The sequence below is a fragment of the Cricetulus griseus genome (assembly GCF_003668045.3).
Source record: "Cricetulus griseus strain 17A/GY chromosome 1 unlocalized genomic scaffold, alternate assembly CriGri-PICRH-1.0 chr1_0, whole genome shotgun sequence".
NCBI classification, from domain to species: domain Eukaryota; kingdom Metazoa; phylum Chordata; class Mammalia; order Rodentia; family Cricetidae; genus Cricetulus; species Cricetulus griseus.
This window is the reverse complement of record NW_023276806.1, coordinates 130,583,445-130,648,016: the sequence shown is the minus strand read 5'-3', so window position 1 is coordinate 130,648,016 and position 64,572 is coordinate 130,583,445. Positions and strand designations below refer to the sequence as shown.

Here is a 64,572-nt window from a genome sequence, read left to right as displayed (position 1 = left end):
GCACAGAGGTCTATGCACAATGGGAGCGTGCAAAGGAAGAGCTCTGCAAGGGGTTGTGAACGCGTGCGGGAGTTGAGTGGGCAAGACGTGGACCCTAGAAACACACAAAAGATTGTAAAGGGTGCCTGCCGGGTGCGGGACTGTGAGATACATAGTGGTGTGCAGGAAAGGAATCAGACCGCAGAGAAACCAGCGATTGTTTCCAGTGTGTGAAGGTGGTGTGTGAGCAGAAAAAGGAATGCCAAGTGGATGGGCGTGTCTCTCTTGCTACCCCTTCTTGCCCTCAGCTCCACTACTCTGGAGTGAATGCCACACGTACACGCTTAAATCTTTGTTTCAAGTTGACCCCTAGAGCTACTACCAGCCTTTTTTCTCTTTTTTTTTTTTTTCAGCTTTATATTTACACCCTCCCTCTTAGCCTCTTTGTGAAGCTGAGGGAAAAGGATTCCCGGGGAGCCCACCGGGTCAAAGACACTGAGAAAAAAAATTAATTAGTAAAAGAGTAATTAACAGAGAAGGGATGAGAAAGTCGAACCAGAGACAGATTGCCAAATTGAGACTCCTCAATGGGAAGTGGTGGCGAAGGCAGTCGTGTTTCTGCAAAATGTCCAAGTGCTTTGGGTGGACGGATGAATGAAGGAGGGGGCGGGGAGTCTGTGAGTTAAGCAGACAAAGAAGATAGTTTTTCCTGTCAGGACAGCAAACTGCAGTGTGCTCCTATGAGAGGCACAGAAGCAGGTAATACCTGTACTGGGAAGACCAAACCAACCAAACAAACAAACAAACAAAAAAACAAAAATAAATAAATAAAGCCGGTCACTGATGGCCTCTAATCCCAGCCGTCAGGAGGCAGAGGCAGGAGATCTGGGTGAGTTCAAGGCCAGCCTGCTCCACAAAGGAAGTTCCAGTGCAGCCAGGGCTACACAGTGAGACCCTCCCTGTCTCAGGGGAAAAAAGCAAAACAAAACAAAAAACAAAACAGTGTTGCAAGTTTAATAAGCTCACAGACACTTAGCCTTTCAGAAAGCTAAAAACCCCAAACAGCCCTAGGAATGTAGCCAATAGAACACCCACTTCTCCAGCCCCTTAGCCAATTTAGGCCCTGATCTTTTTCTTACAGTCTCCTTGACAGCAAGAAGCAGCAGAGCAGCAGAAGAGGAAATCTGGCTAGGCAGTGGTGGTGCATGACTTTAATTCCAGCACTCAGGAGGCAGAGGCAGGTGGATCTCTGTGAGTTCGAGACCAGACTGGTCTATAAGAGCTAGTTCCAGGACAGTCTCCAAAGCCACAGAGAAAACCTGTCTTGAAAAAAAAAAAAAAAAAAAAAAGAGGAAATCAGCCCGATATGCCTTCCATTTTGTCCTTGATTATGATTTATGTTAATCTTGAGTTTATAGAGTTGACATTCGTGTGTGTGTGTGTGTGTGTGTGTGTGTGTGTGTGTGTGTGTGTGTACATATACATCCACTCCCCACACCCCTCTCAGACAAAGTTTGATTGTCCCAGCTAACATGGAACTTACTAAATAGATCAGGCTGGCCCTCCACCTGCCTCTGCCTCCCAATCCCCTCCTGGGATTAAAAACGTGTGCCACCATGCCCCACCACTGTTACATTCTCAACCAGAAAAGAAAGAAATTAGAATGGAGGACAAGGTGAACCAGGTCATAAAATGTTTTCAGGCTGGGTGTGGTGGCTCAGGTCTGGAATCCAAGCACTTTGATTCAAAGCAAAGTCTTTGAAGTCTTCAAACTAAGCCAGCCTGAGCTACATGGCAAGACACAGAGGAGGAGGACGAGGAGGAATAAGGAAAGAAATTGATTGTGATGCATGCCACTATCTTTAGTACTGGGGAGATGGAGCAGTAAGATCAAGCATTCAAACATTTGAAGCTACCCTAGCTACATGTCTATTTTTTTAAACTTTTTATTTTATGTGCATTGGTGTAAGGATGCCAGATCCCCTGGAACTGGAGTTACAGACAGGTATGAGCTGCCATGTGGGTGCTGGGAACAGAACCCGGGTCCTCTAGAAGAACAGCCAGTGCTCTTAACCACTGAGCCATCTCTCCAGCCACTTACATGTCTATTTCAAAGCCAACCTGAGCTATATGAGACCTTATCTCATCAAAACAAAATTACACACACAGAGCCAGAGCCAGAGTAGTTGTTCATGTCTGTAGAAACAGCATTTAGAAAGCTAAGGCCCTTCAACTATACTGTCTCAAATATGATTTCAGAGTTTAGTGTTTGGGAACATAGCACAGGAATTGAACGAAGAAAACACTGACTCCAATCCCTGGCTTCAAAAACCAATTTTATTTTTTTAAAAGACTTATCATGTACATAGTGTTTTGCCTGTGAGTATGTCTGCAGGCCAGAAGAGGGCACCAGATTTCATTACAGATACTTGTGAGCCACCATGTGGTTGCTGGGAATTGAACTCAGGATCTTTGGAAGCCAAGGCAGTATTAACCACTGAGCCCCACCAATCTTACTTTATTTTGAGACAGGATTTCTCTGGGTAGCCTTGGTTATCCTGGAACTAGCTCTGTAGACAAAGCAGGCCTCAAAGTCACAGAGATCATGATGCCTGCTTCTGCCTATCCCGTGCTGGGATTAAAGGTGTGAGCCATTGCCACCTGGCTAAAAAACAATTTTAAAACAGCTCTAGATTTTAGAGTTTCTCACAGATGGGTACATGGTCTTTTATTCCCCAAATGGTGGGAGACAACAAAGGAGTTGGAGCCCACAACACAACGAATGCCAAATCTACCTGTCTACCTAGATTTCTGTGGGCACAGACCACTTGGGAAATGCCCATAAGGGCAAGAGTAGCTCTAAGAAAGCTGCATTAGAAATAAAAAGGAATGTGACACCAATGATGAGTTGCATGTTTGCAGAGGGACACAAGACGTTCTCGGGCAACATGGTGGTCTGAAGTGGTGTTGGTGACCGCCCTTGTACACGCTCACCGTTTTGTCTGTTCATATGCACAATTACATACATATGTAACACAATACAGAATCTTAGTGTTAAGAGCCTTTTAAGATCAGGCACCCTGTTGGGCCGTAGTGGTGCACGCCTTTAATCTCAGAATCCCAGCACTTGGGAGACAGAGGCAGGCAGATCTGTGTAAGTTCGAGGTCAGCCTGGTCTACAGAGAGAAACCCTGTCTCGAAAAAAAACAAAACAACAGAGTTTCCAATAACTCCTTGCTGCTTTTAATATTCCCAGGGAGGTTTGCAAGTTGGAAGAGGGGAGGGCATTACGTTGCCACTCTTCCCATACAGTGACTGAGTATATTAATCCTGCTGTCCATCTTTTAGCCCTAGTTTCCTTCTTGGATAGGAATCGTACTCCCTGTTTCATAAGGGGCCACACTTGCCTACATTAGATACCCTCATCATTACTTCAGAGGGCGAATGGCTGAGACACCAAAACAAAAACATCACATACCAACTGGAAAGGAGCCCTTAGTAAAATTTTTGTTGAATGAATGAGTAAAACGAAGGCACAGTATACGAATGCTCCTTCCCCATGGCGCTGGAGTGAAAAATGTGACAGTCCCATCTCTGGTACCAGGATCTCCCACTAGCACCCGGACCTCCCCGCCCACGTCCAGACAAGGAGTGAGACGGAGAGATGCGCACAGGCTCGGCCTTGAGCCCAGAGTTGAGAGCCGGCTGGCCCGGTTGCCATGGCACCGCCTGGTGCTCCACCCTCCCTCGCCCCCACACACCCCCTCGGCAGTCAGGGACTGGCGGCGGGTCACGTGGTAGGCGGCGTAGCCACGCCTCTGCTTCCCAGCGCAGAGCTGAGGGGTCACGTGGGATAGCAACAGGTCACGTGCCCGAGCGAGTTTCGCCCCCCCCATCCCAGGTCATCCACTGCGCATGCATGGATGGATGGATGGATGGATGGAGACCACGTGTCCGCCGCGAACGTCCGGCGTTCGCCCCCCCCCCCCGGTTTCCGCGCGCCTCCCTGGCTGCTGGTCACATGGGGAGGGTGGGGGTGAGGGGGGCCTCTCTAGCTCGCGGCCCGTGTCTATGGTCTGGCCCGTAGCGTCCAGCTGCCCGGGACCGATCCCCGGTGTATGGCGCCGCAGGAACCGGCTCCCGGGCCCAGATAAAGGGCCACCTCCGCAGCTCTTGGCCGGGCGAGAGGTGAGTGCAGCCGCTTGCAGGGATGGGGCCCGGCGCCCCGCCACCACCCTATGGATCCCCTCGTTGTGGAAGGATGGCCCAAGGGCGGGAAGCGGGGCCTTTGTGGTCGCGGCCAGCGTGTGATTTTAGGGAATAAAGTGTGCAACCTTCGATGCCAACGCCGTGCATTGTGATGGTCTTCTTTGTGCCCGGTGCGATGTCCCGTTCTCCCCCCTCCTCCTCCCCGGGAGGAATGCATTCTTTTTCGCCCCTCCGGGACATCACGTGGCTGGAGGGCTCGGTGGGAGAGTCTTTTGTGTTACCTGAGGCGCGGCACTCTGGCAGCGTGGAGGGAGGGGATGGGCGGCTGTGTCGGTGCGGTCGTGGGCAGGAATTCCTTTGTTACTGCTGGGTCATCCCCCCTCCTAGCTGTGAAGGAAAGGAGGGCTTGGTTTTAGAAGCCTCTGTGATTGTAGGAGATCTCCCTGCTCCGAGAATGGCTACCTCCCGCTATGAACCGGTGGCTGAAATCGGTGTTGGTGCCTATGGGACGGTATACAAGGCCCGAGATCCCCACAGTGGCCACTTTGTGGCCCTCAAGAGTGTGCGAGTTCCCAACGGAGGGGGAGCTGGAGGGGGCCTTCCCATCAGCACTGTACGCGAGGTGGCCTTACTGAGGCGGTTGGAGGCCTTCGAGCACCCCAATGTTGTACGGTGAGGAGGTTGGATTGGGAGTGGGGAGGAAAGAATGGGATCTGTAAGCCAGGGGTGTGGTCGTCGGGAGTGGGACCCTAGGACTCCAGAGGCCACGTTGGAACAAAGGACATTGACCGGCTGGCGACTGTTTATTTTTGTCAGGCTAATGGATGTCTGTGCTACCTCCCGAACTGATCGAGACATCAAGGTCACTCTCGTGTTTGAGCATATAGATCAGGATCTGAGGACATACCTGGATAAAGCACCCCCACCAGGCTTGCCAGTTGAGACCATCAAGGTGAGCGGGCTGCTCGGTGAGAGGTGGATCCGGGTCTTTGTAGTAGGGACTCTTGGGGTTTTTGAGCGTGTTACATGGTGTCCGGGGCTTTCTCCTTCAAAACCAGGACCTGATGCGACAGTTTCTAAGCGGCCTGGATTTTCTTCATGCAAATTGCATTGTTCACCGAGACCTGAAACCGGAGAACATTCTGGTGACTAGTAATGGGACAGTCAAGCTGGCTGACTTTGGCCTGGCCAGAATCTACAGCTACCAGATGGCCCTCACACCTGTGGTGAGTGGAAAGATGGCAGCCCCAATGGGATTCGGCTTTAGGTAGTACTTGATTTCCCGTAGCAGCTGAGGTGTGTTGTGCTTGACGTTCTCAAAGCCCAGCAGCTATGAGCCATGAAAAGGACTCTCACTCGTTTCTCCTCTTCTGTTTAGGTTGTTACACTCTGGTACCGTGCTCCTGAAGTTCTTCTGCAGTCTACATACGCAACACCCGTGGACATGTGGAGCGTTGGCTGTATCTTTGCAGAGATGTTTCGTCGAAAGTACGGGGCTTGAAACTTTTGTTTTTTAAGACAGGGTAGCCCTGGCTGTCCTGTGACTCCCTCGGAGATCCGCCTGCCGCCACCACCTGGCTCAGGGTGTGGAACTCTTAGGTCCCTTCAGTTACACAAATCTTTTGATGTTACTTATGGTGTTAGAGGTTGAAATCAGAACTGCACATACACTGGGCAAATGCTCTATACCACTAAACTACACTCCCCGCCCCTGGGTCTTTTTACAAGACATACCCGTTCTTGACCATTTTTGTGCATATGGCACTGGACGCCCCAACCTAGGCTCTTGTATTTATCAGGCGCGTGCCCTGCCACCCAGCTATAGTCCCAACCTATCCTGTTTATGTTCACCAACTTGCCTAAAACCAGAAACGATGCAGGCAAATTTCCTGAAATGTCTAGGAATTAGGAACTTTGTGTTCCCTTATTCTCCGTCCTCTCTAATCTCAGCCACTTTGATTATCATTCCCTTATTTCTGAAATAATATATACTTGGAATATTTTTCTACCTTAGGCCTCTCTTCTGTGGAAACTCTGAAGCTGACCAGTTGGGCAAAATCTTTGAGTAAGTGTCCAATAAAGGGGAAAGAAATCCCCCCCCCCCTTTTTGTTTGTTTTTTTCGAGGCAGGGTTTCTCTGTGGCTTTGGAGGCTGTCCTGGAACTAGCTCTTGTAGACCAGGCTGGTCTACAAGATCTCAAACTCACAGAGATCCGCCTGCCTCTGCCTCCCAAGTGCTGGGATTAAAGGCATGAGTCACCACCGCCCGGCTAAAATTCCCCATTCTTAATTCAGTTTCTGCTCAATTCCAAATGGCAGTTGGCCCTGGAGATGGAAACTGGAAAAAGCCCCCCTGACCAGATTTGTGTTATCCCTACAGTCTCATTGGATTGCCCCCAGAAGATGACTGGCCTCGAGAGGTATCTCTTCCCCGAGGAGCCTTTTCCCCCAGAGGGCCGCGGCCTGTGCAGTCGGTGGTACCGGAGATGGAGGAATCTGGAGCACAGCTGCTGCTGGTAGTGGGCATGGGCCAGGGAGGTGGCTCTGTGATAAAGCTTTTAGGGCATAAGTGTAAGGACCTGAGTTTGAATCCCCAGAACTCGAGTAAAAGCTATGTGTCAGTGAGCTTCTATAGTGTCTCTTAATACCAAATGGGTGGTGGAGATAGAATTCCCTGGAAGCTCACAGGTCAGATAGTCTGGTTAATACAGCACTAACAAGAAACTCTCAAACAAGGCGGAAGGGAAGTACCGGCATTCCAGACTGTCCTAACCTGATTTCTATGTGAGCATTGCCTTGAACATGCAATGAACATAGAAGAAACAACACAGGGCCCAAGGCCATTGTGGAACCAAGTTCTAGTTAGTGGACAGGCTGTAGTTTTTCCTGTTGCTATGAGTGGCCAGCAGGGTAGGATGCAGGAAACACCTGCACAGCGTTTTGGGGTGGGCATCATCCCCCTCGGCTGGTTTCTGACCTTTGCCTCCCCTCATAGGAGATGCTGACTTTTAACCCACATAAGCGGATTTCTGCCTTCCGAGCCCTGCAGCACTCTTACCTACACAAGGAAGAGAGTGACCCAGAGTGAGAAGATTAGCTGCCTCTCCTCTCCTTGGGACACTTGAGCGACAGCGAGAACCTCAACTTGTGCCTTCCTCTGGGGCTGTGGAGACACCTCCAGTTTTTTACAGAGAATATTTTAACCCTTAAATGACATTCCCCCCTCCCTATGAGGCTTGTCCTCTTGCCCTCCCATCTCTCTCTCTCTCTACACTAAAGGGTGGGTGTCTCTGTCTTCTTCCCTCCCTGATTTATACTGGGATCTTTTTTATACAGCAAAAAAAAAAAAAAAAAAAAAAGACAAAGAAATATGGTCTTTTTTTCACCCCTTTAATGTTTTTCTGATTGGGTTTGCCTTTGGGAGATTTGAGAGCCCACTTGCAAGAGGTTTCTCTGCAACACCTGTAGGCTGTCACACAGGACTTAGGCAGTCCGGCTGTTTGGCTGACAAGATTGAAAAGGACCTTTCTATCCTTTCTCGTTTTTTTTGTTTGTTTTTGTTTTCAGTTAAAATGGCTTTAGTTTTACGTCTCTGCTTCACTCTGGGTCCTGCCTGGGTAAGACTGCTATGATAGAAACACTTGCCTATCATGTGTGAGGCCCTGGGCTGTAGCCCTGGCGCGCTCCCCACAAAAGTTGTTTCCCCTGGTATTTTCTGATTTGTCCTTGGAGCCAGGCTAGGGTGTCTAAGTGAGGGAAAACAGTTAGGAAAAGCTCCCAGCTCCCATCCATGCTTCTAGGAGTAATACTATATTCTCCCAGAAAGAGGTATTAAGTTTTTCTTTCCCTATATCTTGTTTCCATCAAAATTTGTAAAAACAAAAGTTTAACCACTTAATTAGGTTTAGTGGGTTAGGTTCTTTAAAACAAACAACATGTGTCGGGGGAGAACCACACCTAGGTTTTCAGGAGTTTAGGAGGGGAGAGCAAAAGCAAGGATCCAGAGACTTGCTGAGTGTGGTGACACACCTGTAACCCCACCACTGGGTCGCTGTGGCAGGGGGATCCAGAACTCAAGGTCATCCTTGGCTACATAGCAAGTTGGAGACCAGCCTAGGCTTCAAAGATCCTATCTGAAAGATAAGAAGTCTCATAGAAAGGCACTGGGGTTGGCTCGGGGGTCTTTTTGGTTCCGGAATCTCATTGCCAGCCAAACACCAAGGATCTGCAGGAGAGGGAGAGAGCAAAAGTTATTTTGGATCTTGGGGTTTAAGGCTTAGGGGTGTCTGTGTGAGGAAGGGGGAATCATTACCTCTGTGAAGCTAAAGAAGAGGCCAACACCACCTAGGATTTTCAGGGCTTCATCCGAATGTTTGAGGAACTTCTCCCCACACATCTGGCATGCAGAACTTCTGGTCTTGCACATCTGCCGACAAAAATATAATAAACAGAATGCAAAGCTGCTAGCCTTCCCCATCCAAATTGCCACAATGAATGTCCCCAGAAATAGCTGGTATTTGAACAGTTCCCAGACTGGAGTCCCACTTGGCTGAATCCTTACAGCCCAGTTCATGGCTCACGGCTCACACTGAGGTCACTTATTTGGGTATGGCCCTTACCCATTTCCTCTTAGATGCACTACCCATCCTTCAACTTACTGCACCACAGGAAGTATCATCTTGTAAGTACGGCATTGTAAGGTTGAACAAACCACAGCAGTCAAAACTTCTCTCCAATTCATGCCGGGTACTGTTGCTCATGACCCACCAGGACGCGTTGATGACATCCATCTAGAGCACACATACAGGCAGAGGAACATTAATGTCCCTACCCTCCACTCTCGGTTCACATGCTTCAATCGCCCTATTCTGGCAAATGCAATCAGCCTCCCACAGAAACAGGATGGCACATCATGGTCACAGACAGTGCCTAGTGTCTTTCTCAGGTTCTCTCTGACTACATCTTGGGGAGTTAACCATACATGTCAGAGGAAGCACACACCTCTGAAGTAGTGGACCCAAGGATGAAGGTGTGCAAGGATCACGTTAACAGATCTTCAAAGGTGGAGATAGCAAGCACGAAAAGCATCACCGCCTTACCTGCTTGTTTCTGTTGATAGCCAGACAAGAGCAAGAGATTGCAAACTGGAAGATGAAGACCAAGCCAAGGATGATCATGTACTGAGAAGTAGTTATGGCAAAAAAGAGATCTAGTTTCCATTTAAAATATCAGTGTGAAGGCCAGCCTGGTGTGAGGTCCAGGCTAGCCAGGGTTATGTAGCACAATCCCATTTTTTTGTGTGTTTTTAAAACCTCACCCAGTGTAATTTGTAACCGCAATGTGGCAGGCAAGGGGACAGAGTTCAAGGCCCTTCTCTGTTCCTAAAACTAGTCTTATCAAGTTGAGAAAAAAAAAAAAAAATCAACTTCTAAGCCAGGCATTGGTGTCTCATGTGTGCAGCCTGGTTTTGTGGAAACAGCTAGAGACAGCTGTGTCACCAGTGGTGTTTAGAGAAGAATCCTATCTTGTTTGTTGGGGCTGGAACACTAGCCTTCGAGTCATGGGGAATTAAAAAATAGCCACACTGCCGGCCTGTTGGTGCACGCCTTTAATCCCAGCACTCGGGAGGCAGAGGCAGGCGGATCTCTGTGAGTTCGAGGCCAGCCTGGTCTACAGAGTGAATTCCAGGACAGGCTCCAAAGCAATACAGAGAAACCCTGTCTCGAAAAAAACAAACAAAAAATCAACTTCTGTGAATTACACAGTAAGAACAGACGTGTCTGAGGTTCCCAAACCCTTTTAGGAAAAGCCTGCCCAGGGACCCCAATCACTCCAGGTCAGGATACAAAGAAGAGCAGCACTTGGTGGTGGTTAACAGCCCCCACGAGCCCAGCCACTGCAATGAGGAGAAGGAAGACTCCCACAGCAATGACTCCTCCAATGATGTGAATACTGGACACCAGACCCAGGCCCTTGCCCCAGGCAGCCACGCCAATGAGCAATAAGCCCACAAGCTGCAAGAAACAGAAAGTAGAATACATTTCAGCCTGATGTGGTGGCTCACACCTGTAATCCCTGCAAACCGCAGTACAGCAAAGTTCAGGCTAGCCTGTGCTAGCCACATAATGAGACCCTGTCATCGCCAAAGAACTCTACCATGCAGCACTGCCAAAGGCTATTACAAGGGGACGTGAACTAAGTACGGCAGGCAGCGGAGGTGTGCTTTCAGAGCTACTCATTCCTGGACGCGCTTCGCAAGTAACTGGGAATATCTGGGATAGTGGGGCAACGGCAGTAGCGTCTCAGGATACACTCCTTAGGGTTGTCCGGCGTCTCTATTTTGGGAAGAAACCGGAGCACAGGTGGAGACTGGGACTGTAGGCCCACAGTCCTCGATTCACCCCTCCCCACCACCACACAAGCCCCCTCATTACCGGAAGTCTCTCCTCTTCCACGGAAGTACCCAGGAATTCCCTCTTCGCCGGAAGTTTCTGGAAAGCTTCCCAGAACCCCCAGTAAACCCCTCTCCCCACCGGAAGTCCCCTAGAAATTCTCCCTATTCTGTCCGCCCCAGAGCTTTCCCCACTCCCAAAACCTCACCATATAAACCACGTTGAGAGCGCACAGCGCATTCTTGGAACAGGCAAATCCGCCGCAAACCATCTCCCCAGTTCTGGGGACCCAAATGGCCCCAAGGACTTGAGGGGAGGGTATCGGGGACTGCCTTGTAGGACTCCAACAGCTTCTATCGCTTTAAATCCAAGCCAGCCAAACCAATTCTCTGCGCCTGCACCGTCCCACCCCTGCCTCTGGATTGGCGAAACTCGTGGCTAATCCAGGACATCCAGAATTTCAGTGCCAATCAATCTACATTACGTCACCAGCCCGCCTCCTAGTCCTTCCCTCGGTTTTTTCATTGGACGAAACTTAAAAAAAAAAGAAGAAGAAGAAGACAGGGTTTCTAGACAGTTTCTTAGGGACCAGAGCCTAAACTTCAAAGCCTGTGCTCCCTGCGGCGACTCTAGGAGTCCGAGGAGAGACTTGGGGGACTCAGGTGAACAGAAAAGGAGGGGCTTGTAGAGGGGGGAGGAAGGGGCTCCGCCCTTCCAAGAATAACCCTTCCCGCTGGCTCCCCCATGTTTCAGGACGATGCCATCGTTTTGTTGGTCGTGCGTCATACTCTGGAACACTAAGAGGAACCAAATATTGAACTATGTAGCCCAGCTAGGGAGGATCCAAGTCAGACATAGCAACTGCCGGCAAATCCCCACGCATTTGTTTTTTTCTTTTTCTTTTTTTTTTTTTTTTCGAGACAGCTTTACTCTGTAGCTTTGGAACCTGTCCTGGAACTCGCTCTGTAGACCAGGCTGGCCTCGAACTCACAGAGATCCACCTGCTTCGGCCTCCCGAGTGCTGGGATTAAAAGCGTCCACCACCACTGCCTAGCATTTGTTAAATGTGTCTACTAGTACGCATGTTCTGTTCTGCATTCCTTCCTCTGCAGTGTGAACATGCCAGAAATTCGAGTGGAAACAGTGACTTGAGGCCGGTTCATTCCTGTTTGTCACAAAACCACAGGCGCAGACACTGGTGTACATCTTTACAATACATACGTACCTGATGCTGGGCTGGCTCAAAATAATACAAGGTGTGAGGGCAGGACTGGACTATGAATAAATGAAGACTATCCATGCTTTCTTTTTTAAATTTATTTATTTTTACTTTACGTGCATTGGCATTTTGCCTGCATGTCTGTGCAAGGGAGTTGGATCCCTTGGGAACTGGAGTTGCCGACAGTTGTGAGCTGTCACGTGGGTGCTGGAATTGAACCCCGGTCCTGTGGAAGAACAGACAGCACTCTTAACCCCTGAGCCATCTCTCCAGCCCCGACTCTTCATATTCTCACTCCAAGGGGGGGAATAATGGGTGGCTAGCCAACAATGCTATTACATAAGCATCTGGACATAGTGCCCTTTGAATAGGAGTGAGAAATGGTGCAACCCTTCCCTTCCTCCTGGACAAAGAAGTGACCTTGGTGGGAACAAATGAAAAAAAAAAAAAAAAACACCTCCCCATCAACTCCACACGGTGATTGGAGTCTATGTATGCTCACATCATGTGACCTGCCTACAGTCTAGTCTTGTGCTGGAGTCAAAGTAAACCAGTTTTTTACTTTATGACTTAGTATCTGTATGGGCCAGGCACTTATTAAGGCCTCTGCACCTACTTCTTCATCCATAAAATGGGGATAGATAATAATGCATCCACCTCTAATGATACTTCCCTAACAACTTCTGTTCTGTTGTGAGCACCAAATGAGCGAGGATCTATAAAATGTCTGAGTTAATACCCAGTACCTAGCAACACTCAGTTAACAACTGTTTAGTCCAGGGGGCTGGAGAGATGGCTCAGAGGTTAAGAACACTGACTGCTCTCCCAGAGGTCCTCCTGAGTTCAATTCCCAGCAACCACATGGTGGCTCACAACCACCTATAATAAGATCTGGTGTCCTCTTCTGGCCTGCAGGTATACATGCAGGCCAAACATTGTATACATAATAAATAAAATCTTAAACAAAAGAAACAACTGTTTAGCCCATTTTTATGGAGTCCAATAAATAATCCAAACTCAACCCCTTGATCTCTGAATATAAAGACATTCACACACTTACTTTTCCTAAACCATCCTCAAGAAAATATGCATGATAGTCTAGAGAGTTGGCTCCAAGGTTAAGAGCACTGAGTTCAGTTCCCAGAACCCACATGGTGGCTCACAACCATCCATAGCTCCAGTTCCAGGGGACCCAATACTTTCTTCTTACCTATGGAGGCACCAGGCACGCACAAGTCACACATACATATGTTCAGGCAAAACACTCATACACAGAAAATAAATAAATTTTTGAATGAAATAAATACTGGCTGGGGGGCTGGAGAGATGGCTCAGTGGTTAAGAGCACTGACTGTTCTTCCAGAGGTCCTGAGTTCAATTACCAGCAACCACATGGTGGCTCACAATCACCTTGAATGAGATCTGGTGCCCTCTGTTGGCACGCAGGCAGAAGACATAATAAATAAATAAAATCTTAAATAAATAAATAAATAAATAAATACTGGCTGGTCCATAATGGTGCACACCTTTATGTCCCAGTACTCAGGAGGCTTTACATAGTCAGGCGTTGGTGGTGTACACCTTTAATCCCAGCACTCGGGAGGCAGAGGCAGGCGGATCTCTGTGATTTTGAAGTCAGCCTGGTCTACAGAGCGAGTTCCAGGACAGGCTCCAAAGCCACAGAGAAACCCTGTCTCGGAAAAAAAAAATTAAAAGAAGCTATACAAAAGAAAATAATTTGCTATCTCCATATAGGTTCAATCTGTCTTTGAAACAAAATAATTAGGTCAAAGCTAGGGAGATAGGCTGGGGATGAAGAAACCTAGGAGACAGGCTCAGAATAAAGTACTCGCTGTACAAGTGTGAAGGCCAGAATTTGTATCCCAGGGTGTCCACAAAGGCCAGGCAGGCATGGCTGCTGCCAGTAACTCTGGCACTCTGGAGGCGGAGACAAGGGGTCTTCAGAGCAAACTGGCTAGGTTAGCCTGTCAGAAAGTTCTAGACTTGCTGGGAGACCCTGCCTCAATGAATATAGTGGAGAGCAATCAAGGAAGACACACAACCTCAACCTTGGATCAACCCACACAAAGGCACATATGTCGATGCACACCCAAACGCACACGCTGTGATGAGTAGTTTTACCTGTGTTGACAGGGTTTAGAATCATCTGAGAAGAGAGGCTCAGGGAAAGATTTTTGTCTACATGGGGTTGGATTGTGGGTATGTCTCTTTGGGGGGGGGTCTCTTAATTCAGTTAATTGATAAGAAAAGAACCAGTCCACTGTGGGCGGCCCCATTCCCTAGGAAATCATGAATTGTATAATTCATGATTAGGAGGTAGGCTGGGCATTGGTGGCACATGCCTTTAATCCCAGCACTCAGGAGACAGAGGCAAGAGGATCTCTGTGAGTTCGAGGCCAGCCTGGTCTCCAGAGCGAGCGCCAGGATAGGCTCCAAAGCCACACAGAGAAACCCCCTGTCTCGAAAAACCAAAAAAAAAAAAAAAAGAGTGGAGGAAGCAGGATGGTGGTGGCACATGCCTTTAATCCCAGCACTCGGGAGGCAGAGGCAGTCGGATCTCTGTTGAGTTCGAGACTAGCCTGATCTACAAGAGCTAGTTCCAGAATAGCCTCCAAGGCCACAGAGAAACCCTGTCTTGAAAAACCAAAAAAAAAAAAAAAAAAAAAAAGGGAGGTAGACAGCTGAACACAAACAAACAAGTGAATATATGACATTCCTACAGCAATGGGCTACAGTGCAGAACTATAAACAGAAATAAACACATGCTGACTAAGTTGGGTTTTTTTTTTTTTTGCCACGGAATTGTATCACAGTAAAAGAAATGAAGCCAGAACACACAGGAATACATACACCTGTGCATACCACGCACACATATACATGCCAAAAAAATAATTGAGGTAACTACCATTACTTACGACACCCCCCACCAACTTGCTTTACCTCCATTTTCTCTTTCAATTCCTCGTTCTTCTTCTATATCGAGTCATGAGTCAAGAGCAGAACAATGGTGCTGAGGAACTGGCTGGAAAGTATATCAGTTTCGTGTCTGTTAAATTAAAAGTACAATTGGATCTTTGTTCACCTGTTATGGGCCTTTCTGAGCAATGGTTTGCACTTCTACATAATAGTGATAAATTATCCTACCCTTTGGGCTTGTCCTTAATATACATGAAAGTCTGTTGTAAATGATTAAATGTTATACACATGCTAATTATTATAATAGAAACTGTACTTGGAGCACATAGTTTTATCTGGCTATAGGTTACTTTCCTCCCCTATAGTCCATTCTTCACATAACTACTTGAGTCTTTTAAAAAGGAGATAGTTATAGTGAATAAACGACTAAGAGAAGCCTATAGGAATGCGTAGAGAGGGGTGAATAACTGGAACTTGAACGCTTAATGTTTAGAAGTATGAGCCTTAGCTTTAATGGCCCCAAAGAAAGTACACTAGTATACTAAGGGGATGTGGATTTCTGTGTGATTCTGAGGCAAATTTGCAAATCACCAAGAGTATGGGACCTACCTGTGATCTTGCTGGCCACATTCTCCCAGAACCAACACCCATCTTAATTAGCTACCTCCCACAGAGGCTGTGAGAACTCTTATTAAGGTTGCCTGACAGGAATCATACCCAGGGCTGGCTGTCAGAGCTGAAGGGTCAACGCTAGAGGGGGCAGGAGGTGTAAGAGGTAGTACGGTGTGGGTTGTGGGTTTGAAACTCACCAGTCAGGAAGTGAGGCCGACAGACGGAAGGGCGGGCAGGGTTGAGGAGTGCTGGGGCACAGCAGAAGGGGCCTTCTGAAGTTTGGGGGCTTCGGGGTCATGGGCGTCAGGGCTAGAGCTAGTTGTTAGTCTGGCGAGGCAGGTCTGTATAACATGTATGCCCAGAGGCAGTTGGCTCTAGCTACAGTAAGAGCAGAAGTCAGACGACATGAGGTGGCCAAGCAAGCTCTAAGCCGACTCAGGAAGCTGGCAGAGAGAGTGGGTGACCCTGATCTCCGAGATGGCATCCAGGCTTCACTGGACAACATACGAGGTAAGAGATGCATCAGCCCTAACTTGGCTGTTTTGGGGGAGCAGCAGGGGACACAGAAAGGCTTAAGGGTGTCATAGCATAACTGCTTGCTGTTCAAGCAGCCACTTCCTACTTCTGAAGATGGAGCTGGGACTCGGGAAGAGGACATTTGGGGGAGGATGGAAAAAGACGTGGAGGGGGGTATTATTATCCCTCTTTCCAAAATCGCCTCTGAGCAAAATACTAGTCACTGTGGAGCTGACCTTCTTGGCAGTAGATGAGTGCGTAAGCGTTGGGAAGACAGGCTGTAACAGACCCATTAGATGGAGTCTCCATCTGGGGAGTCCAGAACAGGAAACGGTCAGGGCCAGGAGGTTCTGGGACTTGATAATGTGTTCATTCCCAGGACCCACTAAAGATCAGTGACCTCTCGTTCTCCAGCTGAGAGAAACACGAAGGGAGGGGGTGTGTGATATATGAGGTTCCTGAGCACACTACTAACCCTTAAAACCCCACACTTTGTATAGCTGCAGTGCTGCAGTCCAAGAGGCCCCCAGGACTTGCACCAGTCTCTCTTCCCCTGTGCACCCGTTCTTGTCTTCCCCTCACCTCCTTAGTGCCTTCCGTTCTACCTCCTTAGTGCCATTAGAGTAAGTGATGACAACACAGGGAGGAAGTGCTGTCATGGCAACACCATCCGCCACATCCTCCTTGCCCACTGTAGCCTTGGATCCTGTGGTGGGGCCCTGGCAAGCCTGTTCTCCATCCGAGAGGCTACCACTGAGGAACTGGGGGACCTGTGGATGCCCAAGGACTCACAAAAGCAGGCTTCCTCATTTGTGAAGTGTGTCAGGCAGAAGCCCATCTTCCATCATACCCTGATCATTCCAGTTATCAGTTCTCGCCATTCCTAGCTACTTCTTCAGGCAGGGAATGTCAATTATATATACATAATTTCCATCGAGGACACCGCCTGACACTGAGTCACAATTTAGAGGAAGGGTTGGCTGATTTCGGTTTTTAGTGGGATAGTCCCATTCCCTTCCCATGCCTCTCTCTTCCCCTTGCTCTTCTGAAGCTTAGAGTCACTTCCAGCTCCTGCACCCAGCCCTTTGATAGAAGAACTACACCTCCTGTGTCTCCTCTGATTTCCTAAGTGATGAGAAAGGGGACCTAGTAGGGATGCCTAGGGAAGAACTCTAGCTCCCACCTTTGTCTGAGGTAGAGTGGGGTTGGGACCAGGCAAAGAGACTCCCCTTAGTTCTAGAAAGGGGAATAGAGCAAGTGTGATGGGGGACACAACAGTAATCCTAGGACCATTGTCTCAGGAGAATGGAGTTCTAGGGCAGCCTGGATTACATAGCATGTCCTAAACCAACCTCAGACTCAACTACATTATGAGCAGTTATTTAAAAAAAAAAAAAGTCTCAAAAAGGAGGGTAAAGAGGGAATGGCTGGAGGTGGAGCAGACCCTTTTTCCATATTTTTGTGTGTGGTGTGCGCTGCGGGGATGTCGGAACCTGGGGCCTCCAAGCCTCCCACTTGCCAAGTATGCTCTAGCGCTCTACACTTCAGCCCAATGCTTTTTTTTTTTTTTTTTTTTTTTGAGACTGGGTTTGGATCCTGCCATCTGTCTCAGGCTAGCCTTGAAGCCACTGTGTAGCCCAGGCTGGCCTTCAACTTTCAGCAATCCTCCTGCCTCAGCTTCCTCAACAAGGTGCACCATATTTCACCTGGCGAGGCTCTACTTTTCATAAGTAATTTGTTCTACTCTGAGTGAGACAGACTTCTGTTCCCACTGAACATGAATGAAAACTGAGAAACCCCTCCCCCAATATTAAAAAGCCAACAATTCCCCCTTATGCTCATGATAGACTAGAGTGTGTCTCCTTCATGATGTGTCATCCTAGCTCTGAAGGGCACTCCCTAAGAAACCATTGACCTCCAAGATCTGGAAGAGAGTGGGTATAGGCCTCTGAAGAACAAAGGGCTCCCGGCATCCCCATTCACCCCCAACCCTCACCCCCCCACCAGGCCGAACATGCTGCTGGCTCTTGCCTCCAAGAGCCGCCCACGGCCCGCACTTATTATAGTCTCAGCTGCATCAAGAGGGTGGAAAGCCAGACCTAAGGACCGCCGAGACTCTCCAAATCCCGGGCAGGGGTCTCCAAGTCTTCAGGGAGACTCTCTTTCTCCCAGCCTACTACCCTCCTCCATAGGGGCTCAGCGTCTCTCATGCACGGACTTAGCTGTTCATGTTTCTCTGCCCCTCTGGAGGACAAAGCCTTGAACTCTAGAGCCCCTAAAGGGGTGGGGACTCAATCGCAAATGGTGTCCATTCACTCTGCCTCCCCCTTTAACCTGCTGTAAGATTCCAGCGGCTACATAGACCTCAGGAGCCTGAACGGAAACACCTAAGGGGCCGGCTCCCGCTGCCTCAACTGAGGGGGTTCCTTGTGTCTAGAGAGCAAAATCCCCCGCAGGTACCGGGTAACCAGGTGTGAGAGTAGTGCCTTCAGTAATCCAGCGTCCCTTGATTGGTCCCCCACCCATCCTACACACTGATCCCTCCTCCCGGCTGATCCCCGCCGCAGCTTCTGAGGCACTCTTGGAGCTACGGTTGCTATGGAGACTAGATGCATTTTGGAATAGGGGGGTGTCAATTGGTAGATGTATTTCTTCCACCTTGAGCTGGGGCCTTTGACTCACACCCCAGCTTGGGCTCAGGCGTCCTCAAGCCTCTCTCCTCTAGAGCCACCCCCCCCCCCACTAAGTTCCTTGTTTGTCCCCATCCCAGGGGAACACTTTCCAAGTTCACTTTGGGACAATCATTCCAAGTCCAGCGCCGTGGAAGTATTCAGTATGGGGTGGGAGTGGTAGTAGGAGAGGGGGCTGGGTGATGAGAAAGGAAACTCATCCAGGTACCCCGAGAAAGGAAAGGGGTCCCGGGAAGGAATGTCAGGGCTCACATTCCTATTTCAGTTCCCCAGAATTGACAGAGACCAAAAGAGTTATGTTTCCTGCACCTGCCCAGTGTTTTAACCTTTATCCCTAAATGTCACACTCCACATTCCTGTTCCCTAACCTTGGTGTGAGAAAGGAGGGGACCAGGTAGTTGGCGGAGGTGAATCCAAGTCCCAGGAAATCCAGTCCAGGTTTTGAAAGGGAAATCCAGTCCTGGATTTTGTACCGCCCTAACAGACAGCGGTGCTGGCGGAGGGGGGAGATGGGGTGGGGGGCCCGCGGGCCGCCTCCTCCTCAATGTGAGGGGAGCGCCCGGACACAACGCGCATCCGGACCGAGCCGATCCCGGGCGAGGCCCCCCCCGGACTCTTCGCCAGGATCCACGCCCCTCCCTCCCAGACCCCAGACCCGTGGGTTCCTACCCCCTCCCGCCCCCTCTTTCCTCCCCCACCGCCTCCAATATCTCCATCCCTAGCATCCTCCCTGTGCTCCTGCGAATCCCCCGCACAGACAGCCCCACTAGTCTCCTACCCTCAAGACCCCCCTCTCCTACTGCATCCGCGGCCTCTGCCCATTGAGTCCGCATTCCCGCCCCTGCCTTCCCCGTACCCGTGCCTCTCCCCCAGCCCCCTGTCCCCTTTTCTGCCCCCTTTTCCTTCTTCCCCATTTGCCCCCACTACTGTCCTCCCCACCCTCCTCCGCCCATCTCAGCGCCCCCACCTAGGCCGTGGTGCACGGTCCGGCGCGCCTCCCTGGAGCAGCACCAAGGTCCCGGGGCTCCAAGGGGGTGGGGGCGCAGGGCGGGGAGCATGGGGAGGGGGCGCCCCATGTGATGGGAGGGGGGCGCAAGAGGAGGCGGCGGAGGCGGCGGCGACAGCGGAGCCGGGCTGGGGGCTCAGCGGGGTCCGGGGGCTGGGGGCAGCGAGCAGGGCGGCCCCATGGCCGGGCCCCCCTGAGGCAGTCCGGGGGAGTCCCCTCCCCTCCCCAGCTCGGGGGTCTCCGGGCCCCATGAGCCGGGGCGCGGGCGCGCTTCAGCGCCGGACAACGACCTACCTCATCTCGCTGACCCTGGTCAAGCTCGAGTCGGTACCTCCGCCGCCGCCTTCTCCGTCTGCAGCCGGGGCCGGCGCCCCCGGGGCCAGAGGCTCCGAGCCCCGAGATCCTGGCAGCCCCCGAGGCGCGGAGGAACCCGGCAAGAAGCGACACGAGCGTCTCTTCCACCGGCAGGATGCGCTGTGGATCAGCACCAGCAGCGCGGGCGCCGGGGGCGCGGAGCCCCCCACGCTGTCCCCGGCTCCGGCCAGTCCGGCTCGCCCGGTCTCCCCGGCCCCGGGCCGCCGACTGTCCCTCTGGGCCGCCCCTCCGGGACCCCCGCTCTCCGGGGGGCTGAGCCCGGACTCCAAACCGGGGGGCGCCCCCTCTTCCTCCCGACGCCCTCTACTCAGCAGCCCGAGCTGGGGGGGTCCGGAACCTGAAGGCCGGACGGGAGGCGGCGTTCCGGGCTCGTCCTCCCCGCATCCTGGCACCGGTAGCCGAAGGCTCAAGGTGGCGCCTCCTCCACCGGCTCCCAAGCCTTTCAAGACCGTGACCACTAGTGGAGCCAAAGCCGGCGGGGGCAAGGGCGCGGGTAGCCGCCTGTCATGGCCCGAAAGCGAGGGCAAGCCCAGGGTCAAGGGGTCAAAGAGCAGCGCCGGGACTGGAGCTTCTGCCACTGCGACCGGCGGGGGAGGGGGCGCTGCAGTCACGACCTCTGGTGGGGTCGGGGCTGTGCCTGGAGCGAGAGGGAAGCTGTCCCCTCGGAAAGGCAAGAGCAAGACCTTGGACAATAGTGACTTGCACCCAGGACCCACTGCCGGTTCTCCTCCGCTCACCGTGCCAGCAACCCCAGTTCCAGCCACTTGTGTCACCACCGCCTCCACGCAGCCCCTGGGGCCTGCACCCCCTATCACTCTGGAGCCACCGGCTCCAGGGTTGAAAAGGGGCCGGGAGGGCGGCCGAGCGTCCACTCGTGACCGAAAGATGCTCAAGTTTATCAGCGGTATCTTCACCAAGAGCACAGGGGGGCCTCCTGGCCCCGGTCCCCTTCCCGGACCCCCAGGCTTGTCTTCCAGCAGCGGGTCCAGGGAGCTGCTGGGCGCAGAGCTCCGCGCCTCCCCTAGTGAGTAGGGAGGGTCAGGGCCGGAGACACCTGGACGCTTATTTGGGGGTGGGGGAACTCTGTGCAAGAACGAGGGACGCTTTTCTCCTGGGTGGATGGAGGACCTAGGCTCGCTCCTCGACCAAGGGTTGGGGCAAGGACTAGGATGAGGAACTGAAGCGGTGAGACGTGATAGGAGTGTTCTTGGTGCCTCCTGGGGAATGACGGCCTTGGTTGATGCTTACCGTAGGAAATTATCCCGCAAAAGCCTCAGACCCCAAGCTCAGCCCTGGTTGGAGTCTGGAAGCCAGGCGATAGGGACTTGGCCTTGTGTGGAGGGACACTGGAGGGGAGGGGGTGTGGAAGCCTCAGTTTCCCCTGAGTAACTAGCATAGGTGGTGTGGCAGTGACCTTGCAGCCTGTTCGTCGCCAGAGACAGGTTTCCTGGGTTGAGAACCGGCTGGTGGTTTTTCCATGCACTGAAGGTGGATTGGGCGGTTCTTGAGTGAGCGGGGGCTGGAACGTGCAGATTTAAATGTGAACTGAGAGGGGCAGATAGGAAGCCTGGCTTCCCGCACTACCCACCCCCGCCCCACAGCGGCGTCGAAACCCGCTCAGGGCTGACCCCGGAGTGAGTCAGGGGGCGGAACTGCTGTAAAGACAATCCTTAGCCCCGGAGACTTGGGAAGCCTTACAGGGAGGTAGCTTTATTTATTTGATTTTTAATTTTTTTTCCTTCCGAGGGGTGCTTTTATTACTATTTTCTAACTGGTAGAGGCGGCGCGCGGGGGGTGGGGGGTGGGTAGCAACCCACGACTCGGTTCCGCTCACATTCCCCGGAGGGGAGGCGGGTCTGGAAGCGGGGGCGGCCCCGGGGGTTTGGCTTCTGAGCGGGTGGGAGCAGATGGCTCCGGATCCCCGAGTTCCCGCCGCAGCTGCGGCTCCCCGGGAACGTCCGGCCAGTGTCAGGCACGGGGGCTGGACCCGGCGGACGGGCGCAAGGAGAATCTTTCTCCCCGGGCCTGTAGTGTCTCTCTGCCTGGGGACGGAGGCCTTACCCCCCACGGTTCTTTTGGAGGCCATGGAGATCTAGGCAGGGGGAAAATCCAAGTGCTGTCCACCTTGGGCGATGGACAGGAGTTAGAACTACCTGTGCCACTGACCTTGGAAAAGGGCAGGAAAGCCCTCTCCTCATCTTGGCGCCTGTGAAATGGAGACCAAGGAACACCATTCCGTTCTAGGACTCAGACCTTCCCTCATAGATCTGCCTTGAGAATGTGTGTGTGTTGGGGGGACCCTCTCTTCTTTGTGGTGGGAGGAGAGTCATTACTAGTGAAGTCCTCCCGATCAGGTCTGGGGCAAGGGCCCACATTTGAGGATGTGTTTTAAGGGAGATGCCAACTGAAGTATTTTCGTCTTGCTAGCTCTGTTGCTAAGCAACCACTGAGTGGTGGCAACAGCTGTGGAGAGAGTGACTGGGATGGGAGGACTAGGGACCACTCTCCAGTGCAGGCAGGGTCTTGGGTTAGGTGAACCCCTCAGAAAAGAGTGGGTGATGGCTGGGAGTCCTGCTACGCCACAGTCCCCCTTCTAACTGCACTTTTCCCTTTACAGAGGCTGTGGTCAATAGCCAGGAATGGACTTTGAGCCGTTCAATTCCTGAACTGCGCCTGGTATGTAACCCAGGCCCTTGGCTTGCAGGCAGGGTTTACCTGCAGCAGGCACGCCCCATTCTCTCCCTTCGCCAAGAACTCTCTGAGTTTAGCATCCTAGCAGTATTGAGGGGCTGCCCAGTACGTCCTCTCAACTTGAATCTTCATTCTCTTTCCGTTTGACCAGACACCCAATTTCTAGCATTTTTCTTAATATTTTATTTATTTAATGTATATATGAGTGCTCTGTCTGCTTGTACACCTTTAAGCCAGAAGAGGGCATCAGATCCTACTATAGATAGTTGTGAGCCATCATGTGGTTTCTGGGAATCGAACTCAAGACCTCTGGAAGAGCAGCCAGTGCTCTTAAACACCGAGCCATCTCTCTAGCCCTGCAATTTTTTTTTTTAATTCTTGGTGTTCTGTTGCTTAGAATGGGGTAAAACTTTCAACTAATGCCTTGGCTTATGTCCTACATACACACAGATTTGATGTGTTTACTAAATACACACACACACACACACACACACACACACACACTGGGCAATGGACATTGCTTAGTTTGTGGTCTATTTAAACTTTGGGATCTTTTCTTTTTCTTTTTCCTTTGGTATTTCAAAACATTGTTTCTCTGTGTAGTGTTGGCTGTCCTGGAACTCACTCTGTAGACCATGTTGGCATCGAACTCACAGAGATCCGCCTGCCTCTGCCTCCCGAGTGCTGGGATTAAAGGCGTGCACCACCACCACCCAGCTGGGATTATTTCTTACCATACTATGCCCTGCTCTTCCCAGCTGACTGGAGGTTCTCTTGGGTGTCTTGACACCGCCATCCCTGTGGATTCTCAGGCATGAGCAGACCCAGCATCTTGCCCCACGTCTCTCCTTTAGGGTGTGCTGGGCGATGTCAGGAGTGGGAGGTCGTCTCTCATCCACAGATTCCTCACGGGTTTATACCAGGTGCTGGAGAAGACTGAGAGTGAGTTCTCAGGGGCCACAGTAAGCTAAGACTGGGGACCAGGGACCCACCAGTAAGATCAGTGCCTGGGAAAATACCAAGATGGGACTGGAGGCAGAATACCCAAAGTTGAGGGAGTGTGGGAAGGTTTGGTGACCTGGCACCTCTGACCTATTAAACTTTTCAACTCTTCCGGACAGGTGAGCAGTACAAGAAGGAGATGTTGGTGGATGGACAGACTCATCTGGTGCTGATCCGAGAGGAAGCAGGAGCACCAGATGCCAAGGTGAGGAGTGGAGACGGTGGCTATAGGAGGCTGGCTAGGGTAGGTATCCGACATGGAAGCATTCCCCATCTGCCTGGGACACCCTCTGAATAGTACCCTGAGTGGGTGGGACCTGTATGACCCTGTGTTTGCCCTCTCATCCCCTGCAAGTTCTCAGGCTGGGCGGATGCTGTGATCTTCGTCTTCAGCCTGGAGGATGAGAGCAGCTTCCAGGCTGTGAGCCGTCTCCATGGGCAGCTGAGCTCCCTTCGTGGGGAAGGACGTGGAGGTCTGGCCCTGGCTCTGGTTGGGACCCAAGGTAAGGAGAGGATATGGGAGCCTTGCTTTTAGGGGAGGGTAAAGAATGCCTATAAGTATTGCCCACCATGGCTGATAATTTGGCAAGGTGTCGAACTGGCTATTTAGATTCCAGCAACCCTCTAGAGGGAGCTTGATGTCCAAATAAGGAAGTAACGAAGCAAACAAACTTCCCAAGGGCTCGGCAGAGCAAAGAGTACAGCCTGGGAGGAAAGGAAAGTTGTAATGACCATCTCTGGAGATGTTGCCTACCTTGTGTTCACTCTGCCATTTCTGACGCCACTACCATGGGACACACAGAAAATGTCAAGTCCTAGTGCAACTAGAAAGCCTTCCCCTTCAGCTGGGTTAGGCTGACACTCTTAGAGAGGAATTTCTGTATAAACAGAGGAGACAAGGAGATACTGGAGAAATCCGGAGCACAGAAAACTTTGGGTTCTTCTAGCTGGAGCCCAGGACTGAATCACGACAGGAGGAACATTGTCACTACCGTCTCTGTCCAGCTGGCAGGATGCTGTGTGTGACTGACTATACATGCAGGTGCAAGCCTCCACCTGTCTCTTGCCTCCTGGTTTCTGACTGTAGAGCGAGCAGTCCACCTGTTACTACAGGCATTCAACTGCTCCCTCTTCCCAGGCCAGGTGTCCTGTCATTTGGGTCTCAGGTTCAGTGATTTTTCAGGGTGTTTGTCACCCGTGAGTCTCGGCCATTGTCAGAAGAGTATTGCTTGAAAACACAGACTGACAGATACTCACATAGAGGGACAGACAGAGATACATGCAAAGACACAGACACACACATGCAAAGACACTGAGGGACAGACAGAAAGACACACACACAGAGACACTGATACACAGAAAGAGACAGACACACATACACAAAGACACAGAGAGACAGCCAGACTTAACTGGGCTCAGTACTCACAAGGGGGCTAATACACTTAACAGTCCACTTGAGGACAGTTGTTCTCCCACACTCTAACTTCAGGATGTCTACCCTGGGCTCCAAACACATGGTAAAGGGAATCATGAACCCTGGAGGAAGGGCACCTTCGTCAGCCCTGCCCCTCTCCTGTCCCCTCAGACAGGATCAGTGCTTCCTCTCCTCGAGTGGTGGGTGACGCTCGAGCTAGGGCCCTGTGCACAGAGATGAAACGGTGCAGCTACTATGAGACCTGCGCAACTTATGGGCTCAACGTGGACCGGGTCTTCCAGGAGGGTGAGTGTGGTCGTCCCCAGCATGTGACAGTGGAAAGCCAGAGGTCCTGTATCCAGTTCTGTGCTTCCCAGTGACAGAAAAGGGGCCCCTGGGAAGGAGGAGGGGTCTGGGGCCTATGGAAGGTTTCTGGCTAGGCCATAGATGTCCTGGGAGCGCTGGTGACAAGGAAGTTGGGGCTGTATTATTTCCTGGGGCTTCTCAGAATAGGGCATGAGAAAGTGGGCTTGGGTATCTTTCCTGCTCATGACTCCTCCAATTCCCCTTCCTTCCAGTGGCCCAGAAGGTGGTGACTTTACGCAAACAGCAGCAACTCCTGGCTGCCTGCAAGTCCCTGCCCAGCTCACCAAGCCATTCAGCCGCTTCTACTCCTGTAGCCGGGCAGGTGAGTCTGTGGTGTCAGAGACTGATGTCAAATTCAGAAGTGGGGAAATGAGTAGGATTAGGCAGCAACATTGAGGCAGGGCAGCGGTGGGCGGCAGTGCATGATGTCAATCCCAGCGCTCTGTGAGTTTGGGCCCAGCCTGGTGTACAGAGTAATCCAGGACAGCCAGAGCTACACAAGAAAAAAAAAAAAAAAAAAAAAAAAAAAAAAAAAAAAAAAAAAAAAAAAAAAAAAAAGAAAAGAAAGAAAACGAAAAGAAGGAAATTAACATGGAACTGACAATCAGGCATGAGGTGCCATTTGCAATGTCCCTCCTCAGGTTATCTGCACTGCTGCACAGCAGTCAATACTCAGGGCGTCAAACTTCACAAAACCTGAAGTAGTGTCACAGTACTAGGGAAGATTCGGGTGGCTGGTGGCAATGAGTGAATAACGGTGACAGCAGGGATTGTCTCACACTGGATGTCACCTTAGCTTGATGGGTATGGATGCTAAACTCTGCTGACTCCTCTGTATGCTTCCAGGCTAGTAACGGGGGCCACACTAGCGACTACTCTTCTTCACTCCCTTCCTCACCCAACGTTGGACACCGTGAGCTCCGAGCTGAGGCAGCCGCTGTGGCTGGGTTAAGCACCCCAGGGTCCCTACACCGAGCAGCCAAGCGAAGGACTAGCCTTTTTGCGGTATTGAACACACCAACCCCCTTTCCCTCCTGTCCCGTTGCCTGCCTGCCATTCTTAGACCTCTCTGTTGGCTCTTGCTCTTTCTTTTCACTGTTTCCCATCACTGTATCCTACCCATCCTCTGGTTAATTCCGATAACCGTTCCAGAACCGTCGGGGCAGCGACTCTGAGAAGCGGAGCTTAGACAGTCGGGGAGAGACAACGGGGAGTGGGCGAGCCATCCCCATTAAACAGGTAAGGAAGGGGTTTAGGAGCTGAAGGTGAGTCTGAAGCTGCTGTTCTTAGCTGGCTTTTCTCCCACATATCTTCCTGTTCTTTCTTTCAGAGCTTCTTGCTAAAGAGAAGTGGCAATTCCTTGAACAAGGAATGGAAGAAGAAATATGTCACTCTTTCTAGTAATGGCTTTCTACTCTACCACCCCAGCATTAATGTGAGTAGCCAAGATGGGCCACACTGATGGCCTTGGACATCTCTGACAAGACCTGGCATCATTTCTGGGGAGCTATCTGTTCTCATAGGCTCATGACACTTCTCTGTGCTGGGGATATGAAGGTGAATTCCTTGTCCCAGGAACTTGCAGTCCAGTGGGAGAGTACCATGGCCAGGCCTGTTCCCAGCCGGCCACTGAGAGAATGCTTCCAGGCCAAGTCTGGCAGGTTTACTTCTACAAGCTCTTCTTAGTCCAGTCAGCTCTCAGGGCCCCTCTGTATCCTGTTCTTACTGCCTGCTTCCCAGCAGTCCCAAAGATGGGAGGTCCCCCCCACACATACTGTCAACCCTGTACCTCTACAGGACTACATCCACAGTACACACGGCAAAGAGATGGACTTATTACGAACAACTGTCAAAGTCCCAGGCAAGCGGCCCCCAAGGGCTATCTCTGCTTTTGGCCCCTCAGCCAGCATCAATGGGTTGGTCAAGGACATGAGCACCGTCCAGATGGGTGAAGGCCCTGGTAAGTGGGACCCATGACAAGTAGTCAGTGAAGGAGACAGGGACAGAGGAGAGGGGTGGGGAGAGGAAGGAGTTGGTGCTACCCTGGCTCTGTGGGATGAGGGCTGATAAAGAAAGTGTTGGAGACAGGCTTACTGATAAATCTCTCCCTCTCCTCCTCACAGAAGCCACTACTCCTATGCCCAGCCCCAGCCCCAGCCCCAGCTCCCTGCAGCTTCCATCAGACCAGACATCCAAACACCTGCTGAAGCCAGACCGGAATTTGGCCCGGGCCCTCAGCACTGGTTAGTGGGACCACCCTCCACCGACTGGCTTCCAGACCCAAATGGGATATGGGTGGGAAATAAAGTGGAGGCTTGGGTGGTGGCGCACACCTTTAATCCCAGTACTCAGAAGGCAGAGGCAGTTGGATCTCTGTGAGCTCGAGGCCAGCCTGGTCTACAAAGCTTCACAGAGAAACCCTGTCTTGAAAAAAAAAAAAAGTGGAAGCTTGGATCTGGAACAAATGTACAAGGGAACATGAGGGATGTCTGCTGGGTGACTGGCACCAAGACCATATGCTATGTCTGTCACAGCGGTGAAGATAACTACATTAGAGAAGTCTGCAGGCCTGAGTTCAGATTCCTAGTTTGCCTTGCCACATGGGCAAGTTTACTTGACTTCTCCATGCCTCTGTGTCTACCCTACAGAACCTTTCTGCAAGGTTTAATTTAACAAACAGAGAACCTAGACCAGCACATAGTCAGCCATCAGTGTTTGAAATGTTTGGAAATTATATCTATATATTATATAGGCATATACAGGAACAGGAAGTAACACTGTAATCAATGTTTCTTACAACAACTTATCAGGTCAAGGTTATCACCCGCATTTTAGGGATGAAAAAACTGGGGCTCGGGGCTAGAGAGATGACTCAACTGTTAAGAGCACTGGCTGCTCTTCCAGAGGACCCGGGTTCAATTCCCAGCACCTACATGACAGCTCACAACTGTCTGTAACTCCAGTTCCCCTGGATTTGACACCTCCACACCAGTGCACACAAAATGAAATTAATAAAAACAAAACTGGGGCCCAAAAAATAAATTAATTTGCTTGAGGTCTCAAGGCTGGTCAGTTGCAGAGGCAAGAGCTGAGTACAGACCTGATTCTAAACCCCTCATCTGCCCACCTCCTCCAGTGATCAGGGGAAGCCTCTTGGACAGGGATAGCTGAGGGGTGGGGGTGGGGGAGTGGAGGGGTGGGGGCGTGGAGATGCACCCTAAAATGCTAGTTAGTTCAGGGCTATACGGAAGTCTGTGGGAATGCAGCTGAGGCCCTGTGTCCCTTCTCCAAGACTGCACCCCATCTGGAGACCTGAGCCCCTTGAGTCGGGAGCCCCCACCTTCTCCCATGGTGAAGAAGCAGAGGAGGAAGAAACTGACCACACCATCCAAGACCGAAGGCTCAACTGTGCAGGCTGAAGGTGAGGCTGTGGTGGGTGGTTCCACGCCCACTCCGGACCCTCACCCCTGGTATCCTAACCCCTGACCTAGCTCTTGCAGAGCAGGGTAAGCACAGGAACTGTCATCGTCACCACATGCATGTAACTGAGTGGGGAAATGGAAGGACATCACCCAGTTACTATCCCTTTCTTATTCCCACCAGCCCCTGTCCTCAGAAGTCTGTAGCACCCTTTCTGCCCCCCCTCCCCCGCCACTCCTAGTTCCTACTCACGTTGGCACTTCTGATCCCATCTTCTGCATCCATATCTAGGACTGCAGCCCCTGAATTCAGTGTCCCTGTTGACTCCCCAGCCCCTTCTCTCCATAACCTCCCATTGGCAGGTTCTTCTTCCAAGAGCCCTTGACCACTGATCCCTACACCTGCCTCCCCCCACTCCCCATAGCAAACCCTACTCCCCAGTTCTACTGACTTTGGAGCCCCAGGGCCCTCATCCCAGCCTCTGGCCCCTTTCCTACTGTTCACACAAATTCTGACACCCTTCCCCCTACAGAGACCAGGTTTCTCTCTGGTCACAATACCTACTCCCCCACATCCGCCCCTGCCCCCCCCCAACCCGTTCTTTGCCGGGTGCTCAGACCCGGGTTCCAGATCTGCTGACTCTCATGGCTCTTGGCTTCCGCTCCACTCTGCTCCGGGGCCACTGACTGTAGTTCTGCTTTCTCTCCCCATCTGTCTGTCCTGCTTTGTCTCTGGCACTCTCTGTCACTGTCTCTCTATCTCTCCATCTGCCTCTTTCTCTTTTCTTGGTCTCTCTTTCTCTGTTGTGCTTTCCACTCTGTCTCTGTCTTCTTCGCTTCGGGAAACCAGCCAAGCGCAAAATGTGGAAACTAAAATCCTTTGGTAGTTTAAGAAATATTTATAAAGCAGGTAACAAGCTCCGGGAGCCGGGAGGGGTTGCTAAGCTGGGGTGCAGAGGGGTGGGGTGCCCTGCTTCTCCCTGCATGTGCTCGGGCTTCCTGCAGTTCCCCACCCTCTTGCTTTCCCTCCCCACACTGTCCCACTCCTCTGGGCTCCAAGGACATCAGGGAGGGTTTGGGGGAAGGCCACCCGCTTGAACTCTGCCCCTCATGACCTCTCCCGTCCACCCACCCAGAGGAAAACTTTGAGTTCCTGATTGTGTCCAGCACTGGTCAGACGTGGCACTTTGAGGCAGCCAGCTTCGAGGAGCGGGATGCCTGGGTTCAGGCCATTGAAAGTCAGATCCTGGCCAGTCTGCAGTGCTGTGAGAGCAGCAAGGTCAAGGTAAATGCTCTGAGACTTGATGGAGGCTAAACGAGAGTGGCTGGGGGTCAGAGGTGCAGCCCTGACCTCACTTCTCTCTGCAGCTGCGCACTGACAGCCAGAGCGAAGCCGTGGCCATCCAGGCGATCCGAAACGCAAAGGGAAACTCTACCTGTGTGGACTGTGGAGCTCCCAGTGAGTACAAGGGCCCCACCGAGGGAACTGGGGAGCAGGATCCCAGACTGGGGGAGTTAGCTGGAGTCTGGTGAAAGGTGGGGGTGTCTTGTTGACATGCTGTTTCATCCTGTCCCTAGACCCCACGTGGGCCAGTTTGAATCTGGGTGCGCTCATCTGCATCGAGTGTTCCGGCATCCACCGGAACCTGGGCACGCACCTGTCCCGCGTGCGTTCGCTGGACTTGGACGACTGGCCGCGGGAGCTGACCCTGGTCCTGACGGCTATTGGCAACGACACGGCCAACCGCGTGTGGGAGAGTGACACTCGGGGCCGTGCTAAGCCCACACGGGACTCTTCGCGGTAAGGATAGAGGATCAGTGTGGAGGGTGTACAGTTTCTGGGAGGTCCCGATTAGAGGTCCCCTACAACTCTTTCCCTTGGACCCTGGTACTGCAGGGAGGAACGTGAGTCGTGGATTCGCGCCAAGTACGAGCAGCTGCTGTTCCTGGCGCCTCTGGGTACCACGGAGGAGCCGTTGGGCCGCCAGCTGTGGGCCGCAGTACAGGCCCAGGACGTGGCCACCGTTCTGCTGCTTCTGGCCCACGCGCGACACGGGCCACTCGACACCAGCGTGGAGGACCCGCAGCTTCGATCGCCGCTGCACTTGGCGGCCGAGCTCGCCCACGTTGTCATCACGCAACTGCTGTTGTGGGTACGTGACGGGAGAGGTGGGCTTGGCGGTGTAGTAGAGTGGGAGGTGTTGGGGGAAGGGTCCCCTGGATGGCGTTCGGTCACATGGCCTTTTCCTCCTGGCAGTACGGCGCGGACGTGGCGGCCCGTGATGCGCAGGGCCGCACAGCACTGTTCTACGCCCGCCAGGCTGGCAGCCAGCTGTGTGCTGACATCCTCCTCCAGCACGGCTGCCCGGGAGAGGGCGGCAGCACAGCCACCACACCGAGTGCGGCCACCACCCCCAGCATTACCGCCACTCCCAGCCCGAGACGCCGGAGCAGCGCTGCCAGCTTGGGCCGCGTGGACGCCACGATCGCGCTGGTATAGTTGCCCAGCACCGGGAGAGACACCCCCCAACCCCCGCGCGGGCCGGGCACGACCACACCGGGTGGACCGCTGGACAGATGCACCCATTCACCTCTCCAGTCTGCACCCCGTCCCACGGGAGCACTTCCTACCCCCACGAGGGCACAGCCCCCACACGCCTCCCAGGAGACACAAACTCACCTTCCTCTCCCCAGCGAGGCATGGAGACCCTAGCTCAACACGCCCCTACTCCACTGTTTCCACACTTGGATTGCCCTGGGTCTCTCTGCCTGCAGCCTTTGCAGCTGTACCTGCAGCTCCAGGGCGCTCGGACTTGCTGGCTCGTGCACCCTAGGGGCGGGTAAAAGATCCGGTCCTGCTTGCGTTCTACAATCTGGTGGCCGGAGCCCAAACCCAGGCTGGCTCCTGGGGCAACGCCACGCCAAAGGGAGGGATCAGTAGGTAGAGGACTAGCCCTGGGACTTGGGACCAATATGCGGACGCCACCCCTTCCATGCTGATCTCACTGCCCATTGAGGGGGAAGGGCAGCGAGGGGCAGGACCCCCTGCTGCCCATGGAGGTGGAGGGGTCCCCAACCCTTTCTGTGAAAGGGACCATGAGGAGTGGAAACCAGATATCCCCCTCTACCTATCTATAAATGGAAGCTAAAGAGCCCGGGGGGAGCTGAGAGCCTAGGTCCTTCCCCTTACAATCTTGGGGTGGGGAGAAGGATTGGAACAGGAGGGGGCTAGAGAGGGGCCTTGTAATTTATTGCTTTGTTCCCCAACATGGGGATGGGGTGGGTAGGGGCGAGGGGAGGGCATTTCAGGGTAGGGGAAGCCAAGGGAGGGCAGGGGTGGGGTGGGGTGGGGGTGCTCTCGGGTTGTGTCTGTGACCGTGACTGCGTACCTGTGACTGTGCAGCGCCCGTGGTGATCTGGGGTAGGGGGCACCCCTACACAATGGGACCCCTCCCCCATAATCCTTTCTGTTCAGTCCCTCTCTCACTGGAGCAGCTCCAGATCTGTTTCTCTATCCTTTGCTCCCTCCCAGCCAGGGCTGAGAGGGTGTGCAGTGGCTGGGAAGGTGTTAAGGTCCTGGCCCCATCCCCAGAAAGGGGGAGGCGGAATGGACTCACCTAGCCCAACCCTGCCTCCTTTAGTCAACCCAGGCTCTGGGCTGTCTGTGTCAGTGGTTTCCGGTCTTTTTTTTTTTTTTTTTTCCTGGCTAAAATATTTTGCAAAAGACCAGGTAATCGGGGAGTGGAGTGAGGAGGGGGCAGGGGTTGTCTCCTCACCTCCAAAGCAGGTGATATGAATCTTAACAGCAATTAAAGAGGAAGTGATTTTGTCTAAGGGGTGAGCTGATGGTCTGTTATTGAAGAGGCAGGTGACATCTTGGTGGACGTTGGGGAACTGGAGAGGGAAGGGCCAGGCAGAGGTCTGGACTGGAATTAGGACAGTACCCACAGACACAGAGGTAGTCTTCAGCTTTGTACAACACCCCTGGGCTTGTGAGGTAGGAGCAACGGTGGGGGCCATGAGCAGGCATCCGCTGCACAAATGATGCCAAACTTGGCAAAAAGTTGGAGCGTGGTGTTTGGAGAAACAGACAGGCATGGGCGGGGGAGGACTGAAAAAAATGGGGCTATTTTGCTTCAAGAATGAGATTTAGTTTTGAAACCTGGCCCACTGTTCCCTAGCTAAAGGATATTGGGCAAGTGACCTCAGACACTATGTTGAGAGTGTACCTGTAAGTGCTGTGAACCTGGGGAAGGTGCTGCCCCAGGTTGGCCTAGGCATCAGAGCTAAAGGGGGTGCTAGGGACTGCAGGGGTGAGAGGTTTTCCAACCTTTTGCAGTTCTCAAGTGTCCACAAGATCCGTGCCAGCTGATGTAGGAATTTGTCCACTTTTATTATGGGGTCACCTCAGGTCATGGTGGCCGAGCCACAGTATTGAAGCTTATTGAGTAGTCAACCCTGCTTTTTTTTTTTTTTTTTTTTTTGCGTGTAGAAGTTATAAGCATCAGGCCTGGTAAAGGTTAGGCTAGTAGCTAATACAGGTTGGGCCCCAGCGTATTGCCTATCTTTAGGAGTCAGCTGGTGGTATTGGTGTCTGGGTGGAGTTGATTGTAATTTCTGGTGTCTTCTAAAGTTTTCATCTGTAGATGTGTCAGGGAACTGATAGGGTCTGGTTGTAGCCCTGGAGGCTGTTCTTCGGAGGCCCAGGCTGGGTAATCACCTCCCACATCAGCGTGACCCAGGGAGGCATGAACTTGAGGGCAGGAACAGACACAGATGGAGTGTGTGATCTGGGCAGAGACAGGAAGATTGGCAGGTGGGCTGTTTGTTGCCTATCAACTGAGACCCTTGGTCTCCTTTCATCATCATTGCCCTTCATAGCAAAAACAGACATGGCGTCCGTCCTCAGAAGCTCAGGGTGTTAGATATGGGGAGGAACAAGGACCCTGAACAGAATGAAGTCACTTGTCAAGGGATCAGCAGGCCACTGGAAAATGGTCAGGATGTCAGCAAATTCTCCCGCCAAGTAATTGATTTCTCTTAACGGGTTACATTAGTCTTGTGGGATGCGAGAGAGATGGAGTTGCAAAACTTCAAGCCCTCCAGGCTGTGGCAGAGTAAGAAGGGCACCCCTGGATGGGTATCTACCCCCTGCTTTCTGGATGCCCTCTGCCACACACTCGCTACTCCTATTCCTTTTGTTTGCCCTAGCACAGCTGAGACTGACTGACCTTCATGAACTCTACCAAAAGTCAAAAGAAAGGAAAGGGGAACTTATTGAAAGTTCAAATTGACTCAGTGCAGTGAGGGTTCCGTGTTTTCTGACCAAGCTGAAGCACCAAAAATACCCTGCCCAGATTTTAGGGTCCTTTAAGACTTTCTCCATGTCCTCATCCCTATAGAGCTCAGACGCTGGTTTTTAAGTATTTAGTGTCTTAAAAGACTAACACTGCCCCCCCATCCTCATTACTGCCCCCTGGAGGCTGGTGCCTGGATATCATCCAGAAGGGAAATCACTTAAGGCTAATGAAGGGAACCTAGTACCCTGACGATGGCCATTCCCAAGACAGTGCCTAAGATCTCAAGCAGCTTAGCATCTGTCCCCTCAAAAGATTCGCAGGGATGTAGGAAGTTGGACTTGTCTACATTTCAAAACATTTTAAACATAACAAGCACAGTCAACACTCATCCACATTTAGCAAGAAGAGGGCCAGCCCCATGAGTTCCTTCAATAATCAGAGTTCTCCCTTTCCTCTTCTGAAGATGGCATAGCATGTCTTCAGTCCCTTTCCTATCGAGAGCCCCCTTTGTCTCCAGAAGGAGTTACATACCTCCTGGCTGGGGACCCAAAGGAGACACTTTACCTTTGTTGTCCTCTACTCTGGGAGAGAAAATGGGGTAAGAGGTACGTACCCACAGCTGTCCTTGGCAATCAGGAAAAGATAGCGACACCAGGCCACCTGTTGCAATGACTTGCAAGGCTGTAGGTAGGGGAGATGCCCCTGTGGGCATGGGAGGGTCTCCGCGGGACACATTTGGGGTTTCAGGATATAAAGAGGAGAGGATTGGGAAAGAGTGAAGCAATGGCTAGACACAGCCCAGCAGTACAGTGCTCACCTAGCACAAGTGGGGCCCTGGGTTGGTTCCCCAATATGGTAATATTTTTTCTAGAAGGAATAGGAATAGATGATGAAAGGAGGGATCAAAAGTCTCTTGTAGCTTTGCCGCTGCTTTTAGGATCCTCTAAGAGTTGCCTCCAAGTCCTCACCCCTTCAGAGCTGGTTTATAAGATAATTGCTGTTCTGTGTGAAGGCTGACACTCGGGGTCCCCTTCAGTCCTCCAGAGGACAATGCCTGGTCAGTTCACCCAGAAGCAAACCACATCTGGTGGACTTTGTTCGTTGGGCCTGACCTCTTCCTGAGTACCCCAGGCACGCTGATACTCTATGGGGTGGGTACTCCAGGTATACTAATATTCTCGGAGGGGGGGAACCCCAGGCACACTGATACTGTTGGCAGGGAGGACACAGTAAACAGGAACATAGGACATGTCTCCCATCCTGAAAAGACCAACCAAACCTCTCCCCACAAGGCCGATGCATTGATGGTCCAGTTCTTTATTCAGAAACCTGAAGCACATGGGTGGCTCCATATCCAACCCTTTTTGCTGGAATTGTGTGTGAGGTGGTATGTAAGGTCTCCTATTCTCTCAGTGACAGAGGTAAGGGCTCCTGACTCAGAAGCACAGATAAAGGGACAGTGGGAACAGGAAGGAGGAAATCCAAGGGAGGGGCAAGCAGTTCCCAATAGCAACAGGGTATCCAGGTGGGGTGGGGTGGGGTGAGGTGGGGTGGATGGAGCCTCTTTCTTGGAGTCTGATAAACTGTCCAGCTCGCCTGCTTTTCCCACCATGCCCTACTCACAAGACATGGTAAGAAGTCAGGGGACAGGAAAAGCCAAAGGGGCAAAGAAAAGGCATGTTGGGGAAGTGGAGCCCACAGGCCTGGCTGAGGTCTTAGGGTGGCTCTGGAGTCGCAACAGCTCTCCCTCATTGGGTCTCCACACTCTCTCTGAGCCGGACCCCTGAAGTTCAGAGCTTGGCTTCCAACCTGCCCTTTTGCCTCCGGGGGGCCCCAAGGTGGGAGATGAGGAGGAGGCAGAGCCAGTCAGGAAGATTCTGGAATCCTTGGAAGGCCTGGCAGCTCTGGTTTCAGAAATCAAACTCATCCCGATCCCCAGTGTCCTCACCGCCTGGAGAGCCCCACACGCGTCGGTAATTGCTCTCCAGGTCTTTCTGTCTCTGGCGCTCTTTATTGGCCTCTTCTGCTCCCTGCACCTGGGAGGAAGAGGGGGAGGGGCATTGAGCCGGAAGTGCTGCCTGTAGCTTAGGGAAGCCCTGTGCTGTATGTAGGACACCTCAGACAGCAGGATGGCCGGCCAGGGCGTAACCAGACCTTTATTTCAGTACCATAGAGGGGTGATCTGGGGGCCCAGGACTTGGGTGGGATTCCTCACTCACCAAGATATTGAAGAAGATCTCCTTAAGGCTTTTCGTGTCTTCATCAGTTAGCCAGCGTGTGTCCTCCTCGTTACCTTCAGCTCCAGGTCTCACAATTTTGATCTCAATCTTCCCTGGGAGGAGCAAAGTGGGTGGTGAGGAGAGGAAGGCTGGGGGCTGTAGAGGGTCCCCTGCCCTCCAGGTCCCAAGTCGGAGGACCTTGACCCAGCCCTGCCACTCCTGTGGCAAGCCCTCCAGGGCCCACCTTCCGCCGCGAGCCCCTCCCTCTCCAGCACTTCTTTCACCAGCCCCTCGATCTGTTTCAGCTGTGGGTTTTCCCGGTTCATCTCCAGGACAGTCAGATCCTGATTGGGGCCTCCATGACGGAGCTTGGTGACTCGGACCCGGACTCTGTGTTCAGGCTCCTCCTCTTAGAGGGGAAGACACAGGGAGACACAAAGCAGAGCATGTGACTCCAGGATGAAGGCTGTGAGGGTGGCTTCTCTAAGCCATGGGCTGGTTTGGATAGATACTCTCAGTCCCATGAATGTGATCCAGGGTTCAAAAACATGCCCTTCCCCAACAGCAGCCCTCCCCCTCCCATCCTGTAACTCTACCATCTCCTATAGGAAAACAGTGGCTTTCGGAAAGCCAGATCAAGCCACCTGCACCAAAGGTGTTTTGCTTTTCGGAGCAGGTTGGAAAGCCATGGCTTGGTTTTCCCCATGCTGAGATTTAATAATCAGTGTTTACCAAAAAGGTGGGATGGAAGGTTTGAAACTGGAATGTTCTATTTGGAACGCCTTCTCCACACGAGTAGAATTCCAGGAAATAAACATAAGGAGATGCAAGAAGGAATAACTGAAGTGTGGCCAGGTTGATGGCTCATGCCAGTGGGCTTGCCTAGTCACACTTGACAGCTGGCACCCCTGCCACTGCGTGTCCACCTCCAGCCAGGCTTCGCTATGCAAGCCCCCACCCACAGAGACCCCCCTTCTTCATGAGTGGGTGCTTTTCACCTTCTAGGCTCATGGTCATTTAGGGACTGTGTAAGTAAGTGCCAGGCAGAATGCTAGACAGTGGTGTAAAGAGCAAACCAGAGACCAAGGCAGACTTTCGCAAGGATGACTCTGATGTGTCTGTGCAGAAAATGGAGGGAGACATTAAGCTCCCAAAGGTGGAGCTCTCAAGGTTGTGCCCTCTGGGAACAAGACTCATGTTCCTGTGGCCTGCTCTCACCTGTAGGAGGTGGTGATGGGGGAGGCTTTTGAGGGACAGTCTTCTTCTTCTTGTGTTTCTGCAGCAGGTCTGGACTCTGGTTTTCCTGCAGCCTCTTGATGAGTTTATCCAGAGTGGCTGTCAGGGCCAGTATTGCCTGCTCCCGTTCCGACTCCTTTCTCAGGCCATCTGGGTCCAGTTCCTTCTCTGTCTGCAAGGCCCACAGAAGGCGGGAGGGGTGGGGGGTTAATGGTCTGGGGAACATGGCCTGTAGGAGATAAAGTGTCTTCCTGTCTTTCATCTTATAATTAAAGGCGCAGCCAGCACACTGGGAAGCGCTGTCCTGCACCGCAGACACAGGCATCTGTGGCGCCCCAGGAGCGCGAGCAGCTCACCTCCTGGATGATGTTCTCCAGCTCCCTCTCCATGCCGGCCTTAACCTCCGAGCGGAGCCGCTCACGGTCTGAGGGCAGCAGCATCCCTTCCAGCTCTTTCTCGAACTCTCCCAATAACTGCCGCTCATCCTCGTCTTCCTCCTCCTCCTCCTCTTCCTCCTCATTGTCCTCTTCCTCCGAAACAGCCTGGGGTTCATCCCCCTTTTCCTTCAGCTCCACCTCCCTCCGAGGGGCCTCCGTGGTATCATCTCCAGGCTGTTCCTGGTCTGTGCTTGGCTTTCCCTGAGTCGGGTGGGGAGGAAATGGATCGTTTGGAGGCTTCAGTCCTAATAGGCAAGTGTGGTCCAACTCAACCCTGGCAGAGCATGGCAGTGGGGGCCGCAGGAAGGGCAGGGTAGGAGCCAGTTCTATTGGGCCCAATTTGTTCCAGATGAATCTGGGAGGCAGGTCCCATTCTGCCCCTAGCAGGGCCATACCTTTTTGGTTCCACCTTTCAGTTCCTCTATCAGTCGAATCAAGTCTGCTGGGCTCCGGATGACTTTGACCTGCACATTGTTCTGAAGATCTGAGATGGGAGAGAAAAAGTAGGTATGAGCCTTTTGCAATTTAAGTCTTCTCTTCATGCCTGAGGAGAGGTGCCATAGGCAAGGACCACAGTCTCTACTTCAGGAGTGGCTGGCAGGCAGCTGAGAGACAGCAAAGAAACATAGATGTCAAATCACTAAGAACCCTCCTCCATGAACACCTGAATCTTTCTCTCTTTTTTTCTTTTTTGGTAAAACTCTAGTTTTTAGGACCATGGAGGAGATTCAGGGTTAAGGGCTCTTTGTCTCTGGATCCTGCTTTTTTCTGGGGGGGGGGGTGCTCAAGAAAGGGTTTCTCTCTGTAGCTTTGGAGCCTCTCCTGGGCTGTGTAGACCAGGCTGGTCTCAAACTCACAGAGATCTGCCTGCTTCTGTCTCCTGAGTGCTGGGACTAAAGGTGTGCGTCACCACCACCACCTGGTGGGACCCTGCTTTCTGCAGGTACTTGGTATCTGCTCCATACTGGGCATTCTACTTCCATTTACCCTCCCAGCTCTCTAGGATGTAGCTTTGCCCACACTTTATAGGTGGGTAAACCATAAAATTACATGACATTGCCTGGGAGTGCAAAGTTAGCATGCATGGAGCTCCAGTGCCCTTTGACCTCCTTAAGTGGTCCTGCTGTGAGCCGGGGCGGGGGAGGGGAATGGGGGATGGCTAAGTAGTAGAGCATCAGTGTTCAAGAGTCCAGGTTTAGTTCTTGGCCCCAAGAGAAATGGAGCTGGGGGGAGGGAGGGATGTTGATCTCTGAGTATTCGGCTCTACTCTACTCCCCACCTAAGGACTAGAGGAGACAGAGTTCACTGACCATTGGGAGGGTTGGAAGCTGGATCTTCTGTAGCCTCAGGGTTCCGGTTCTCCTGCTGAGGGGAAAAGGCAGACTCAGGCATGAAGGCTCTATACCCTCCCCCTTCATGCTCCTCAAGCAATACCCTTTCATCCCTAGCCTCGGAGGCTGCTTTGTAGACTTGGCTTGAGGGACCCTACCCATCCCAAAGCCCGAGCCCAGGCTCATCAGAGAGGCCATCCTCACCCCTGCCTGTGCCTCCTCTCCTACTGCAGCCTGTTCCTCTGGCTCATGCAGCATCTTCCAAAATTCAGATTCCTTGTGTTCCTTGGCTGGGCTGACATCTGGGGTACAGAGAACAGAGGGAATGTGAAAAGTGGGGAGAAGAGAGCAGAGCAGAAGGAGGTACACTCCCTCTTGTGGGTTAGTCACACACAACTGTCAGCATGAGGCAGTAAGACGGGGGAAGCAAGGTGGCTGTGGCCAGGTTCATGGAATGGCCAAAAGCACACTTACCTCCTTTCTCTGGGGTTACTCCAGCAGACTTGGTCTCGCCCCACACTTGGCGGTCTGTGTCTTGGACCTCCTCTGTGATTTTCTCCTCATGCTGCTTTGACTCTACCAGAAAAACAGTGTGCAGACAGGATAGGAACCCATTTCAACACTGGGCCTGCCTGACCCCATCCCCAGCTCTCTCCGTCCCCGGCTCATCTCCGTCTCACTCACCAGCTTGCCTCTGGAGGTAGGCCATGTACTCATCAGGCTGCAGGGCAGGGTGACAAAGAATGGCCTGTGGAGCAGCGCTGGCTGGGGGCCGGAGGAGAGGGTGGGGGCAGAGCCGAGAAGTCCGAATGGTCAGTACGTAGGAGCAGGACAAGGGCTCATCTACTCGATCAATGTAGTCCCCAGATATACCTGCACCCTCATCACAAAGGAACTGTGGCAGAGCAGGAAGGGAGAGGCATTCGTCAAAACCACCAAGCTACCTTTGGTTCTCAGAGCAGCTGTCTTGTGTTAAGCAGTTCTTATGTCAGACACTGGGCACCTGGGCATGTGTCATGTTACACAGATTCAATTATTTGGCTGTCACAAAGACCAAGCAAGGAAGGCATTAACATGCCTTTAATTCCAGGACTCAGGAAGCAGAGGCAAGTGGATCTCTGAGTTTAAGGCCAGCCTGGACTACAGAGGGAGTTCAGGACATCCAGAGCTAGAGAGAGAAATCCTGTCTCAAAAAACAAAAACATCCTCCCTGCCAAAGGGAAAGGCATTAGCACCCCAGCTTTGTGGTCCAAGACATGAAAACTTATCAAATGATGCAATTAAGGCACTTGCTCAGGTGACCAGCTGGTAAGAGGCAAAAATGGAAGGAAAATTAGGCAACTTAACTGTAGGTAGTCAATCAATCTTTGTATCTATCATTCCCTTGCTTTATACAAACATGGTGTGTAGGGGCTGGTGAGGTGGCTTGGTGGGCCAAGGTGCTTGCAATCAAGCCCAACAATTTGAGTTTGATCCCCACACAGTGGACAGAGAGAACCAACTCCTACAAATTGTCCTCTGATACCCCTATATGTGCTATGGCATCACTCACAATAATAATGGATTAAAAAAAAAAATGGCGCTCACCTCAGCAGCACACATACTAAGATTGCAAGGATACAGAGATTATCATGGCCCCTGGGCAAGGATGACACAAAGTGTCCCTCATTTTAAAACAATGTGTTTAAACATGGTGAGGCAAACCTATAATTCCATTACTCAGCAGGCTAATGCAGGACAGTTGCTATGAACTCAAGGCCAGCCTGAGCTATATAGCAAGTTCAAGGCCAGTCTGGGCTACAGTTTGAAAAACTAATCAACTAAGTGAGCTCAGAGACAGGAGCTATGTGAGCTGGCTGCTATAATCATAGCACTGAGGAGGCTGAGACAGGAGAATCTGGGGTTCAAGGCTAGCCTGGGCTACCTAGCAAGTTCAAGACTAGCCTGGGCTACTTAGCAAATTCAAGGCCAACCTGGGCTACAGTGAAAGATCTTGTCACAAAAAGGTAAAAGGAAAGAAAAAGAGCATTTACACTCTAATAATAAAAAGATAAATAACCCAATTTAAAAATGTTAAGAGTTGAACAGTCATTGCTTCAGGGAAGAGAAACTATCAATTAACAGATGAAAACACTATCAAGGAAGTGCCAATCAAACAATCCACACTCACCACAGGGCTATCGTGAGGAGGTTAACACCAAGCCCTGGCCTCACAAACCAATGGTGGGATTGGGAAATTGAACCACTAAGCTTGGGAAATGGTTAGACAGAGATGCATGAGGTTCCTGGGAGGGTCCTGGCTGGCCTACACAAGGTCAACATTCAATTCCGAGCCTGGAGAGAAAGGAAGTCCCCACACTGCACTTAGCGACACTGCCTATCTGAACAAATTTTTATCTGTTGTTTACTGAAATATTACTAGCAACTAGAAAAGTACATGGCATAGAGGGCTTCATAAATATTAGTGAACTAGATGAATAAAGAGCTCATAGTTAAGAGATTAATTAACAATATTAAGGGGCTGGAGAGATGGCTCAGGGGTTAAGAGCATGGGTTGTTCTCCCAGAGGTTCTGAGTTCAATTCCCAGAAACCACATGATGGCTCACAGCCATCTGTAGTGAGATCTGGTGCTCTCTTCTGGAGTGAAGGCAGACATGCAGGCAGAACACTACATAATAAAGAAATACATCTTAAAAAAAAAAAAAGGCCAGGCGTTGGTGGCGCACGCCTTAAATCCCAGCCCTCGGGAGCAGAGACAGGTGGATCTCTGTGAGTTTGAGACCACCCTGGTCTACAAGAGCTAGTTCCAGGACAGCCCCCAAATCCACAGAGAAATCCTGTCTCGAAAAACGGAAAAAAAAAAAATGATACAGTAGGAGACAAATCAGCACAGATACCAAAGGTTTAAACAACACAATTGGAAACCTAACCACATGTTCTCTGCATGCTTGTCCAGATACTGATGTACAATGCACCACAGAACCAGACTCGACAAACCTGACAGGGCTCAAAAGTAAATGGTACACTTTTCTGACTGAAACATAATTAAACAAGAAATCAATAAAATATAAACCTCACTTGTAATCCCAGCACTTAGGAAGTGAAGGCAGGAGAATCAGGAGATCAAGGATAGTTTGGGCTATAGGAGAGTGTCTTAAAAAGCTCTCCACATCCCCCAAAACAGACATATAGTAAACCTAGATACTAGAAAAAGAAACTTCTGGCAGAGCTGGGCATAACTCGGTGGATTTTGTCTACCATGCACAAGCCCTGCTTTGGTTCCTAGTACAAGAAAGGAAGGAAATCTGGGGGAGGGTGCAGCAGGGGAGAAAGGGGAGTCTCTTTAGGAAGATATTAAAAAATGGGGTGATGTAGCTGGGCAGGATGGTGCACACCTTCAATGTTGGCTCTTGGAGAAGCAGAGGCAGGAGGATCTCTCTGAGTTTGAGACCAGCCTGGTCTACACAATAAGTTCCAGGACAACCAGAGCTACACAGTGAGACCCTATTTCAAAAATAAAGAATAAAAAAATTAAAATTATGGGCTGGAGAGATGACTCAGAGGTTAAAAAAATTAAAATATGTCAGATCATACTTAAATAGTTATAGGAAACACACAGTATAAAACAATCTTTTGTCATAACAAAGGTTGGGGGTGAACAATTTCATTCAGCAAAATAGTGAGGTGGTGAGACAATGGGCATATGCCCACTGGGGTATTTACTACATAGCTGCAAAAACGTGGGAACAATGGACGCACTGCCTTGGAAAGAGCTGTAAGGAATAGTGTCGGGTATGGGCTCGCACACCTGCAAATCCAACACTTGAGTGAACCAGAGGCAGTGGCAGGAGGGTCCAGAATTCAAAGCCAACAAACAAATATCCTAAACAAAACAAAGGGATAGGGATTTCCTTACTGTAACTTGTGGGCAGATAAAGGAAAAAAAAGAAGATACTTTACAATTAAAAAGAAAGGGAGATGGAAAGGGATTTCCTATGGGCAAGAGCAGAATAGGGTCTGAGCAGGTGAGGGTGGGGGTGGCTCAGCAGGTGAACAGTGTTGCCCAGGTGTGAGAATTACAGAGAAGCCACGTGACCCAGGAGGGATGGAGCCCAATTACAGAAGCCAACATGCTGGTACCTGACCTACCTGGGAGGTGGAGGCCAGAGGACCAGGGGTTCAAGGCCATCTTCTATAAAGTGAGTTTGAGGAGGGCTAGAGCAACACAAGACCGTGTCTCAAACACCAAACTAAAACAAAAGCTAATAGAAGTATATAATGAACAACTGTACATGAATAAATCCAAAAAAATCCTATGAAATGGAAAAATATCAAGAAAAACATAACAGTAAAACTAGCCCAAGTTGAAGTAGAAAGTTTAAATATTCCTAGAACTAGTAACAAAAATGAATCAGGAGCTAAGTGTGGTGGCTCTCAGGAGGACGAAGCAGGAGACTAAGTAGTGACCTTGAGGCCAGCCTGGGCTACATATCTACACCCTATATAAAAAACAAAATGAAGCAAGGACTGGAGGTGTTGCTCAGAAGTAAAGCATTTGCTTGGCCTGCAAGCAAGCACGCACAGGATCCTGGGTTCAATTCTCAGCTTGGGGTGGGGGTAGGAACATAACCCAGTAGTTAAAAGTCTTTCTACAAAAAAAAATCTAAGACAAAGCACATCACAAACACTGTTAGTCTCCTCACGAGGCAGATCTCTGAGTTTGAGGCTGGCCTGATCTACACTGCAAACTCCAGGCCAGCCAGCACTATATAGTGAAACCCAATTTCAAAACAAAGCACAGAACAACAAAATCGTAGGTCAAGACTTAACAGATTAATTCTAAAAAAAAATTCCAAGAATAAAAAATTCTAATCATACATCGTCTTCAGAGTGTAGAAAAAGTGAGACTTTTTTTTGAGTTTGTTAAAAGTATTTTCATTTATATACTGTGTGTTTGCTAGTGATGCTGTACGAATGTTGGGGTGGAGGCCAGAGGACGGACTGTGGAAGTTGATTTTCTTTAACATGTGGGTCTTGGGGACTGAACCCAGGAGGTCAGGTTTGGTAACAAGAACTTTTAAACTACTGAACCATCTCTCCAGCCCCCCCCCCTTTTTTTTAATTTTCTGAGGTTAGCATGATTTTATCAACAGAATGGTAGAGACACCTGGAAAGTTACAAGGAGGTAACTAAGAAGGACTACTGAATTGCTCATGAGTAAACATACAAAGAGATGGCTTAGTGGGTAAATAAAGCATTTGCCATACAAGGGTGAGTAAGCACCACAACTGGAATCTTCAAAACACATGCAAAGCTCCTACAGCAAGATGGGGGTGAAGAGGATCCATGGAAGCTTATGAGGCTCCTAGGCCCACATGCGAGACATCAAAGATAGCCTATTGTGGCATGTTCCGTTAACTAAGCAAAGATGTGTTAACATTTGTTTCTGCTGCCTTTGTTAACAATGTAAATATGTGTTACATTTGTTTCTGCCGCATTTGTTAAATTATATAAAGATGTGTTACATTTGTTTCCCCTTGCCTGCCTAAGGCACCCAATTGGCCTAATTAAAAGCTGAACAGCCAATAGCCACGTAGGAGGGGAATAGGCAGGGCTGGCAGGCAGAGGGAATAAATAGGAGGAAGATTCTAGGCTAGGGAGGAGCAGACCAAGGGAGAAAGAGAGGGACACACCAGGGGCCAAGCAGCCACCAACCAGCCAAGCAACAGAAGCAGGAAAGATCTACAGAAGCCCTGAGGCAAAACATAGATGAAGAGAAACAGGATAATTTAAGTTATAAGAGCTAGCAAGAAATAAGAGTTAAGAAAAGGCCTAACATTCAAAACTAGTAAGTCTCCATGTCATGATTTGAGAGCTGGTTGGTGACTCAAAAAAAAAAAAAAAAAAAAAAAAAAAAAAAGCCTGTTACCATACCCTCTTTCTTTCTTTCTTTCTTTCTTTCTTTCTTTCTTTCTTTCTTTTTCTTAAGGTCCTGAGTTCAATTCCCAGCAACCACAAACCATCTGTAATGAGATCTGGTGCCCTCCTCTGGCCTGCAGTTATACATGCAGGCAAACACTGTACACATAATAAATCTTTAAAAAACAAAACTGTGTGTTAGTACACTTGAATCCCAGCACTTGAGAGGTAGGAGGAAGATTGGGAGTTCAAGGTCATCTTTAGCTTCATAACAAGTTCAAGACCAACTTGAGCTACGTAAAACCCATGCAAAACAAGTAAATTAAAAAACAAAAAATCAAGTCCAGAGAACGTCTACCTGAGTCCTACAATCTGCCTGAGTCCCATGGCATCCACTGTGTGTCTTGTGTCTCACACTGAAGTGAATATATGTCACCCTGAAGTGAATGTGTGTCTGTCCACTTAACCAGAATCCCAAGCTTGTACTGTCTGATGTGGCCTTAGATTCTTCAGTGAGGGCTCAGTATGCAAGCCTGGACCTGGGTCATGTAAGGAGGGTCCCTGCTGGGCCAGCCTGTAATTCACCAAGATGGCAACACAGAGGCAGAGAGAGAGAGAGGAGAGGCAGCAAGTACAAATTCTTCAAGCTTTTTAGAACACACAGAGTTGCTTTTTGGCCACATATATGTGAACCTACCAGAAGGGTGATATAGTACTGTTCAGCAAGGAACACCCCTAAAGGTTACCATGGCAAACCTGGAGTCCACAGTGCCGCCAACAGTGCATACTATTGGTGTTGTAAGCAAACAAGTTACAGGCAAGCTTCTTGCCAAGAGTATGAACCTGAAAACTGAGCATGTGAAACATGTAAGAGTCAGACAGCTTCCTGAACTGGTGAAGGAAGAAAAAAAAAAAAAGAGGCCAAAGAGTAAGAAACCTGGCTTTGACAGCAGCACAGGGCTAAACCCAAAGCAGTTCCTATGGACTGACAGGAAGTGGCCAGTTTCTTGTCACTGTGGGGAACAAACAACCTATATTGTAAACAGAAGGAGGCAAAAGACCATGATCAAACCTAGATAAATACCCAAAAGAGTCTCAAAGAAAAAAGCCATTCATTCACACAGTAAACAACTTAGAAGACAACAGCAGTCTTACCACGCCTTTGACCCCAGCACTGGGAGGCTAAGATTACACAGTGAGATCCTGTCTCAAAGAAACAAAAACAAACAGCCTCTGAAACCAAACCAAAGACAACAAAAATGAAACACATGGGTTTAGACAGACGCTAAGAATATAGTTCTGAATTGAGGTAGAGATGTACTGAAAATATACAAACTACACATTAGAATTGGAGGGGCTGGGAGTGGTGGCTCATGCCTTTAGTCCCAGCACCTGAGAGACAGAGGCAGAAGCAGGTGGATCTCTTTGAAATCGAAACCAATCTCATCTATAAGAGCTAGTTCCAGGAACAGGCTGCAAAGCTACACAGAGAAACCCTGATTCAGAATAAATAAAAAATAAATGAAATAAAACGGGAGGGATGCAACTAAATAGTATTCTGAGCAAAATGGGTAGCTTTAAATATGAAATTAGGAAAGAGCCTTTAATACAAAATTAGTGAGGTGGACATTCTGCTCAGGAACTTACAGGATGGACCAGAAGTCAAAGGCACAGATTCAATCCTCAGGTCCAGGAGGGGGAAAAAGTTACAAGAAAAGCTACAAAGCCAGCAGGATGGTCACTGACACACAAGTAGACAAGTCACTAGGAAAACGGGCAAAGACAATGATAGTTAAAGAAAAGTGTAAAGGGCCTGGAGAGATGGCTCAGAGGTTAAGAGCACTGACTGCTCTTCCAGAGGTCCTGAGTTCAATTCCCAGCAACCACATGGTGGCTCACAACCATCTGTTATGAGACCTGGTGCCCTGGTGCCCTCTTCTGGTGTGTAGATATACATGGAAACAGAATGTTGTACACATAGTAAATAAAATCTTTAAAAAAACTATTAAAAAAAAGAAAAGTGTAAAGGAATTGGGCAGTGGTAGCGTCTTTAACCCCAGCACTCAGGAGGCAGAGGCAGAGGCAGACTACAGATCTCTGTGAGTTGGAGGCCAGTCTGGTCTACAGAGTGAATTACAGAACAGCCAGGACTTACACAGAGAAACCCTATCTGAAAAAACAAAAACAAAAACAAAATAACAAAGTGTTAAAGGGGATAAGAGAGTATTGTTTGTTTGTTCTGAGACAGTGTCTCACAATGTAGCCCTGGCTGTCTTGGAACTCCTTATTTAAACCAGTGATCCTCCTGCTTCTGCTGTGTTGTGATGACAAGAGACTCTTAAAGACCAGGAAGTGTAAGGAGAAATGTAAAACAAAACCATTCTGAAAAAGAATTCTTTATCTGATGCATAGCCAATGATTAGCCAAATTCCAAAAGTTTAAAAATATAGCAGGCTGGCGTTCTTACACACTGAGGAGAGCAGTGTTCCTAAGTAGGGTAATTTGGCAGCACATATCCAAATTACACAAGTCTACTTCCAGGAATATAATCTGCATATACTCTATAGGTACAAGAAGACTGTTCACTGCAGCAATTCTGTGTTAATAAAAGCTTTAAGACAACCTACATATCTATCCGTGGGGAACCGTTTAGGTAAGAGATGGTGGAGATGTGTAACAGAAAAACGGCATCTGTATAAGATAACGGAGGGCTTTTTTATATATTCATGTGGGATGAGTTGCAGATATGTGCCTATAAGCACATTTTAAAAGTCTCTGTGGGCTGGCAGGATGGCTCAGTGGGTGACAGTGCTTGCTGTGTAATCCTGATGACTTGAATTTGACTCCGGGAACCCATGGTGGAAAGAATGAACAGTTATCTAGGAATTGCAAACTGAAAACACAGCAAGACAGCATCTCACTCCAGACGTAACGGTTTTTTGTTTTGTTTCAAGACAGGGTTTCTCTGTGTAGCTTTTGACTGTCCTGGAACTCACTCTGTAGACCAGGATGGCTTTGAACTCACAGAGATCCACCTGCCTCCGCAGAAAGAAAGGTAATGTTTAAACGGGTTGTCATTTATTCATCCTATTCATTGAGTAAATGGTTGGGTATCAACTGGTACCAGGCCCCACCCCAGGAACTAGGATATAGCAAGGAACAGGACAGGCATTGCCTTTCCCTTCTTGGGGCTCTTTTTTAGTGCAGCTAGATGGAGGCAGATATTACAGAAGAACATCTCAGGCAATGATACATGCTCTTGTTGTTTTTGAGAGGCTCTTGTTCTATAACCCAGAATGGCCTATAACTAAATCCCTATGGAGCCCAGGCTGGCCTCAGACTTGGCAGTTGTCCCCTGCCTCAGACTCCTAAGTGCTGGGTTGTAGGGCTGAGCCATGCCAGGGCCAGTTTATGACACTGACTTTGAAGAATATAAAACACTGGACTGGTTTTGTATCAATTTGACACAAGCTGGAGTCATCAGAGGAAGGAGCCTCAGTTGAGGAAATGCCTCCTTGAGATTCAGCTGTAAGGCATTTTCTCATTAAAGTGATCAGTGGGGGAGGACCCAGCCCATGGTGGGTGGTGCCATCCCTGGGCAGGTGGTCCTCAGTTCTGTAAGAAAGCAAGCAGGCTGAGCAAGCCAGGAGAAGCAAGCCAGTAAGTAGCTCCCCTCCACGGCCTCTATTGGCTCTTGCCTCCAGGATCCTGCCCTGTTTGAGTTCCTGTCCTGACTTCCTTCAGTGATGAACAGCAATGCTGAAGTGTAAGCCAGGTTAACCCTTTCCTCCCCAACTTGCTTTTTGGTGATGGTGTTTCATTGCAACGATAGAAACCCTGACTAAGACAAACACTTAAGTGTTTACCAGGATGGAAGGGGACCTGTATATTATTGAGTCTAACCTGAATGAAGAGACAGAGTCAGCCACTCAAAGAGCATCATACTGTCCCTGGCAGAGGGACAAGGCCACTGTGACAGAAACACAACGAGTATTTTTATCTCCAGCCTGGATTTCATTTTGAGTCACAGAGCTAATTGCTGACCGAACATCACCAGTGGGATGTCTATTGGGCCTCTTGACCTCCATATGCACAAACCCAACCCATCTTCCTTCTTCAACCTGCTCCTCACACTGTAGTCAATGACAATTTGCAGCCCACTGAAGCTAAAACAGTCACAGTAGTCATCCTCAAATCTGACCCATGTCCAATCCCACAACAAATCTTATTGTTTCACCATCAGAATTCATCTACAACATGGGGGTGGGGGGCTGACATAAGCAAAGTACAATGATAAACACATCTGAAAATATCAAGAGGGGTTGGGAGAGTTGGCTTGGTGGTTAAGAAAACGTACTGCTCTTGCAGAAGACACAGATTCGATTTCCAAGACTCGTAATGGGGGGCTCACAACTGCCTGCAACTCCAGTCCCAGGGGACCTGACTCCCTCTGAGGGCACCTGCACACACATGGTTCACATAAACACACACACACACACATGCCTAAATATTTTTTTTAAAAGCTTTAAAACGGCAGCTGGAGGGATGGCTCAGGGGTTAAGAGCACTGGCTGTTCCACCAGAGGACCTGGGTTCAATTCCCAGCACCCACATGGCAGCTTGCAATTGCAACTGCAAGCTGTAACTCCAATTCCAGGTTATCTGACACCCTTGCAAACATTCAGGCAAAACACCAATGCACATAAAAAAAACAAAAGCTTTAAAGCAGTTTCCTCTTTAAATAGCTTTAAGTGTTATAGTGAAACCCACTACTTTATATAAAATTAATTAAAAACAATTAAAATTAAGTGGTGGCACACTCCTTTAATCCCAGCACTCAAGAGACAGAGGCAACCTGATCTCTGTGAGCTCAAGGCCAGTCTGATCTACAGAGCAAGTTCTAGGACAGCCAAGGCTACACAGAGAAGCCCTGTCCCCCCACCCCCATCCCCACCACCCAAGACTGGGTTTCTCTGTAGTTTTGGAAGCTGTCCTAGAACTTGCTCTGTAGGCTGGTCTCGAACTCACCACCTGCCTCTGCCTCCCAAGTGCTGGGATTAAAGGTGTATGCCACCACCGCTGGACGACAGGCCTCATCTTGAAAAAAATAAAATTAAAGGACAAAAGTAAATCCATTTGACTATTTTCTGTCACTTCCCGGCACCACTTGGTCACTGCTGAAACACTTGGATTTTCTTTGTGAGGCAGAAGCACCGAATGGTTTCTAGGACCAGGCAGAAGTGGCAGCACATTGGAACCAGCTCACACCTCACATGGACCACCTGGAAAGTTCTGGCAACATTGCAAGATGGTCCATGTCATACTGACAGCTTGATTTGGGCATGGAAGGAGCAGTCACACAATGAATAGCTGCTAACATTGAATTATTCTTTCCACTCTTGGGATTCGGTATTCAATACTAGTGCACAATTGATTTAAAAAATCTATTTTACATAAAGTTGGTATAGGTAGGTGTCACGTGGTTCTCTCCAGGTATAGACTAAGCCTTTTCTGCATGCTTGTCTGTCCCCAGTCAGCTATAAGCCAGGTGGTAGAGACCAGTGGTTAGCAGGCTATCGACCAAGATGAAGGTGAGAATTAAAGAGTCCCAACCACAAGGCAAAACAGGGTTTTCTTTTGTTAGTTTTTTAGTACAGTATTCTCCATGAATTTCATGATAGTCTTGAGATCACAATGCTCCTACCTCAGCCTCCAACTTCCAACCAAAGAGAGGTTTTTGTTTTTTGTTCTGGGATTACAGGCTTGCATGAACCACCATGCCCAGCCCTGAAGAGTTTTAATAGATCCTTAGGATGACTGGGCTTTGGGAGAACCGGCCCTCTTTCCTTCTCACACTCCCTCGTTAGCAACAGTTCATAACCGCCCTAACGCTGCTACAGTTTAACTCAATGCCTCCTGTTGTGGTGATCCCCAACCATAAAATTTTTTCGTTGCTACTTCATAACTATGATTGTGCCACTGTTATGTAATGTAAGTATCTGATATGCAACCCCTCTAGAAGGGCTGTTTGTCCCACAAAGGGGTCTCGGGACCCACAGGTTGAGAACCCAGCCTTACTGGCTTCCTTCAGACTCATTTCTTGTGTTAACATCTGTTTTCCTCCATACAAGGCCTTCTACCCATGCAGGAGCTTCCTATTTGCTGCTGCTTCACCAGACAAGTTAAGACCAATGCCTCAGTGCTCCATCCAGAGCATGGGGGAGTCAGAGACACTAACATTAATAATAGCTCAGGTGAGTGTGAGAAGTAATGCTGGAAAGATTAGACATAGCTGGAAGCGCTCCGGGAAGCACATGGGAAACACAGAATTAAATCCAGACAATGGCATTTAGTGGCGAACTAGATCTGCCCTCCACCCAGAGAAAGTAGACTGTTACTCGGGACCGCTCTCCTTACCCGGACTTCCGCTTCTCGGGGCCTCCCGTTGAGATCACACTTGGACCCATTGCCGTAAGTCTGGCTATGGTAGCGTTTCAGCCGATGCTGCTTGGAGGCCTGGAGAAAAAAACATCAGGAGGGACAGAGAGGGTGTGACAAAAAGAAGCAAGGTAGAAGAATGACCCCAGCCTCTGGCAGGGACCCCGACATCACAGGAGTCCCGATCCCAGGGGACTTTGTCTTGATAGGCACCGAACCCCGAGATTCACACCAGCTAACTCTTGACTCTCCCCTGTTGCCTGAGCTCTCAGTCCGCAGCTAGGCCTGTACCCATTCTGACCCCACACTCCTGTTACCTTGGCTGTTTCATCATCCCAGTTGAAGGCTGACTGATAGTAGCCGAGGTAGAGGACGTCACCTTTGATCTCTGAGTCTGTAAGAGAAGCAACAGGAAAGCACATTATTCTCGCTCGTTATGATATCTAGAAGGGAGGGGACTGGAAGGGAAGGGCGGTCCCCTTCCACACATGACAGTGAAAGCTTGGGGAAAAAAAAATCTAAGAACGAATCACCTTCCATATGGTACTGCTGGATATGGCGTCCATAACAGAATTCATAAGTCCACCAGTCCTTGGTCTGACAATTAAAAAACGAACCATCAGGGGGAATGAAAATCCCTCTTTTTGAAAACAGTCTCCTGGTTCCAAAACATATAAACTCCCATTTAGTTCTCATCTCTCTCTCTGTTTTCTCGTTCGTTGTCCAGACTCTGCGAGAAGGGACAGCTGTCTCTTTCATGGTTGGAAACACACATCTAAAATATGCCTACTTTCCATATGTGTCCCTTTTTCTTTCTTTCTTTCTTTCTTTCTTTCTTTCTTTCTTTCTTTCTTTCCTCTTTCTTTCTTTCTTTCCTTCCTCTTTCTTTCTTTCTTTTTCTTTTTTTTTTGTCGGGGGACAGGTGAGACAGGGCCATGCCATGTGCTCCAGCTTGGGATCATAGACTCCCTGCCCACCGTAAAGATAAGACATCGTGCTATCCTTGAAGCTCTCAGACGAAGACTCCCAGAGGTTCAAGCATTAAATGAACTCCCCCCGAATACAATGGAATCCTGAGTTAAGACCAAACAGGGGCAGCTGGCGACTTTCTGGGTAAGCGCCTGCTCCTCCGTCTATCAGTAACCCTTCCCCACATTCAGCAAAGGTGATCTGTGGATGCAAGAGTCTTTGACCTCCACACATCGTCTGTAAATATATCTAGTACACCAGTGGTCCCTGAACTCACACACACACCCCGCGCCCGAGGACCCACTCCTTCCCTAGCACTTCAGTTGTCATGACTACATCCCACCCACCGCCCAGTCCTTTCACCTTCAACAGACAGGGAGCATCTCTCATTGGGCTCAACAATTCAGGAATCCCAGGCCCTTGGTAAGCGGGTGCCTCTTCCTCCCTTTCCCGCTGGAAGTGAATGGCTCCAGCTGGCAGGCGGCACTCATAGCGCTGTTTATACTTCGAAGACACAACCACCACGTCTGAAGCTTGGCTCTGGGAAAGAAGGGTCGGGAAGGGGGGCAGGGAGGTAGAGGCTGGGATCAAGAACAGCGAGATCCCTCTTCAGACCCTGGGGAAGTAAGTGCCCAGTCGAAGACAGAAGCCACAGGTCCTCCAGCTTGCATTGTCCGGGCGGCGGGAGGGCGGGCGGGCGGACGAGCCGAGGAAAAGGGCGCTCTCACTTCCCCACCCGGCGGAGTCTGGGTGCTTTCACCGTGACCCGGGGACCCGAGGTGCACAGCGGGAAGCCCCACCCCTGCCGGTGCCAGGTCCCCCGGGAATGGGTCCGCCTGCGATTGCCAGCTGTGCCGTGTGCGCACCAGCTGCCCTTCTCCACCCCCTTAGTCTCCGGAGCCCGGCTCGCACCTGCCCTTCCTCCTTCACCGTGTGCGAGCCCCTTCTTCTTGCATAGGACCCTCGCCCCCACAGCCCTCACCTGCCCTCCCATGACAGGCAACGGCAGGATCTGGATGCCATAACGCATCTCGCTCAGCTCCTCCAGATTCAGGCTCCCGACGGCCCCCGTCAGCCGCGCGGGTAGCAGGAGCCCGAGCGATAGCAACCCCAACACACTGGACAGCAGCGTTTCCGCCGCCATCTTCCGCTCCGTCTTAGCTAGGGACGCTCCTTCCGCCCCGAACCTGGCAGCGGCTTCACCCTCCCATTAGCGCCCGGAGCTCTCATTGGCTGCTCCGTCCATCTCTCTTACGTAACCTGTCCTCATTTGTAAACGTGGCGTCAAAATCTCCAGGGAGGCGGATCATCGCTGTTAGGGTGGGTGTGTGTGGGGGGGGAGAGAAATCAATCTCTGATCATGATTGGCCAGGAGTAACAACCAATCATCAACGAGATTGAACCCCGCCCCCTCGCTCTTTATTCCTGAGAGGAGTGGTCTATGGCTGTGTTCTTTTTGAGCGTCTCTGCCCTTGCCCAGCATAGCGCTTCTGATCACTTTGTCATGGATTTTTTGCTATGTATGGCGCCCCCATCGGGCAGAATATTGAGGCGGATGGTGGGGTGGGGGGTACCTTTGGAAGTAACGTAATGCCTTTTGCAAAAACAATTACTATACAGAAGCATGCCGTACAGAAGCATGCAAGTATATATACACACATACTACTTTAGGGCAATCAAATAATCTGTGTCAAAACCGGAATTTGTCCTTCAGTGAAATTATCTTAAGGGGCTGAGTGGGGTAGTGCATGCCTGTAATCTCAGCGCTTGTCAAGCGGAGACAGGAGGATCAGTAATCAGGATCAACCTCATACATATGGTGAGTTCGAGGCCAGCCTGGGATACATGAGACCCTAATCTCAAACACACAGACACATGGCAGATGACTTGTTTAGCATGTGTGACGCCTTGCGTTCAATACCCTCACACAGTATAAACCAATCATGCTGGTATACACCTGGTATCCAAGCAGTCATCCTTGGCTACATAGAGTTCCGCCCAAGCCTGGAATGCAAGAGACCCTCGTCTCAAAAGAAGCAATAACGGAGCCAAGAGTGGAGGCAGATGCCCATAATTACAAGCTGACACAAAAAGACGGAGAGTTGGAGGTCAGCCCAGCTTCTACATGCAAAATCTTGAAGAAACAAACCAACAACAGCAAAAAACAAACAAAAACAAATCCCCCTCCCAAAACAGGCATGGGAGAGGAAGGAAAGCAGGGGAGAAAAGAAAGGAGAAAAATAAAATAAAGGGGGCTTCTTGTCAAAGTTGGGGTAGGACTGAGGAGCTTGGGGAGAGCATTTCTTTTGTTCAGACTGTAAGAGAAAAAACCTGTGAGAACAAAGCAAAAGGGAAACGAGGCAGTGGTAGGAACATTTTGGAAGTTGGAAATCAAATAGAATGATAGCTTGCTTAGCAACCCTGAGAATATTAATTCCTAAACAACAGCAAGTGAGAGTAATAACATTCCTTTGGGAAACCTACTATGGGGAAGCTTACTACCCCCGTAGAGAAGGAGATCCCAAGAATATTCTTATCAGTCTTATCGTAATGAAATAGACATGAATCCTATTATAATCACAGTCCCTGGCTGTTCTGGGACTCGCTCTGTAGACCAGGCTGGCCTTGAACTCACAGAGATCCACCTGTCTCTACCTCCCGAGTGCTGGGGCTAAAGGTGTGTGCTACCATCGACTGCCCAGCTACACAGAAAGCCAAGCATCGTTATCTTTTTAAGGAAAAACTTTTTAATATATAAGAAAGAAACCAAGACAAGCAAGAAAGGAAAAAGCAAATGGGAGGCTAGAGAAATGATTAGGGGTCAGGGGCATTTAGTATAGGCATGAAGACCTGAGTTCCATACCAGCATTCAGAAAAGTCACACTTAGCCCACGGAGTGTAACTCCAGCTCAGCGGGGAAGAGTACTGGCTGTTTTTATGTCAGCTTGACACAGGCTAGAGTCATAAGGGAGTAAGTAGGGAACCTCAATTGAGAAAATGCCTCCACAAGATCCAGCTGTAAGCAAGCCTGTAGGACATTTTCTTAATTAGTGATTGATGGGGGAGGGCACAGCCCATGGTGGGTGGGACCATCTCTGGGCTGGTGTCCTGGGCTCTACAAGAAAGCAGGTTGATCAAACCATGAGAATCAGGCCAGTAAGCAGCACCCTCCATGGCCTCTGCATCAGCTCCTGCCTCCAGGTTCCTGCTGGGATTAAAAGTATGGGCCACCACTACCCAGCTTAGATTTATTTTTATTTATGGTCTTGTTTCTTTTCCAGGAACTTCTAAATTATAAAATATTACACAACGAGGCATGATGAATGTAGTGGTGCATGCCTGTTATCCCACTACTCTAAGGCAGAGGCAGGGGAATCAGTAGTTCGGTCATGTTGAGCTACAGTGGTAGTTTGAATGTAATGGGCCTCCATAACCTGGTAGGGAACGGCACTATTAGGGGCTGTGGCTTTGAAGTGGGTATGGCCTTGGAGGAAGTGTGTCACTGTGGGGGCGGGCTCTGAGGTCTCCGATGCTCAGGATACCATCTAGTATCTCAGTTGATTTTCTGTCGCTCAGCTATCATCTGCCTGCATGCCGCCATGCTCCCCACCATGATGGTAATGGGCTGAACCTTTGAACTGTAAGCCACCACCTCAATTGAATGTTTTCTTTATAAGAGTTGCTATGGTCATGGTGTCTTTTTGTTTGTTTGTTTGTTTGTTTGTTTTTTGTTTTTCGAGACAGGGTTTCTCTGTGGCTTTGGAGACTTTGGAGACTGTCCTGGAACTAGCTCTTGTAGATCAGGCTGGTCTCGAACTCACAGAGATCCGCCTGCCTCTGCCTCCCGAGTGTTGGGATTAAAGGTGTGTGCCACCAATGCCCGGCTCATGTTGTCTTTTCACAGCAACACAAACCCTAAGTTAGACGACTATATAGGAATTGGAGGCTAACCTGGGCTACATGATATTCTGTCCCAATTTTTTTTTTTCGAGACAGGGTTTCTCTTTATAGCTTTGGAGCCTATCCTGACAATTGCTCTGGGTACCAGGCTGGCCTTGAACTCACAGAAAGGCACCTGCCTCTGCCTCCTGAGTACTGAGATTAAAGGCAAGCACCACCAACGCCCAGCTCTGTCCCAATTTAAAACAAACAAACAAACAGCAACAACAAAAAAAGGCAGCAGCAACAATAGAGAAGACTGTCTTGAGTATATTTATTTAAGGGACAATTATCTTTCATAGGAAAGGGGTATTTACAGGCCATTACAGGCAAAAGCGGTACTGTCCAAGCTGAGTGCCCCTTGTCTGAAATGCTTGGGAAATAGATTTCAGATTTTGAAATGTTTGTAAACATACAATGAGATATTTTGGGACATGAGATCAGTCTAAACATCAAACTCATGTCTTGAGGTAATTGTCTACAATATTTTTCTGAACCTATGCTTTGTTTTCTTACTTTTAAAAGATGTTTTAAGCTCTGTTTAGAATGTATTTTTCTATTTTTAACCATGTGTATGTGTGGGTATGTGCTCATATGTGCTAGAGGAAGCATGAGATCTCCTGGAGCTGGAATTACAGGTGGTTGTGGGCCATCTGAAGTGGATGTTGGAAACTGAACTCCAGTGTATGTACTTAACTACTTAGCCGTTTCCCTAGCACCCTGGGAAGTACTCTGACAGGCCCAAACATGCTCATGGCATGTCCTGCCATTCCCTTCTTCTCTCTTAGGCTAAACCACTAGAGTCCTAATTGGCCACTTTCTCATGCCAGACTCATTCTGAAGGGACCAGCTCCCTATTTGGGCAGCCATGACAGCCGAACACATACTTGTCTGACCTTGCCTTGGTCACTAGGAGGTTAGGTGCCTGCCTCGTAGCAAGGAACCAATCAGAAGTTAGCTGGTGGTGCTATGCTTTACAGCTCTGGGTGTCCTTTACGGACAAGTGCACAGCAATGGCCCACAGAGCATAGCAACCACCCTGGGAGGGTCTATGGGCCATAACAACCAGCTGACCAATCAACACAGGGCAAGCCCTCCAAGCCTGGATCCACACCAATCCTGAGCCTGTGTGTATCCCTAGACACTCCCCTTACGCTGCCCTATAAGATCTCTATGCAGATGCTTCGAGCTGTCTTTCCTAGCCATCCGCCATGGATGGATGGATGGAAGGCCCGAGCTAACATGGGGTTAGCTCGTTAAACAACTATAATAAAGCCTCATGCAGTTTGCATCAAGCTTTCGCCTCCACCTGGTGATTGGGGTGACAGAGGTCCTGGGCTGAGATCCTGGAGGCCTGAGCTTCTGGGGGTCTTACACTGCCCTTCCCTTCTTCTCTCTTAGGCTAAACCACTGGAGTCCTATTTGGCCACTTTCTCATGCCAGACTCATTCCTGAGGCTAATCACCAAGGTCCAACTATCAAAACATCAAAATCCCCCATTTGACTACCCTAATTAATCTGCCCAATCAAAGTCCTCCATTTGGCTACTCTAATTAACTCCAATCAAAACCTACCAACCTGTCCTGGCTTCCCCTTTTTCTCCTTAAAAATTACTACTGCTGAGCCACTGGTTGTTGTTTCTGACCAGTTTAGGTTTGGCCACCCTGTCTCTCTATCTTGCTTGATTAATAAATCTCCTTTGTGCTGAAACTTCGATGTCTGGGTGAGTTCTGTGCCAACTCCAAAGCCCCTTCACCCTGTTTTTATTTATTTTTTAATTAATGTTTACGTGTGCCTAGGTGTGTGTCTGTGCATATATGAGTTCAGGTGCCCAAAAGCATAGGTTCCCTGTAACAAGTCTTTCTGTCCTGCCAGCCATCTCCCAAATAATGATATGGAGACTTCAGATTACTTATGAAAACTCAGCCTATAGTTTAGGCTTGTTCTAACTAGCTCTTCTAATTTAAATTAATCCATTTCTATTAATCTATATTGTATCACATGGCATTTTCTCTCTTCCATCTTATACCTCCTGCTTCCTCTTCATGTCTCCCGGCTTCTCCCAGCCTAGATTCCCCCTGCTCTTCTTTTCTCTCCCTGGAAATCCTGCCTATACCTCCTGCCTTCACACACTGTACAAATATGCCACAACAGGTCTTAAAGAGGATGTGTAGAACCATGGGGGTGGGGAAACCATGTGAGCTATAACATGTTAGCATTGATCTTGACAAGTTAATAGGCACCAGTCATATGTTAATGAAAGGGCCACAAGACTCCCTTTTTAGCATGCAGGAACTTTCTTTCAGACCCTTAAGGAATGGGGACTTTTGTCTAATTTCCTGACCTTGGGAAAAGGACTTGGGATCAGACAGACATTCCATTATAGAATATTGTAGTTTCTTGTATGGCTTAGTTTATTCAAATAGCTAAAGCTTAAAGAGAGCAAAGACAAACCTAGACAAATATGAGTGTGAACCTGATAGACCTTAGGAATTTATAAACCTTGATTACCAAATATACCTTATTTATCAAGCATATATTACTTACCTAAAGTTTCTAGCAGCTTGTATGGGAGTAGACAGAGTTATCACACTATATGGTTCCATGGTGTCAGGGATGTTTTTCCAAAGAAGTATTTTAAGAGACTGCCATGGTATACATTTGCATCCTTCACCAAACCTGGGACAAAATTTCCCAAAGGGAAAGGCATTGGGAACTCCCATAACACAGAGAAAGAATCATTAAAAATAACAGTAAAAAGATGCTGGGGAATTGGGATCCAAAAAAGTGAAAATGCTGGAACTTTGACGAGCAGCGCTGGTCTCCGTTTGGTGTACAGCAGAGGAGGATGTCCTAGAGTTGGAATTACAGGCAGCCGTGAGCCATCCAGTAGGAGTCCTGGGAATGGGACTTGGATCCTCCGCAAGGGAAGTTCCTACTCTTCCCAGCCCCTTGGGATGGGTTGCTTTGGTTTGGTTTTGGTCTTCATTGTTTGTTGAGACAGGGTCTCACCATACAGTCCTGGGTGGCATTGTAGGAGTCTGGCAGTCACTGTGTCAAAGGTAAACATTAGAACAGAACAGTTGTTTTCTAGTGAAGGGACCAGCTCCCCATAACAGCTGAACACGTATTTGTCTGACTTGCCTTGGTCACTAGGAGGTCAGATGCCTGCTTCGTGTCAAGGAACTAATCAGAAGTCAGCTGGTGGTGCTTTGCTTTACAACTCTGGGTGTGCTCTGGGTGTAATTGGGGTGGCCGAGATCCTGGGCTGAGATCCTGAGGGCTTGAGTCTCCAGGGGTCTTTCATTTGAGGGCTCGTCCTGGATTTGCGACCACCCCTCACCTGAGTGGAGTCAATCTTGGAGGTAAGGTCGAGCTCGCAATTTATATGTATCTATATGTTTGATGTTATGTTTTGTCATGTCTCTTGACATTCTGATTTGAATCTGGATTTGTGCCTGCACAGGACCTGTATTTGGTAATTTGGACCACAGGGGAGGTAGACATGCCCTGCCTCCCCCCCGCCCCCACTCTGCTTCCCTCCCGCTCTATAATTTTGGTTTGGCACCATGTCTGTAATTTGGTCTGCCGCACGGTTTGTCCTGTCTGTATTGTTGGTCCTTCTGTTTTTACTGTTTGTGTCTGTTTCCGTCCTCCCCATGTGGCTAGCCATCTGAAATTCCGAATGGGACCCTAGTTTGTGTTACTGTGCTGTCTGTCCACGTTTCACATTTGTGCTGTGTGCTTGTTAAGCTTCTCTTTCTGTCCTTACTGCCTACGCACGCGTGGGTCAGGGGTCTTTTCTTGCTGCTCTGAGCACGTGGCATGTGGGACAGGAGTTCCTCTGCCATGTGCCACTGGTTAGAGTGTGCTGAGGCACAGTCTCCTGTCTCCGAACTCCAACCACTGCTGCGGCCCTCACAGCTGAGCCTGGCCGGTGCAGGTGAGTCTGTCTTTCCATTCTCACCTGCCCGTCTGTGAGGCATGCGAAGTGGGGCTCTCTCTGCCCCAACTGCCATCCTGCTGTGGATCCTAGCATGGGAAAGTTTCCCTGCCCTGAGCACATGGCACAGGGCAAGTGAGCCAAAACAGAATGGCCTTAAAGTTATTAAAAACCATAAAAAGGACTTTGATAAGAGTTTTTATGATGACTGAAAAATGAGAAAAAATGTAGGAGACTAAAGTAAAAAAAGAAAAAAAGGAAAGGAGAAATCTGTCTAAGAATGTTTAAGGGAATCAGGAATAAACTAAAGGTATATAAAAAGTTATAGAGGGTCAAAGCAAGTTTTAGAACATCAGAGGAAAGTTGCCAAAGGTCAGAGGAAAGGTTGTTAAAAGTCAGAGAAAAATGTAAACTGTTTGCTATGGTTTCTCATGTCTACAAATAGTAAATTTTAAAAATTGGTAACATAAGTTAAAGTTTTAACCATATTAGGTTAATTCTGGTTTTAAAGGTTCTGTTTATTCCTCAAGTAAATTATGTACGCTTGTTTTAAAATGTTCTGTTTCCTGGCATAACCTGAGTTCTGTTACAAGCATACAGCTAAAACAAATGGTGCAGGTCACCGACATTTTGCAGCCAGCCGCATGGCAAGCTGGTCACATGGCTGACTGGTAGCCATTTTGCTGAAGTTAAAAAAAGACACTTAAACTGCCATCTTGACTAAAGGTGACCACATGGAAATTAAGAGGTACCATCTTAGAAACAAGTTTTTCAATTAAGATTTAAAATGTAGATACTTCTATATATTACAGAAAGACATTAAGGGATTTTAATTTTCTTTTTAAAACCAGTTTTTAAAATGTTTATGTTTTTAAAAATGTTTTTATTAATGTTTGTACTTAAAGAGCTTAAATTTAGAATCTTTTTTTAAGCAAAGGCCGACAATGTAAAGTTCTTGTTTTATAAAAGCTGCTAATCTATTATAAGATGTTACAGTTTATGTTTTCAGAAGTTAAGTTTAGGGCGTTGGTGGCACATGCCTTTAATCCCAGCACTTGGGAGGCAAAGGCAGGCGGATCTTTGTGAGTTCAAGGCCAGCCTGGTCAACAGAGCGAGTTCCAGGACAGGCTCCAAAGCTACACAGAGAAACCCTGTCTCAGAAAGAAGTTAAGTTTAAGCAAGCAGCTAAAATGTGTACATGTAGCTACTGTTTAAGAAATATAAGGTAATTATATGCAGTTTTAAGCTCAACTGTGCTGTTTCAAATATTTTTTAATTTAATATTTATTATGTATACAGTGTTCTGCCCAGGCCAGAAGAGGGCACCAGATCTCATTACAGATGGTTGTGAGCCATCATGTGGTTGCTGGGAATTGAACTCAGGATCTCTGGAAGAGCAGTCAGTGCTCCTAACCTCTGAGCCATCTCTCCAGCCCCCAAGTTTCAAGTATTTTACTAAGTTAAAACCAGTTACACTCAGACTAAAAATTAATTAATTACAGAAATTAGACCTTACCTAGCCACCTGTGTGCTTAATGTGTGCTTAAGGCAAGTAACTAAAACAGACAGACAGACCTCTAATGCTTCAGAGACCTGCAGAATATGGCATTTAAAACGTTGTTTTAAAAGTTTATAATATCAGACAGACTGACAGATCCTGACAGTGACCCAAAGTCTCCAAAGAAGATTATGAGGCACCCCAGTTCCTGTACCTGGATAATGATGACGCTGACCAGTGAGCGAGATGCTCAGATGTGATACCTGCTGCCTTGCCAGGACCTAGCCAAGACTGTGGACAAAGCTGCTGGACACTGGAAAATTGATTGTACCCCTTTGCCTAGACAAAACAAGGTCAGTCTTTTCCATGTCTCTCTTCCACAGAGAGAAAAAACTCTCACCTTATAGGCCTGGCGAAGACTGCTGTTCTTGGAGACGTCTGCCTCCAATGGTAATGGAGAGACTTGGGTATGGCCAACTGTTTATGGACTGGCTTCTAACTGGCTTCTATCACTTTTTAATTGATTCGGAAACTGTATAAAATTTACCCTTCTCAGATCTCTGAAAGTATTAATGGTTGTCAGCTTGGCAGCATCAGGCAGTCAGATCCACTATAGACTATAGTCAGCATGTTAGCTGATAAAGTAGTGACTATCTACTGTTCAGGCACAAGCTCAAGGTTTTTGAGGTTTATTCTAGTTGTCATCTAAGTATAGACTTAAAGGGCTTTTCATCAGGCCAAAGGCACCTCTGTCCAATCTATACCTGGGTCTCTGGACAGAAGACAAATGTACATGCTTCTAGCCCAAATCTGTAGTTTTTGCTAGGACTCAAAATTACAACTATGTTACTGCTGTTTGAACAGATCCAGATATCTGCTTTTTCTGCATTGTGGGCTTCAGTAAATAAGTTTTAACTTCTGTTCCTAGTTTAAACATGTCTTAAACAGGTTTCAGCTTCTGGCAGACACATCTGAGTATCAGTTGCTGACTACAGGCTGTTCCTAAGTAGACTGTGAGCCCTGGACTTGCTGTGGATGTGAACCAGTCCAGCTGATGTGGACACCCCTGTCTCTGCAACAGTGTCTGCTAACCAGAAGCTCCTGATGGATTCCCCATTGCCTAAATTCCCTTTTTTGCTTTTGACTAGCATTTCAGCCTTCTTGGGTCCCTAACTTCATCCCAAAGTCAGCAGGAAGTAGCATGGGAAAGAATACGTTGCCCATTTTCCCTGGTTGAAATGCTAAGTCAGAAGGAACTCCTTTGCATGGGGATGCCAATATCTCTCACTCCCTGATGGGGATGCTGGAGAGACAGCAATTCCATGATTGGAATCTCCAAAAAAAAAAATGGGGGAATGAAGGGACCAGCTCCCCATTTTGACAGCCATAACAGCTGAACACATACTTGTCTGACCTTGCCTTGGTCACTAGGAGGTCAGATGCCTGCCTCGTGGCAAGGAACCAATCAGAAGTTAGCTGGTAGTGCTATGCTTTACTGCTCTGGGTGTGCTTTATGGACAAGTGCAAAGAAATGACCCACAGAGCATAGCAACCACCCTGGGAGGGCCTATGGGCCATAACAACCAGTTGACCAATCAACACAGGGCAAACCCTCCAAGCCTGGAGGCACACCAATCCTGAGCCTGTGTGTACCCCTGGACACTCCCCTTACGCTGCCCTATAAGATCTCTGTACAGTGGCTTCAAGCTGTCTTTCCTAGCCACCTGCCATGATGGATGGATGAAAGGCCCGAGCTAACATGGGGTTAGCTTGTTAAACAACTACAATAAAGCCTCTTGCTGTTTGCATCAAGTTTCTGCCTCTGCATGGTGATTGGGGTAGCCTCGGTCCTCGGCTGAGATCCTGGGGGCCTGAGTCTCTGTGGGTCTTTCACTAGAAGTACTCTAACCTTTCAAGAAACCAGTGATTGTTTCCTGTGATCTAGAGTTGTTTTTCTGAAGTACCTTTACAGCCTTGGCATGACTTTAGTCACAAGACACTTCTGGCATAACTGAAGCTTTTAGATTATTGGATACTGCAAATGGCACCTAACAAAAGGCTAAAGTAGCAGGGGTGTGATGGATTTGGAAAATCACACAGATTAGATCAGGGACTTCGGAATGAGGAACTAGTTTGCCCCCCCAAAACAACTTTGCACGGCTGTTTGAGCTTCAGTATACCAGAGGCTGGACCCCCTTGCCACATAAGCCTAAAACTTCATCTTGGAGTGACCTCTTTCTTCCACCTACCCATGTAACACAGAACACCCAGACAGGTTGGCTCAGGATTCACTCGGAACACCAGGCTGGCCTACCTTTTCCAAAGTTATTACTTGGGAAATAGGGTCATCAAGGTGTATGTCACCACAACTGACCATATCTGCATTTTTTTTAACCACAATTCCTCACAAAATGTTATTTGTGGTTTTTTTCCTTAAAAAAAAAAATCTATTTCTAGATGTGTGAACATTTGCTTGTATGTGTGTCTGTAATGCCAGCAGAAGCCAGCAGAGGGCAC

General features: G+C 49.5%; 4 protein-coding genes and 1 non-coding gene across 13 annotated transcripts; 3 read left to right on the top strand and 2 right to left on the bottom strand.

Annotated features, from left to right (window-relative positions):
- Positions 1–4,009: 4,009 nt before the first annotated feature.
- On the top strand, positions 4,010–7,546 carry Cdk4 (cyclin dependent kinase 4). The gene is made up of 8 exons (XM_027392260.2): positions 4,010–4,167; positions 4,623–4,860; positions 5,005–5,140; positions 5,247–5,414; positions 5,567–5,676; positions 6,203–6,253; positions 6,568–6,703; positions 7,183–7,546. Exons 2-8 carry the CDS (start codon positions 4,643–4,645, stop codon positions 7,273–7,275), a joined length of 912 nt encoding a protein of 303 aa, XP_027248061.1. The 5' UTR covers positions 4,010–4,167; positions 4,623–4,642; the 3' UTR covers positions 7,276–7,546.
- A 10-nt stretch (positions 7,547–7,556) lies between these two features.
- On the bottom strand, positions 7,557–10,996 carry Tspan31 (tetraspanin 31). The gene is made up of 6 exons (XM_027392261.2): positions 10,788–10,996; positions 10,034–10,201; positions 9,287–9,367; positions 8,846–8,977; positions 8,500–8,613; positions 7,557–8,412 (listed from the first exon to the last, which is right to left on the bottom strand). Exons 1-6 carry the CDS (start codon positions 10,848–10,850, stop codon positions 8,338–8,340), a joined length of 633 nt encoding a protein of 210 aa, XP_027248062.1. The 5' UTR covers positions 10,851–10,996; the 3' UTR covers positions 7,557–8,337.
- A 4,695-nt stretch (positions 10,997–15,691) lies between these two features.
- Positions 15,692–32,807, top strand: Agap2 (ArfGAP with GTPase domain, ankyrin repeat and PH domain 2). Of its 2 annotated transcripts, none has more exons than XM_027392254.2 (18): positions 15,692–15,857; positions 22,552–22,610; positions 23,480–23,567; positions 23,747–23,832; positions 23,983–24,130; positions 25,213–25,347; positions 25,620–25,729; positions 26,254–26,412; positions 26,560–26,646; positions 26,738–26,842; positions 27,205–27,367; positions 27,531–27,650; positions 28,700–28,828; positions 29,963–30,111; positions 30,195–30,285; positions 30,405–30,627; positions 30,724–30,979; positions 31,084–32,750. In XM_027392254.2, the coding sequence occupies exons 1-18, from the start codon at positions 15,698–15,700 to the stop codon at positions 31,324–31,326; spliced, it is 2,511 nt and encodes an 836-aa protein (XP_027248055.1). In that variant the 5' UTR covers positions 15,692–15,697; the 3' UTR covers positions 31,327–32,750. The 2 variants fall into 2 exon arrangements, with proteins under 2 accessions (XP_027248055.1, XP_027248054.1); XM_027392253.2 differs by lacking the exon at positions 15,692–15,857 and adding an exon at positions 19,062–20,958 and having other exon boundaries at positions 31,084–32,807.
- Positions 32,808–35,423: 2,616 nt separating this feature from the next.
- Os9 (OS9 endoplasmic reticulum lectin) lies at positions 35,424–53,854 on the bottom strand. Of its 8 annotated transcripts, none has more exons than XM_035450891.1 (15): positions 53,588–53,853; positions 53,039–53,256; positions 52,240–52,303; positions 52,024–52,100; positions 51,686–51,784; positions 40,034–40,244; positions 39,824–39,925; positions 39,554–39,651; positions 39,329–39,380; positions 38,414–38,502; positions 37,938–38,219; positions 37,564–37,810; positions 36,590–36,754; positions 36,346–36,458; positions 35,424–36,162 (listed from the first exon to the last, which is right to left on the bottom strand). In XM_035450891.1, the coding sequence occupies exons 1-15, from the start codon at positions 53,817–53,819 to the stop codon at positions 36,037–36,039; spliced, it is 2,175 nt and encodes a 724-aa protein (XP_035306782.1). In that variant the 5' UTR covers positions 53,820–53,853; the 3' UTR covers positions 35,424–36,036. The 8 variants fall into 8 exon arrangements, with proteins under 8 accessions (XP_035306782.1, XP_035306781.1, XP_035306783.1 ...); XM_035450890.1 differs by having other exon boundaries at positions 39,329–39,383; positions 53,588–53,852; XM_035450892.1 differs by having other exon boundaries at positions 37,564–37,753; positions 39,329–39,383; positions 53,588–53,851.
- LOC113833044 lies at positions 40,929–41,033 on the top strand. Its single transcript, XR_003480589.1, has one exon. It is a non-coding gene; the product is annotated as a U6 spliceosomal RNA (small nuclear RNA).
- Positions 53,855–64,572: the final 10,718 nt, after the last annotated feature.

Excerpts from the sequence above, each read along its gene's own strand:
- Cdk4 (XM_027392260.2), top strand. The coding sequence starts at position 4,643 with ATGGCTACCTCCCGCTATGAACCGGTGGCTGAAATCGGTGTTGGTGCC. Across the intron at positions 4,861-5,004 it reads GAGCACCCCAATGTTGTACG|GCTAATGGATGTCTGTGCTA; the intron begins GTGAGGAGGTTG and ends TATTTTTGTCAG. Across the intron at positions 5,677-6,202 it reads GCAGAGATGTTTCGTCGAAA|GCCTCTCTTCTGTGGAAACT; the intron begins GTACGGGGCTTG and ends TTTCTACCTTAG.
- Tspan31 (XM_027392261.2), bottom strand. The coding sequence starts at position 10,850 with ATGGTTTGCGGCGGATTTGCCTGTTCCAAGAATGCGCTGTGCGCTCTC. Across the intron at positions 10,202-10,787 it reads CTCTCAACGTGGTTTATATG|CTTGTGGGCTTATTGCTCAT; the intron begins GTGAGGTTTTGG and ends TGTTTCTTGCAG. Across the intron at positions 8,614-8,845 it reads ATGATACTTCCTGTGGTGCA|ATGTGCAAGACCAGAAGTTC; the intron begins GTAAGTTGAAGG and ends TTTTGTCGGCAG.
- Agap2 (XM_027392253.2), top strand. The coding sequence starts at position 19,809 with ATGAGCCGGGGCGCGGGCGCGCTTCAGCGCCGGACAACGACCTACCTC. Across the intron at positions 30,112-30,194 it reads GTGAGAGCAGCAAGGTCAAG|CTGCGCACTGACAGCCAGAG; the intron begins GTAAATGCTCTG and ends TTCTCTCTGCAG. Across the intron at positions 30,628-30,723 it reads CCCACACGGGACTCTTCGCG|GGAGGAACGTGAGTCGTGGA; the intron begins GTAAGGATAGAG and ends CTGGTACTGCAG.
- Os9 (XM_035450890.1), bottom strand. The coding sequence starts at position 53,819 with ATGGCGGCGGAAACGCTGCTGTCCAGTGTGTTGGGGTTGCTATCGCTC. Across the intron at positions 53,257-53,587 it reads CGGTGAAGGAGGAAGGGCAG|CCTCTACCTCCCTGCCCCCC; the intron begins GTGCGAGCCGGG and ends TCTTGATCCCAG. Across the intron at positions 37,811-37,937 it reads TGGAGAACATCATCCAGGAG|GCCATGTTCCCCAGACCATT; the intron begins GTGAGCTGCTCG and ends TATCTCCTACAG.